This window comes from Eleginops maclovinus, chromosome 9, assembly GCF_036324505.1.
Source record: "Eleginops maclovinus isolate JMC-PN-2008 ecotype Puerto Natales chromosome 9, JC_Emac_rtc_rv5, whole genome shotgun sequence".
NCBI classification, from domain to species: domain Eukaryota; kingdom Metazoa; phylum Chordata; class Actinopteri; order Perciformes; family Eleginopidae; genus Eleginops; species Eleginops maclovinus.
In genome coordinates this window covers 2,856,633-2,928,721 of record NC_086357.1, presented here as the reverse complement: position 1 = coordinate 2,928,721, position 72,089 = coordinate 2,856,633, and the positions used below count along the sequence as shown (strand labels likewise).

General features: G+C 39.6%; 1 protein-coding gene across 1 annotated transcript; it reads left to right on the top strand.

Moving 5' to 3' along the window:
• The first annotated feature begins 40,919 nt into the window (after nt 1–40,919).
• barhl2 (BarH-like homeobox 2) lies at nt 40,920–44,656 on the top strand. The gene is made up of 3 exons (XM_063891943.1): nt 40,920–41,815; nt 42,647–42,872; nt 43,975–44,656. The coding sequence occupies exons 1-3, from the start codon at nt 41,269–41,271 to the stop codon at nt 44,282–44,284; spliced, it is 1,083 nt and encodes a 360-aa protein (XP_063748013.1). The 5' UTR covers nt 40,920–41,268; the 3' UTR covers nt 44,285–44,656.
• Nucleotides 44,657–72,089: the final 27,433 nt, after the last annotated feature.

Below are 72,089 nucleotides of genomic sequence, written 5' to 3'. Positions count from 1 at the left end.
AGACGTAGTTAGCGTAGCTTAGCTTACAGAGCGTGACCTGTCAGATGGTGAGATACGTATGTGTCAATTGCTGAGACTTAGAGACACCATTAGCCATATTGTGTTCGCTTTTTGTTTCCCTATTCCTATTCTTAGTGCTATGCTAAGCTTATTTGATGCCGGCTAAATTCTTATACTCAAAGGACAGACATAGGGGTGGTCTCAATCCTCTCAAGTCGTTTGTTGCAATAAAGTTAATATATTTCTGTGCAAAACTACTCTATTAGTTTAACAATGAAGGCCACACAATTCCTTTAGTTTTTTAATACACTTTCTGAGCTAGCTAGTCAGGGTGTTAGCAGGATACTTTCTAAATTAGAATAGATTGACAGGTTTTAAGTTGCAGAACGAGACAGCCCAAATTATATGGCAATTTGAAGCCATACAAGGTATACATGCATCTTTTAAAATAATAGTATGTGTATTACAGATTGACATTTGGGGTGTAAATTGAAAAAAACACAAACAGATTGTTTTCTATGTGTTAGCCTAAATCTTCACAAATCTTTGTGTATTCTCAAAACATTCTTAAAAAATCCACATTGGGGATTTAATTGTGTAATTTGATCAATGTTAAGTTAGTTATCATCAAATTAATGTTGCCAGCCCATCCCCATTCTTTGTGTTGTGTTTTTCATGTTTATCAAAGAAAGCTATTTGAAAATGTATTGGGGCTTTTCTTCATAAAAGTAAAAAACACACTTATCCACTTTTCCGTCTTTATGGCTTCTGGTGTTCTGTGAAAAACAGGCTTTGAAATTAGACTCACTAACTGGCTGTGAAATAACAGACAGTCAAGGAGAAAAGGAGGTAAAAAAAAGAGGTTCCATGAATCAATATGGGCAATGGGGGAAGGCCAAATGTAATAAATAATACAACAACAAGCCTAACTAATGAGCTGTTGCGACGGTGCTGTTCAGAACAGTCCCTTTGTATGAATCTCTGCTAATAATCTTGGGGAGCCGGTGGATGATGAAGTGTTGCCATAAGGCAACACCTGTGCAATTAAAGCAGTGGATTCTTTTGCACGTAACATTAATTTCAGCCCTTTATAAAGGCCCGATGAGCACACTAATAATCTAGTCTACTTGACTCCACGTCTAGCTGAAACAGAGCATCTAATTAGGTAAAGGTAATTAATTAGAGATAAACGGAGCTAATCAGGGCCCGTTAGCACTCCCACTTTCTTGGCATTAAGACACGGAGCCTCCTGCTCTCTCATTGGCCGCCCTGTCATCTGTTCAGCGAGCATCAAAAAGATATGTTTTTAATAGAGGCTCTGTGATCTGACAATGAACTGGCCTGCTCCCATAAGATCAAGATCTTCTTCTAGTGCTTCTCTAATGATCTTATTAACTGAGTGTAAATTACTGATTTATAAAAGTTGAGGCTGTTAAGTATCATGATAGTTACACATGGTGCAATTGGGGTTAGTTTGGGTGCATAAGAAGATGGAATTTAGATTCAGCAGCAGTTACGTCTCATAGAAATGTGACTGTAGACAGCTGTAACGATGAGTCAATCAACAGAAAGTTTGTCCGTAAATATTGTAATGATTTATTTACCATGTAAGCCATATTTTTGGCAAAAAAAATACAACATTTTCTCAGTCCAGTGTCCTAAAGATGATTATTTCCTGGTTTTTATTGACTTATGTGATATTCAGGTGAATATATATTGTTTTAAGGATTTTTTCAGGGATAAACAACCATTTTGCAGAAGTTAAAATGCATTCAGGGGACTTTATCCTTGATCCTCAGTTCTTTTAATATATAATGGGAATACAAATGTTGTGCCCTTTAAATAATACCAATATCCAGTGTTGTTAGAATTTACAACCTCAAATGAAATGTCTATGTTCTGGTGGCCGGGACACGATATAAAACAAGATACAGTTTGAAATACCTGAATATGATTTTTTTCTTCCCTCCCAATATTTCATGGGGGAACACTAAGCCCCAGACAGCAAACATCCAACTTCCTATCACTTTTGTTGTAATTATAATATGAAAGGTGGCGGTGTGCACAGGGATGGAACAGCTTCCTTGTTACATCGATGCAATAGCTGCATGAAGACCCCTGTGCTTCTACTCATGTACCTATCATGTCCAATTTTTTTTCCTATAGATATTCCAGTCTGCGCATATGTGCAAATAGTGTTTGAAAATGGAAATTTAATGGTTATTGTAATGAATGTTGACTTGGCAGATCAGAAAAGCAGTAAGGCAGGAAATGCGAGCGATCCTGAGAGAAGGAGGTTTGTTTAGATGCTCGAGTGTTGTTGGGTTTCATGAGAAGGAATGATTTGAGGGAAACATGATTATTTTTTCCCTCTGCTTTTCCTCGTACACAGGGGAGTCGTCTGCTACAAGAAGGCAGGGCGCTCCCTCGACACGCATCATTAGAAGGTTTTTTACAAGCGACAAGCAGGCTATTTGGCTGTCATTGGGATTGTTTGAAGAGAATATGTTTCTGCTCCAGACTCCAGGGAGCCCCACATCAGGAAAAAAGTAGATCACCCTTGAGCACTTGACACTGCTGTTATGCATTTGTCAATATTAAGGCTAAGAGGTTGGGCCGGTGTGTGTAAATTGGGAGTTTGGTGCCGTCGCCCGCCTCAAATGCGAGTTGACCTTTGACCCGACATGTCACTCATTCGCTAACCTTGTTCATGCTAATTGCCGCGCTCAGCCTTACCAGCGCTGTTTAATTATTCAATTGTACAAAAAATACTGAGCCATTGGCCTAATATATTAACACTCTGGTTAACTTAGCTTCTGTTAGTGTTGTTAGCAGAGCCGCAACAGAAATGTAATTGATCGACAGAAAATATTCACTAACTATTCTTTTATAAATAATAGTTTGAGTAATTTTTCATCCACAATGCAAAAAATGCTTAAAAATACAAAGATTTCTGACTTTACTCTGTTTTATATAATTTTAAAGTAAATATCGTTGGGCTTAGGAATGACAAAAGACATTTCACAAACCAGGATGGATATTCATAACTATGTCCTAACATTTTATAGACCAAGCAATAATCCATTTACATAAATAATAAGGGGAAAGATTAATCAATAAATGAACATTATTTGCATTCTAGTAGCTACTATTTAGCAATTATTTAGCACAACATTTGCACACATTTCCCTTTTATCACTGATAGCAACTTTTAAAAGGAGCAAAAAGGCACATCAAAACTGAATCTATAACATAAAGTGCTTGGAGACAGAAGTGAAAAGTGAGGTGGCACATTGTGCGGACATGATGGACTGTCACATTGTGAGCACGGCCCATAATGCAGCCATCACTGGCCAAAGTGCAGGGTGTGTGCAGCGTTTACAATTGAAATGAGGCAGGGTGTAGGCATAGAGATCCTCATTATATCATTTCCCTAAGGGCTGAGGGCAGCGCTGCAGACAGGAAGGAGGGAGACAAGTGCATCCTCGCTGCTCGCAAGACACAGACGAGTAACTTTTTTGTTTCAACACCAATCTCCAAATGGCTTTTCAAAAGCGAAGCGGAGACCAACACAGAGGGGAGAGATTTGTGTCGGGTGTCTGCGGTTCTGGTTCATTTGTCTGCTGTTCACCATGGGCGAAACAGGCAAACATGGCACACAGGTCACATCTGATTCCCCATTGGAGATGAGATGGTGAAAGGATGGCAGCGGTGCGAGGCAGCATTGCAGCACTCTGCCGTGTCCAAAAGTATCTGCATCAGTGGGGCTGATTGTGAGGCACCCGCTGGCGCTGTTTAGATAGTTTGACTACATCAAGCTCTCCTCCAGACGGCTCTTACTGGTGCGATTAGAGGAGGGTGAAGATGAAAGGTGTTCAGTGTATTTTTAAAATTGTTGATTTTCCGTGTAATGATAGCTCGTGCAATTAAGCGCTGGCTTCAGGCTCTGCATGTCCTTGTGAAAAAAATCTCCTATTTGTGTGTGTGTGTGTGTGTAAGTGGAAATGAACATGTGTGTCTGTACATGTCTGCCTATGCTTCAGATATATTTTCTACATTGATATTAGATTTTAATGGTATTCACCAAACAGATTTTTCTATCAGTGTTTCAGATGCTGTGCTTGATATATGTGATGTGCATTGATGTTAGACTCCATAGAGTTAGTGTTGATATTTTTTATAAAAGAAACCAAAAAGCAATTATAAAATCAGGTTAAATTCAGATCAACAGAATAAATACACACAATTAACATTCATAAATAGAATTTTTTTCCGCAGAAAGTGTTGTCAACTAGCAGTGCTGAACAGCAGCCTCCTCATGTTGAGATGAACTTGCCTGACAGCGAATGTTTCCTCTTGGATTGAAACATAAGCCAGCGTTTTCTTTGTTTTCTGTTGTCTAGATTTCACGGTATGGATGACAGGACATTGTGTGTTTGTGTCTGTTTTTAAAAGGTGGTGGGCGTGTTCGCACGCAGTGATTGGGCCGGGACGGGGGACGGGGGCTAACCTGTATGGGAGATTGTCAAAAGGGCTACATTTGCCATGAGAGTAATTGTGCTGCTCTGTGGCATTCACTTCTGCTAAATGTAATCACTTTAAATAATGTCAGTGACATCTTGTGAAGTATTTGGTGGAAGAAAAGGCACTATGTAGGGCAAGCATCTAAGTGTGTGATCCCGACTGTCTGTGCGTTATCTTCTCTTTCATTAGAGATGAACAGCCTCGGGTTGGATTGGCGGGAGGCAGTGGGGGGTAGGGGAGTCTGTGTGGATGCAGGGGGTGGGCAGTGGCTACGGGAGGGGGTGGCTTCACTGGGCAATAGGATTATAAAAAGGGCTCCAGTGTAGCCTAGAAGACAAAAGTGACTGATGATTAGCGTAATATTTGTTGCACAGTGCAACACTGGCTGAGCATTGTGAACATTTATCGCTAGTGCCAGCCACTTTCAGCTAGCATGTCATCACACCCGGCTCCGGCCCTGTGAAATCCCTCGTAATTTTGCAAACAGTCAGAGTGTGAGAGGAGCAGGAGAAAATAAAAAGAGAGAGAACATGTAATCGGCGGCTGCCTGATGTGCCTTCCATACCTCGAGGCACCGTGCTGGAAAATTCAGCGTGAACTTTCGACACTTAAATGCTAAAATGCGACTGATTTGAGATGATAATAGGCGCCCTAATAGAAGCTGATCGTTTGCAATGGCTTCCAGTCCTATAGCACGCAGCTGTAATGCGATGTGAGTCGACAGATCGGGAAGGAAAAAAAAGTGGAGAAGGCACAGATAGTGAGAGATAACACAACACATAACCCCTCCTTGCTGGCTAAGAGGGAAACATGGCTCTGCTCTGTATCAGGGTCGGTCGGAGGTAGCGGCAGATTGGAGAGGGAGCAGGAGACAGGGCATGAGACAGTAAGTGGAGTTGGCAGAGTGAGGATCCAGGCGAGGGGGCTTGACGGTGTAAGAACGGAGCTGACCCCTCAGCCCTCCAAGATCCACAAATGGACGCAGGCGTTGGACGGGACAGGCCTGAAGTCAGAGACCTGCTCAAGGTTGACAACAGCTGGGGTCAACCTTCAGCAAACCCGCGTGTAAACAAGCTGCTGAAAGAAAGCTAAAGGGCTCGAATCATGGCTGCTTCCATGGTAATCCTTCACTTATTGCCATGCTGAATTGGCCTCAGATTTTTTGAGGGCTGCCTCAAAGCAAAAGCTGGAGTGAGTGCAGCACACTAGTGTTTGCTACAGTAACAGAAACGATCCGAGGAATCCTGAACATTTATATGGCTTATTTTTGGTTAGATTTGAGAGATTTCTGCCTCCATCTGATAATACATGTCATGGAGTAATGGAAAGGATGAGGAAATGTTTAAACTGAAAACTGTTGTTGGGCGTGTGTGTTGCTGATGCTGATATGGAATGCTTATAAAGATTTGATTTCAATACTATGAGCAACAAACACATTTCCTTCCACCTGTATTGGATTGGGGTTGAAGGCAGGGATCTTGGAGATGTATATCTCAAAACTTCTGCAAGTTAAAACAAAAATGAGCCTCAAAGTGTATTCTTGACCATAGTAGTTTGACATTAAAAGGCAAGCACTAGTATGAAGTTTCTTATTGGCGACAAATGAAAATGTGTTTATTGATTCTTTTTTACCTTGAAACATATATTTGGCACTACCCATTGGTTACTACTGAAGTAGAATTTCTCATTTATTTCTCAATAGTTTTGTAAGACAGTTTGGCAATGTAGATTTAGCAAAGGTTACTTAAATAGAGGTAAATAGCACAGTAGTTGCTCTAGTGAAAATGTACAGCGCAGACGTAGTGCCTAGGTTTATAGCAGTCAAGGAACATGTCATCTGTGTGTTTGTAGTTTTTGGACCAAAAAGTGCTATGGTTAAGACAGGGTTGGGAGGGTTATTTTAAAAATGTTATCCATTGCTATTTACTAAAAAATAAATAATCAGTAACCTAATCTATGTATCAACATTTCAAAAATAATGTGACATGATTACTTTTGGATTACATCAATATCAAATACAATACATTTCAATAGAATACAATACATTTCAATAAGACATGTTTTACTTGAGTTTTCATGTAAGACAACAGAACTATTTGACCTTAGAAAAGAAGAATCAAAGATATTTAATATTAATAAAAAAAAAAAAGCAGGAATAAAACCTGAGTTTAGAGGAAATGCTCCGTTTCAGGTTAACACACACAGTTAAGCTCACACACACAGTTTGATGAACATATAGGTTCATCTACTGAATTATAAACAGAACAAATGAACCAAAGAAAGTGAAACCATAAAGCAGATTCAGGCAGTAGGCGTATAGATTCACTCTGAAAGTATGAGCCTACAGATCAGAACAGCTGACAGAGGAGAGAGAACATCTGATCCTTTACAACAAACACTAGATGCTCTTTTAAAGTTTTTACTTACATTGTAATATGTTTAAGAAATATAACAATTAATCCACAAGTTTTAGAAATATAACATTAATCTGATTACTTTAAAAAAAAATGTAATTGTAGGGCAATACAGTTAGCTTTTTTTGTATAAATAATAAATCCGGTTACATGTAATCCATTACTCTCCAAGTCTGGGCATAGGGGAATATAGACAATCTGTTCATCTAATTAATGAATTATCACAAGTTCCTGTTGGATAAAGACAAATAAAAAATATTACCAACCTTATTCTAATACTAAACTATACATATGGCTAGAAACCATAGAGACCAGTATGAACATGTTTTTTTGTATTTTATATTGAACTGAACCTGTAACTCTCGTGGAGTGATACACAACAGAGAACATTTAAACTACACAGTATGTGTTGGCTCAGCAGCAGGCGAGCTGCTCCATCACAGCACATTTACATGAGACTAGCTGTCCTGGCATGTGATAAATTGAAAGAATAGCACAAGCAGGCTCAATAATTGTGGAGATAAATGTGGCTGTCGTCTATCAAGAGGAGAATGTGTTAAAACATAAACTTCTGCTCATCTGCGTTGTTCGTCATCTCATCAACACGCCGCGGTCCTATGGTGACCGCGTCCCAGGCAGATAGACGGTTTGTCAAGACTTTTAATTAGTAATGGGGGATCTCCAGGGGATGGGTCTCATGTTGGGGGAAATGTGTGTGTCGTCTGCGCACATAAGCATGTATGAAAACAATCTTCCTTGTCTGAAAATGTTGTACGCTGATTGCGAAAACAGAGTATTTCACGAGTTTAAAGCATCCCTCCCGCACACAGGTTATTATTAAAAACACACACACACACACACACACACACACACACACACACACACACACACACACACACACACACACACACACACACACACACTACTGTTTGAGAGGGACGGAAGCCGCCAGCACTGACACACGCTCGCATTATTATTATTTCTGATGCATTTAATATCCTCGGTTTAAGCTTTGAAGACAATCTTTGGGGAATATTGAATCTAACCATTCTCTTTTGCCCCCATTCCTCTCTGAGACAAAACTTTGTTAATTAGCCCCGTACCTATAGGCAGAGTTTTCATTTTCTCAGTTTTCCCTGATATTATAAAAGATGCTGCTGACTCTTCCCACCCTGCCTCCTCCTCTTCCTCCTCCTCCTCTGTTGTCTTGTTATCAGAAGTTGCCACTGGCGCTTTTTCATGCAAATTTGGGCCAAGCGTTTTTCCAGCATCCTCCCATACCATTAATGGCTGTGGCCCAGGGATGGGCCTCCATGCCGGTTGATGCAAAGTCTTTGACTGTTTCTGAATGTCTCCTTAAGGCCCTCTTAGCCCGGTCCACACCAGCGCTGTCTTTTCAGGACTTATCTCGGCACCCTTGTTCTTGAGTAGTTCAAAGTCTTCAAAAATCCAGCTGTCAAACTAAAGTTAGGCCTGGGACCTTTTAGAATGTCTTTTAGAAATCAATAGGATTTCCCGAGCCCCCTTTTTCTTTGCTCCATGTTCTTAAAACTTCACACAAAGTCCTTCACAGTCTTGCTCGATTTTTGATAATACTTTTTTGCTTACAATATCTTTTCCTCTCAGTTTCTTAGTCAAATTAGCAAAAACGCTGGTATAGGATAAGTTGCATAATACAGTACTTTAATATTCTACCAAGATTACATAATTATGTCAAGGTATTTAGCTAGCATTTTTAACACATGGTTGGGGTTGCTTGATATACAGATTGTGTTCCAAGAAAGGTTTCCTATTTGTATTTCCTTTTTAAATTCTATTAAATAATAATACTGCAAACATACCACTGTCATAAGGATCTTAGGACTTAAAGGGGTCACAAATAATGTTTGATTTGATATCTTGCACATTTTCAGGTGGATGTCAGTATGTAGTGTCTCTACTGGGACATGTCTCCATGCTTTAATGTTCAAAAAGCTCTTCATTTTTCTCATACTGCCTGTGCTGCAGCACCTCTTTTCACCATCTGTCTGAAACCAGAGCCCAGTCTGCTCTGATTGGTTAGCTGGCCGGCTCTGTTTTGATTGGTCAACCGCTTAGAGATGCCTCTGAGCCTATTACGTAGAATGTGAGCAAACCTGTCTCTTACAACCTGATGTTCCAACACAACTCAACTGGATTCTCAGTTCAATTTGCGGGAAGATTATATTCTCAGTCAGATTAGTCACTTTTAAAAAATGTGGTTGTTGATTCAGACAAAAAAAAAAAAAAAGCATTAAAACTACTTGCTAAGGTTAAGTCTAACTTCATGGTTTGACTTAATATAGGAACACTAAACAAGTATTTCATTCCATTTCTAAGATAAATCTGATCTGTGTCTAAGTAAAATAAGTCTCCGCTGAATAAGATGTGATAAGAAAAATGTGTTAAAAGGTTATTTAGTCACATTTCAAACATCTTCAGGGGATGGTTTGGAAGTTAGTTTGTATTGATGGAGGTCATCAACATTATGACTGAAAACATCAATTAGTGTATTGAAAACACACATAATTCATTCAAATGAATGTGAATGCAACCCATGTAAATTACACTTAAAGACAATTTCCGTGTTGAATCCAAAATGCTTCTTTATATTACTTCTCGGATGATTTTGTGTTTGGGATTATTCTTACAGTATATTACAATTCTCCATTTTGCATTGTCACGTAGAAAAACAGAGGCCTTAACTGATAGCTGTTGAAGTAGTAGTAGTAGTAGTAGTAGTAGTAGTAGAAGCACTAGTAGTAGAGGAAATGGGTCATTTACATTTTGAATCAGAAGGAGGCTCATGAGCAGGAAATGATTAGCTAACTGGCACAGCCTAAAACAAACAATATAATTATGTTTGGTTTTAAATGTGTAACTGATAATATGGCAACAATGTGTTTCTTCAATTCTGCGGACTCATGAGGAATGTTTTAATTAAGGAAATCCATCCTATTTACAGAGCACACTAGCGCAGAATTTCTTTCCTGCAGTAGGAGCATTGCAGCTCATCTATAAGCATTACATTACTAATGGCATAATAATACCACCATTCAGACTATTAAAAGCTCTCCTGCAGATGAGCAGAATTCAAAATGTTTAACTGCATGAACTCCCACTTCTACAAAACAGTCGACTGTCTTTTGAATAATTACGTTTCCAGGCCTTTGATTTGCCTCTGACTTTAAGAATATGAAGCGATCACCTCTGGCTATGTGATTCGCACTAAAGGACTGCTTTACATTGCCAAAGGGGCGATGCTAGCTGCTCCCCCATCACACAAACGGATGTTATTCACAACAATATGCAAAGTGCCAGCACCTGGGACTCTCAAAAGGAAGTAGACTTCAGCATTAAATCACTGGAAAGTCAGTATTCAAAGAAGTTCAATATTTTTGTTTTCATAGCACACTAAAATGCATGATTTATCTACATTGAATAGGTAATATGGTGTTACATATCCTAACCCTGGGCATGTTATATTTCACATTGGAACAATTTACAATATACATAAGCAGCTGTATGACTGTATTGTGGCTGTGAGGGGATGTTTTATGTGCGTGTCTATTGTGTCTGTCTAATGATGAATAAAAAGTCTGTGTTGCTCACAGGCACAGCTCTGAAAATGTAGACCTTTTAAATTCAGTCTCGCCTCAGCGACTCTGTGTATCACTTTCCAAAGAGCTGGTCAGTTTTGTCTTTAGGCACTCGTGTTGCAAAGGAGGTGTATTCTGTGATCTAGACATATACAGGGCCGTGTTTGAACGAGCCATTTCTTCTGAAGCTGCACCCAGGCAGCTTTAACAATGCTGTAAAGCGTAATGACAGCCCCTCTGAACAGCACCATGATCACAGGCAGTAAAACTATGCAGATGGTGGCAGATGATCAGTGCCATGTGAACAGAATACAAATGACAGCAGTACGATGGAGTGAACTGTGGATCCTGTTAGGACAAAGGCACAGTAATGGCCGCCTCTGGGATCATACGTAGCCTTCTGCTGAAGCTGCTTTTATGGCCGCAAACTTTTCATTTGTGCAAAGTTATCTGCTGAAAGCTGCAATTCTGACAGTTTGCTCATGTTGCCCATTAAATCCCATATGAAGGGTAAGTGTGTTCCCATTGTATGTCCTATATCTGGTAATACAGCTGGATATTTACTGAGGCAATTCGGGTTAAGTACCTCAGGTACACAGCGGCGTCCCAGCTGGGATTCCAACCTTCTGGTCACAAGTCTGGTCTTTTAAACATCCCTGCTAATTGGGCTGTGAGGTAGATTTCTGAACGGTTCAGGAGACCAGCTTTCCCCTGGTTAGCAGCCCCAGATGCAAACTTTGATCACACTCTCTTACAAGTAAATCATGTTGTATCATGGTTACAAGAATGTGAAGGCCTTAAGTAGGGATAATGTGCAGCTAGGTCGTCCTTAACGAAAAGGAAACCCAACAGACGCGTGTTCCCCAGGAATCCCCACGAAACCCGACAGATCCTGCTGTTCCCTTTAGTGTTTACTTCCTGTCTGTCTTCTCATGCTGTTCCGTTTTTAGTGTTTACTTCCTGTCTGTCTTCTTCTGCTATTCCCTTAAGTGTTTACTTCCTGTCTGTGTTGTTCTGCTGTTCCCTTTAGTGTTTACTTGCTGTCTGTCTTCTCATGCTGTTCCGTTTTTAGTGTTTACTTCCTGTCTGTGTTCTACTGCTGTTCCCTTTAGTGCTTACTTCCTGTCTGTTTTCTTCTGCTGTTCCCTTTAGTGTTTACTTCCTGTTTTGGTTTTTTCTTCTGTTCCCTTTAGTGCTTACTTCCTGTCTGTTTTCTTCTGCTGTTCCCTTTAGTGTTGACTTCCTGTTTTGGTTTTTTCTTCTGTTCCCTTTAGTGTTTACTTCCTGTCTGTCTTCTTCTGCTGTTCCCTTTAGTGTTTACTTCCTGTCTGTCTTCTTCTGTGGTTCTTTTTTTTCTTTTGGAATCTGATTGGTCAAGTTTGGCCAATGGTTGACTGATCGTTGAAATCATATTTGTCATATTTGCTCATTGATTACAGATTTTTGTTGTGTGTGGTAGGTGCATCATACTAAAAGAACTGGAACTCTTACTGAAAATCCTGAATACTTTGCAACTTGATTTTGAAACTGTAGCCCTATGTTGTTGTAGCCTTCCTGAGACTTTGGCCATGATGCTACTCTGATTGTGCTGCAAACTTGGATAGTGCATCTTCGTCTACATGGTGATTTCTTTATCTGAATAACAGAGATGTATGGGCAGATATTATGCCAAACTGTACAATATATCGTTATTGTTTGGGAAAAACTCTGCAATTCATTGAATCAGACCTTCAGCACCTCCGTAGCCCAAATAAAATTATCATTTAAGTATCCGACTATTTCAACCCTCTCAAATTCATGAGTTACGAATCTTGTTTGTTTTAAACCGAATTTAGGGATTGAATTATTGAGACATTCTTGGAATGAGTCTTCACTGCTTATTACAAGTCAACCACAACTGACTTCTTAATGATTATACATTTGAAATATGATTATTTATTATTATTATTATTATTATTATTAATAATAATAATAATAATAATAATAATAATAATAATAATAATAATAATAATAATAATAATAATAATATATTGTATTTGTATAGCACACTTTAAAACCAATGTTTTTCTCAAGGTACTTCACAATGCTATGGGGAGAAAGAAAGAAACTAAAATGAAATAAAAGCTACCTAAGGATCATATTTAATCAAATATATATACATTTTTTTAAATTAAACTAGTGAGTGTCAAAAAGATAAAAGAAAAAGGTTAAGAGCATAAAAGGTTTAAATATAAAATAAAGCACAGTCAGGGAGATGTGGTGAGAAACAGATGGGTCTTCAGGCCTTTCTTGAAGACTGAGAGGGATGCAGAGGTCCTTAAATCTTCTGGTAGCTGATTCCACAGATGAGGGCCGAGGGAGGAGAAAGCACGGTCTCCCATGCTGGCCAGTTTTGTCCGGGGAACAGCTAGGAGACTGGTACTGAATGACCTGAGGGTGCGTGATGTTTTGAGTTTCAAGTAGTATTTATTTCAACATAAGGCATACTGTACAACGATTCTAAACATTGGTCCTTGTGACTTTTTTCGTGTTAACATTCCCAACCTGGACTCCAGTAATGGGCCTGTGTTTTTATCTCTAAAGTGTATTTGGACTGGAGCTGGTCAGCTGTCGTTCAGTGAATCCAAACAAAAGCACTTGTTCTGTCACATTTTGTCAATGCAATATCCCTGCTGTGATTGGCCATGCACAGTGTTACTGTGTAACAACCCTTGACAAAAGCATGTGGCAGAAATAGGTCACTGTAGTTTCTTAAATTAAGGAATGACAGATGAATAAAGCTGCTATCCTTTTCTTTAAGTAACAGCCATAAGTAAACACTTTTCAGTAACTGCTGTATTCAGTCTGAAAGGGGGATTGAATGTAATCATCACAACTCAATAATAGAATATTTGGTTTAGGTGTTTGCAGTTAATCATTCATTTTGCGAACCATACAATACCTTGTGATAATGCCATAGCCCCTTAATATAAAATAGACAGTTTTTTCTACCTGGAGGTTGCTGCTGGCAAATAAGCTTTGAGGTATAATTAACGTAACAAACAATTTCTCCATCCAGCTTACACACAACACAACCTCCTGTATCAAAACCTGATCGGATTGCTAAATCATTGCTCCTATTTATCTGTTGTAAAGTAGTCCTAGTTCAAATTAGTGAGCTTAAAAAGCACCTTCTTTTTTAAAACATTGTGTGACCCCCCCGAGCTGGCTCATTCGCTCTGTACATTTAGATCATTTGACAGTGTGTGATGCAGCATTACAGTACCCTTTAACCTCTGAATCTTGACTGAACTGTGCATAATTGGTTGGTCAGCTTCTTCGCTAATTAGTGTAGCATTAATGTGGTGTGGCCCTGGGCTAGCGTGGAGTGGCTGGGGGAGTGTGGGGGCTGGCATGGCTCCGTGGAGCAGCCACCATTAACACTGGCCTACAGGAAGCTTGCTGGGAGGTGAGAGTGCTCTAGACCCGGTCTGGTCCCGGCTCAGATAGAAGGCTCCGAGCTCCCCCGATTCGTATCTCCGATGTCCTTGTGAGGCGCGCAGAGCATCAGCGATGTTACAGAAGCGCCCCTTTCGCTGTAAACTCATGACAGCCATGCGACCCCTGCCACTCCTCAGCAGGCTGCCCTCACTGCCGGCAGGGCAGCGAGAACGGTGACTGATGTTGGCATGAGACGTGCTGCCAAGTGCCCTCGCCTGTGTGTCCAATCATGGATGTTGATTTCAATTAGCTCAATCACATGCTCCAATACTGACCTTTCTCATTCAAGGGCTTTGTCTTTACACAGAAAAGACTGAAACGTTGACTTTAATCAAATGTATTATGTCAACAAATTACACATAATGGTATGAAGTTAGTTGAAAGAAACCATATACAAAAATAAATTAGGTTCAACTTAATATTTTTGCTTTAACCAACCTAATACGATTATGTGTAATTTGTTGACATAATACATTTAAGTAATGTCAACGTTTCCATTTTTTCAGTGTAGTTTCCTCCAATGCCCCTGGGCACAAAGGGGTCAAATTGTTTGGTGTTTGCCTGGCTCCAGGTAATGGTGGGTCCTCGGTTATGTTGGCCAAGACATTTCAGCGGTGGCCTGCCAAGCCTCGTTGGTCATCAGGAGATGGGGTAAAGGGGCAGGGGGTTGGGCTAATGATGTAAAAGCTACCCCCATAATCAGTCTGAACAGTGGTTGGTCCTGATGGCTGGTGGCTGCCTGGTGCGAGGTTGATTGATGCTGGCCGCAGCTTCCATACAGAGCCCTGCCATGTGGACCCCACTGTGTAAACACTGTCACTGTGGTGAATCTCTTAGCTCCTTAAAGCCTGGATCAGTGGCAAGCTTTGTAATCTGCAGCCGTGACCAAAAGGAGACATGAAGGGGATCACAGGACTGGGATCACATATTGGTAGTGTTTTAAGGAGTTTCTTGGGCACAAAATGTAGCTTTTGAGGTAAAAAAACCTTACTTCAGTGTCATTGTTTTGATTTTAATTGAGTAAAACCCCTGCCAAATAAGTCCTCTTATGTATGATATGTAATATATCAGGCAGACCTATATTATATGTTATTGAGTTGCATATTTTCCAAATATTTGAAAACCGAGAGAAATGTGTACCTTTGATTAAAGTAACGATGCATTTCATTTGGTCACTCGTAACAATGTCTATCAAATTTGTGCATGCTTTAAGGTTCTGGTTGACCTTTATATTACTTTATCTGGTACATTTGAACCAGATAGAGGATTTTACTGTTAGGGGGTCTTAAATTATCAGACTAAACAAGCTAAGCAAAAATGAGCATTTAGCCCACCGTCCCTCCATTCTATTTCCTCAGAACCGTGTAGCAGAAACATGGATTTTTCTTTGTAAAACTGCTTTATTAGCGGTTTTAATCACCAGTTCCGTTAGTTTTGGGGTAGAGTAGACTTACAATATAATTAAACTCCCAGTAAAAACCTTCTGAACCTCTGGAGCTACAGTTATCAGAGAAACGAGCTTCACAAATGGCTACAGTGATCTCTAACCAGAACCGGATTAATTTTGTGTTTTTACTGGTTGTAACTGTTTGTCAGTATTGTAGTACTCGAGTCCGGTCTTGGTCTGAATGAATTATACATATTAATAAAACATCAATTAAAATGAATCCATTGACTCACATTGTATTGGGGGATCCCAGAGTGCCACGCTCCTGTGAAGTCGTTTGTCCAACCAGAGATATCTTTCAACAGTCTGGTGCTCAGCGCCAAGATGAGTGAGCAATCAGCGGTCATCAAATTTGCTTTCTTAAACCACAACAATTATATTTGCAGCAAAAGTTCAAGGAAGAAACACAGCGCAGAATGCAAATTCTGTAATGTAATAATTACTGAGACGTCTGGCACCACATAACATTTCCACCGGCACGTCCAAAGGAAACACCCTGAGAGGTAAGTGAAGCTAGACTTGTAACGTCACGTTAATGTTAACTGTTAACTGTTAGCTAGCTGACGTTAATGTTGTTAGCTGTTTCCAAGTAGTTGGCTTTGTGACATTTGATTCAGCATTAGCTTGTCTTGTCCCTCAATATCATGATAAACTAGATGACCGTTGGCTGGCTATCGTTAACAGTAAGCAATGGTTGGCTAGGAGGAGTGAAACGGGAGAGAGATTAAGTGAGAGGGCGAGGCGACAGACAAATGAATCCTGGATTGAACAACGTTAGAACTAAAGGGCTAAAATACGCTATTACTTGTGTTCTACCTCGCAGCGTTTTTTTCCCTCTTAAATGTAAAGTACAACCTGCATTTACTGGTGGTTTAAGTTATATCTATCTCAGGAAATGTGTTTCTTTTGTAGGTTATGTAGCTAAGCTATGCAATGCGGATGCCATTGATGGAGCTGACGAGCTAGCTAACGTTAATGTTAGCTGAGCAAGGCACCACACAGCTTAGCAACACAGAAAACGTTTCAATTGGGAACAAAGATCAAACGTTTTCAATGTGCACAACCACAATGCATCTTGACAAACTTGCAGTAAGGACAGGGTGTAGTGGGGTCCTTTGCTAGTTATTATTTGCATTGAAGCTAAGTAACATTACAACAGGAGGTTTTTATTTTTACCACAGTTAACGTTACAGTTACTAGGTCATACTTAGCTGAGCTGAAAATGGCACGAGTTATCTCCTCACATAACTCAGCAACTAGGCCTGCATGTCTCATTATAATGATTCTCAAATGTGTGTTATTAAAAAACCTACCCTGTACATTCAAGTAGGCTACAACAGTATTTTAGCGTTTTTCTTGCCAATTTCCTATTTAGACCCATGGTCTTGAAAATTGACTTGTTTTTGTAGGTCTCGGTCTCGACCCTCCAAAGACTCGGTTTTGACTCAGACTCGACACTTTAAGGTCTTGGTCTTGACTCGGACTCAATATGGGTGGTCTCGTCCCCATCACTGCTGTTTGTCTTAGAGTAGCGGAGTCCTCTGCTTATTATTCAGCTCCCAGTGAAAACCTCTTGGAAACCGAACATTTAAATGATCCTGACCAGTAGATGCTGACTACAATGACCAATACAACCACTCATGCTACCACAATCATTTTCAACAAACTCCGATTTTTGTTCCTGTTTTGATAGAGAGACCCCTAGTGGCGGAAAATGAAGTATCTTACAGTTAAAGAGCTTCAAAGACCTGTCTCTGTTTTCCAACCTTTTAGACCCCCAGTCATGATTTTCTTTGCTACCAGAGCCCATTGTTTGAGGCCCAGTGGGGGGGGGAACCATTTCTTTAAATATCCTCAATGTCAGTGGCGTGCAGTGCAGGTCGGCTCTGGGGCCTGCAGACCACGGCACCCGTCCCAAATGCTGAGCTCACAGTCAGAGATAAGTGCTTCTCCAGAGATAGCCCCTCTCCCTCAAATTGCCTTCCACATCTGTGTAAGAATGTCCACGATGTGCATGTTTAACATGTGACCATTAATCACAGCCAGACAGTCAATTAAAGCCATCAGAGCCACGGGGGCCCAAGCTGGGACCATGTGCTGGCAAAATAATACACAGACACATCACACAACACTTTCCACTCTTAGTGCCCTGGTAATGAATAAATGATTTCTCAAAATGGATGTGGAGGTTTGTGAGGAAGTTCTCTGATGGACTGACCTCAGGTTGGCGAGGACAGGAACTGTCCTCCACATCGATGTACAGTCATGTGAAATGTATATTTGTATTGTTAGGTCTTAATGAACAAACAGTATCATTTATTGACTTTAAGTCTAAGTGTTAGGATGATGGTGTTTAATATAAGCTTACTGTACATTAAACAAGACAAAATGAGTTGCTTAAGAAAGTGTTCTATGCGTATGAAGACCTTTAGTCTAATGAAATGCATGACAGCAGAACACAGTTCATGGTTTTAAAGGTCACATATATCATTTTATAATGTAATTGATGTGTATCTAGAAAATAGTCTCATTCTTATGAATGATGATTTTTAAATGTATCCCCCAGCCTTAGATGTAGGACACATTCAGTCACTGCCAGTGGTGGAGGGGGTAATCAGATCCTTAGCTTTGGAAGTAACAATAGGAACATTCAGAATGACTCCTAAAGTACTGTATCCAAAATATTACTCAAGTAAAGGACAAAAAGTATTATCATAAAAAATGTACTTATATTGTTTAGATAAAGTTACTTGTCGTGCAACATAACTGCTCCGGTCAGTGTTTTTATTATTATTAATAATAACAATAACAACAACAATAATAATAATAATAATAACAACAACAACAATAGCAATAATGCAAACTCCGACAGCTGCAACATTTGTATATAAAAATGTAATACAAATTGCACAATACTGAGGTAAAGTACTTTTAACAGTGTACTAAGTACTTCATTACATTCACCATTGGTTTCTGCTGGTTATCTTCCAATTTGAGAAGTCACTTCGTAGCAGCTAATTATTTTCCACCACAATGCTGAGCCTATTTACATAAGATATTTAAAGCCATATGCACACGTATGGAATCACAGGACAGATCCATCATTTAACCACGCAGTTAAGAAAGGATAGCTCTCAGGTCATGAGAGGTGCAGCCTGCTCTTTTATTCTCCTTCCATCTGTCAGTGGAGGCTTTGTCATGGGCACAGGCTATAGATAGAGATGTCAAGAGGGACCTGTGGGTCAGCGGGTCAGGAACCTCTTCACTTGTGTTGACCTTCAGACAGACAGATTTATACTCTGTCAAGTCGCCGCTCCCGCCACAGACTCTGTGATCGCGCACAACTGTAATAAAGACGTCAGGCTGTGACCCCCGTCACTCTTCATTTCACAGCTAATTGTCATGATTGCTGGATAACACGTAGATTTCAAACAAATGCATTAGCCAAATGAGGAGGAGTGAGGGCTTTGATGGGTCGCCTCCCTGTCATCCTGTGAGTGACGGGCTGTTCGAGAAACACAACATTTGCCGGTGTAATGGCGGTAAATTACTTGTAGCTAATTTGCAGATTGTTGTCAGCCAGATGGAGCGCAGTTTGCCCGTTTGACAGGTTAGTTAGCAGTCCAAGGACTCGTGAAAAATCACACTCGCACCTATTATTTCCAATTTTAGAGCTATGATGCAGGGAGAGACATTTTTAGAGGTTTCCCTCCAGCTGCTGTACCCACTGTATATTTATGATAGGAACAAAGAATTGTGTCCTTGAATTAAATGTGTCATGTGTTAATCTTCTATCTATTGTTGGGAATAAAACACAAGTAATGTGTGTTTTTATGTATTGTTTAATAAAACAAAAAGGGATTGTCCATGAACTTCCAACTAAACAAGAAACAAAGGGCAACCAAAAGGGCTGCACTAACAAGCTAACGTTAATCGTGAATTACCATCGTCATGGCATCGCAGTATTTTCATCTCTTTAACTCAGAAATAAGGCTGGATGATATGGAGGAAACACAATGTCACAATGCTTTTGATTAAAGATACTGGAAAGGATTTCATATAAATTAGAATATAAATATTGCAAAAACAAAACAGCTTGAGCACCTACTGCATATATTTTTCATAATAGGGAAGAATGGCTTCCTTGAATTAAAGGTGTAATGTGTTTTTTCTTCTATCTATTGTTGGGAATAAAACACAAAAAGATGTCAATGAACTTGCAACTAAAAAAAATAACCAAAGGTCAACCATCAGGGCTCGGTTTACAAGCTAACGATAAACGTGAATTACCATTGTCATGGCATCGCAGCATTTTCATCTCTTTTTGTGTTACCCCATGTGGGTAAACAAGCGGTTGACACAAGTTAATTATTAATTAAACATGAAGCAGAAGAGAGGAAAGCTTGAAGGAGTCCCTAAAGAGGGCTCTAAACAAACGGGGCGTGGAGCAGGTAGCATGGTGACCCCGCTCCCAGGAGTGCTGTCTGCTGTGAGTCCGCCGCTCACTAATGAGCTGTTTGTGGAACTGGGTACACAGTGACAATGACCTCTGACCTTCACCCACACCGTCTGGGGAGCAGTGAGGCTGCGGGAGGAAAACCTGCCCTCTCTGTGTCTGATCCAAACTCTCTGCTCCCGGTCAAACCAGTTTGGTGACTCCGCCGTCTTGCTGAGTTTTCTCAAATACTCTCTGACTCTGAAACAGGGCTGAAGATAAAATGTCACAGAAGTTTTAATTACAGACACTGATATTGCGTAGTAGGCAGAGTTTACGTTTTAAAGGGCGTTATATGAATTAGCTATAAATATGACATTTATTAGTATTTGTAAGATTGAAAAGACCTTGAAAAAGACAAAAGACATGTGAAGTAGGATTTTTTGATTTAAAAAAAAAACTTTGCATGTAAGAACTCAAAATAATTGACCACCTCAATTCATTTGAAATGTCTCGCATTCATTTTACACAGATCTAATTTTTGTTTTTTTTGTTGCATAATTCAATGCGCATTGCATTAAATCAAGATGTCAAATCTTGTCAAATCTTCTTTTTTCTTTCAATCCAACTTACCTTAAGCTGTAAAAACCATGGTACGGTTTTCTGTTGGTGTTTTCATAAAATATGTATACAATAAGATGTTTGTGAATATTCATCCTTATGGTGGATATAATGACTGTAAAGGCAAATAATAGAACAGCTCTATTAGGTTCAGAATATAAAATCAATGTAAAGCAGCCAATCATGGAAAGAGAACATTTTGCTATATCATCAACTTTCTAAATTATACTCCAATACAGCATAGTTCTGAATGATTTAGCTTATTCAACTTTAGCTAGATGTTTACAAGACAAACATATCCAGTCTGATTTCATAACGACAGCATCATTTCTCTCTCTCTCACTGTGAAATTGACCTGTTGTGCTTCTTAATGTCGGCATGTTAGGACCCTGATAACACTGCTGTGCTGCACCGCCACTTACATAATTACTATTGTAAAAAGGCCATAATGAGCATATCCGAACACACGACCTTCAGGCTCCGTCTCTCCCCTTAGTTTTAATTATCCTAATCATGCTGGACTTTTTTCTTCCTTTTCGCACAAGTGTTCTTTACACTGAGAGTATGAGACACTAATGATCAGTTTGACAGTTTGATAGTGGGGGGACGGGGGTGCTGTGTGTGTTTTGAGTATGCCAGCGCGTCGGCCACTGAGCCCAGCGACAGTAAAAACCCATCTAATTAACCCTCCTGGTATGACATCATGTGATTAAATTAAAGCGCATCATCTCCCCGCGGGTTTGCCTGGAACCAAACCCCAACAATTCATTCGCTAAGCTTTAATTTTCAAACCTGTTCCAAAGGGCTCGATGCAAAAGATAATTACCAGCTTCATCTCGGGTGGGTTTTTGTTCCAACCATTCATTAATAACGATAAGAAGGTTGGAGGTTAAAAACTCATTTAATTGCCTTTATATTAATGACATTATGAATAGCCGGGACTGTGGAGCCTAATTCTGTCCGGTAGTTAGTCTACATGCAGGGTCCCCTGGAGGGCCGCTCATTTTGCCAGAATTACACTACGGCAGAAGTAGAATTAATGTGCAGCACGCTTTAACAGCGATGACAAACATGCTCTCCAGCTAGGAATTATCCTGAGAAATGGCTACACACACACACACACACACACACACACACACACACACACACACACACACACACACACACACACACACACACACACACACACACACACAGGCTTCATGAATCCCCTTTTTGTAAACAGTCCAACTTCTTTTTTTTAATTCTTTTGCCTTTCAGGGCCACCGCACTAATTAGAATATCTTTACCCTCATGTCCTGTAAAGGTGAATTCCTTCCCACCTCGGAAAAAAGAACCAGCATTGGATTTGTGCACTGATGACTAAATTGTACTCTACTTAGGAATAATGATAATGTAAATGCCTCTCAGCCAAGCCATTTCACCCATGAATATTGCAAAGAGGTAATTTCAGCGAAGCGTTGGCATTTTAACTAATTTAAATTCCTGTTATCTCTGCCAGTGTTTTGGCTGCTTTTATGGTTACTAGAGCAGATTTAGTTGTGTATGCATCATGGCCACAAGAGCCCTAACCATACATCTGAATGCTAATTAAACATTTGAATAATCAGCTGAATAGCACAACATGCTCTGTGGTGAGAGACGCTAACATCTAAGCATCCTGTCTGCAAGACTGGAAAAAACAATATATGATGCGTGTGTCTATAATTGATCAACACAATACTTATAATGCATTATAATCTGCTTAAAGCATATATAGTTATAATTATAAGCACTGTTATCATTACACGTCGTAATGCATTAAAATAACTTATAAGATCATAACACTTCAGAATTACTTACTGGAATTATATTATAATAATAATGATAAAACACTACGATCATTTCAAGAAATTGTGACATTTCAAAAATATTTGACCTTATAATGTTTTATTGAATGTTTTAAGGGTTAGGGTTTTAAAGAACCCAGTGCTAATAAATCAAACTATGTCGTGCTATAAGATGATTTTTATATATTATATGCATGTATGTTTACAATGTGTAGACATGGGCGTCATAAAAAGAGTATTTATTTTGTCTGCTCCTGAATTAGTGTTGTAGTATAACTCTGTTCCCTCTCCTCGGCTGTCTGCGTCCCCTCCCAGTGAGAATGGTGAACAGCTCCTGTGTTGTAGCATAATGATCCTAACTAAATAGCACAAGGAACTTATTAGTTTACCAGTATCACCAGCCAGAAATGAGGCCAAGGGGGGGATGATGAATGAGTATATTTCCCCAAGCAAAAGGCTGACCTGGATACAGCTTCCTTCCTCCCCGTCCCCCGTGCCAAGTGGGCCACCATTTTTCACCGGCCTCACACTTATCCACGGACAGGCTTATTTGGGCCCTTGCTAACGGTAGCTGTGACCCGCGGTCCGCCTCAGCCGTCGGCCTCCCTCCACACTCCTCCGAAAAAAACTGTAATCCCTTCGCTGGGGCCCAGTAATTTGATCAAATAGCATACACCCTTCCCCACCACTTATTGGCCAATTAAGTCAAGTTCTCACGCAGGGGGTCCAGCTGGCTCGGTGTTATCTGGGGATGAATTGATTGAAGCCATTCCACATCTATGAACCCTACTTTAATGATGTAGGTGATAATACTTGTAATTCTTCTCAGTCAGGGGACTCACGGGCGCAGCTGTTACCACAGTAATCCTTGTCCTGATACACTGAAGTACCAGCGAGGCATTAATCTGTCTCTCAGATTTTCCTCCGCCCGGTTTTTCTCCTCCACCTTTTTTTTCCCTCTGCTTATGTTTCGTAGCTAATACTACATCTGTGAAATGTGACAGTGAAGAGAAAAAGAAGTGTAACACACGCTTGCGAGGGATTTCGATGTTAATGATTGCACGCCTTGCATTCCCAAGTTCGGGCCCTGACCACTTTGTTTAAAAAAAAAAGAGACACCCGTCATCCAACTAAACCATGACAACTTAAGAAGGATAGATTTAAGGGTGCAAAATCAATAAATACATGCATTAGTTTCAAAGGCGGACATTAACATTCTAAAACAGACTTCTCTTATAATCCTGCCTCTAGCCATTCATTCAAAATATCAAATTATCATAATGAGGTCTAACTGCATATAAATGCTTAGCATTAAAAGCAGAGAAGGAGGTTGCACATAATGAAATGCATTCTTCTTTAGACAGTGTTATTGTATAGCATACCTCTATAGGTTCCTCACTTAATATTGTAACATGGATTTGCATTGAAGCACATTTCCTGATGTGACAGTGGGAATAGGTAATGATAGAACATGTTTAACATATTGCTTCATAAAGGTGGAAGACTTTGACCAAAAAATGTTAAATACAACAGCTGACCTGAATTTTAGGCACATTATGCATAAAACAGATGAGAGCCTGCTCTTAAGAGTGTCGACGTTGTCTTTTAACTCGAGATCAGAGAGGGAGAATTGCATAGAAATGAGTCTGAAGCTGGAGCCGTCCTGCTTCAGATCCTGCAGGAAGAGAAGAGAGGTGATCTCCTCCGCCTGCTGTGACCTTGAGTGTTAGCCGGCAAAATCGCAGCAGAGTGCACAGCAGCTAATAACATGCTCCACGTCCCTATCAGGTCACCATTAGGGTCCACAGGGTGCACGGGGTCAGGAGGTCGCAGATCAGGTGGAGTCTGGGATAGATGTGCAGTATCCAGGGAATAAGGCTCATGCAGGCTACTCTTTAAAGTGGCGTCATCAACGGGTAACACCTGCACACCCAGCTGGTGCTCTGACAACAGTCACCTGCCTAAAACAATGAAGATATTTCCACCTCCCTTCAGATGCTTGGCTGGGCATTTTCCACTTTTTAGAATAATCCCCACACATTAAACACTCACAAGGCAGAATACCCACTTATCTGTGCCATTAAATTTACATTGCCAACTTCTGTAAAATGTATTTCCCTTACAGCGATTGTGTCTTGTAGGGAAACATAAAATCTTACATTTTGTATTATGTGTGTAAACTTAAGTGTACTGATAGAATTTGCAAATCACTCCGAAAGTGCATTGGATGATGATGAATAATGCATCACCGCTGAACAAATTAGATTGGTGTGAGCCCCTCTGCAGTCGGAGCCGGATGCCACGGAAGATCTTAATATTACTGGATGAAAGATTGGGTGAGTAAGCAGCACTAGCAAGCTGGATCAGTCTCATGGTAAACAATTTAGCGTGGGGGGGCGTGCAGTAATTACTGCTTTCAGTCTCATTTAGAAAGCCTGTTGGCGCTGGGGAGCGTGATGTCACTGCGATGCTGGATGCCTTTCTAGATTTTCTGTGCGGATATGAAACAGTGATTGAAGTGACAGGATGTTTGAGCTGTCATGCCAGCTTTGAACACTTCCTACCCCCCCCTCTCTTTTTCCCCCCTCCCCTTCTAGACAATGTCACGCCTACTTTTGTCTGAACACATATTGCTCAGTTTAACTGCTACTTTTTTTGTTTTACAAATCTGTATGTGTGTGTGTGTGTGAGGGTGGGGGTTTGGGAGGAGGGGGCAGTAAATTATCAGCAACCTTTAAGTCTGTGTATGTCTTCGACTGATACAGAGGTTCATCGAAAAATCAAATGCAGAAACTTATTATGTACATTTATGTACATACATAGCGAATTAGCAAAGCAGAGCCTGGTTGCATATGTATGTATGTGTGTGTGTGTGTGTGTGTGTGTGTGTGTGTGTGTGTGTGTGTGTGTGTGTGTGTGTGTGTGTGTGTGTGTGTGTGTGTGTGTGTGTGTGTGTGTGTGTGTGTGTGTGTGTGTGTGTGTGTGTGTGTGTGTGTGTGTGTGTGTGTGTGTGTGTGTGTGTGTGTGTGGCTGCAGGATAAAATAAGCAACAAGCATTTTGGGCTTGTAAACACAACACATAGAGCAGCGTCTGTTGGTTTCTGTGCTCATTATTTTTGGCAGGGTTGCATATGTTCGCAGTGCCGAGGCGCACTTGATTATCATTGCAATCAGCAGAGGTGCAGAGAGTCACAATCATTTGTAGTAATTAAAAGCACTGCTGCAATCTGACAAGCACACGCTAACGAGACCCTTTGATTGTTTGGATCTCTAAGTGTGCCTCTCCTTGTTTGCATCACCTCGGAGGATTTGGTAATATCAAAGCTTAGCGCGCTATCTGATACTTGTCAAAATGCGATGTATAAAAGTTTAATTCTTTTATTGATTTACTTTAGGTTTGATGCCTGCAGTGTCAGCTCCCCTGGTAGAACTTAGTGGATTCAAATGCTTGTCACCAGCTCGGCCTCCTTTTTACTGAGAACAATTGCCACAGGCCAGCCCAACAGGCATGGTTTAATTGCCATTAATTAAAAGCATAAATCTTTTTTCTTCACTTGCTCTGCTCTTAAACAGGGCTTTGCGTTTCTGCTTTTTTTCCTCTGTGCTTGTCAGAATCCCTTCTGGCTAGTCAGGGTTCAACCCCCCCCTCCTCCTCCCCCTCCACATCCTCCCTGTCCCTCCCCTCTTCTCTCTGCTCACCAGACGTTTCTGAAATCATCTTTTTAGCACACTCCTGTATGATCTGACATGAAGTGCAGGCAGCATGGTGATATTTAGTAAACCGGCTTCCTTCTTTATTGATGTATAATGAGGTCAAATGAATCCCCTCGTACGCATGCTTAGATGGCTCCTTGCCTCAAATCCTTTCTGACAGCGAGTAAAACAGCCGGCAAACACAACGCTGGCTCCCAGAGATGTGCTTGTGAAAAAGCAGGAGCGAGAGGAGAAAGAAAAGAAAAAAAAGGCTCTTTTATACCATGGCAATTTCCCTCCAGTCTACTCCTTAATTAGACACTTATTACCCTCTGAACAGTATTGCTCTCCTGCTCTAAGCCTCTAATTCTGCAAATACTGGATGGTAGAATTAACATTAATGCCAGGTTTATTATCAAATGACAGCTCTGTTTGCTCAAAGAAAAAAAAGGAAAAACAAGTCGGTTTTTTTTTTGCCAAACAAAACAATCTTTCATACAACCTGGGCTTGAATTGAACATCTTATTGGGATGATATCAGGCATCAATCAAAAAGTCAGACTAGGTTTAACCCTCCTGTCGTGTTTGGGTGTAAACTGAATAATTTACTACTTTCCTCAATCATAAATACTACGTTTTACTTTGATTGGTTCAAGGCCTTATGATGTCTTCCAAAGTCTAAACCTAGGTTATTTTCTTCCATCAGACAGGACACCCACAATCAACAACAATGTTGGTTTTGGAATACATTTTCAGTGTCTGTTCTTTGTATACTGCAGGTATTCATGTAAACCAGTGGTCTGAGACATTGTTTACAGCTGAAAAGGGTGATGGATAAAATGTGCTGATGATTAATGGTTATTGTGTTAATGTAAGAGCAGTTAAAACAGACTGGTCAAATTTGCCCCGGAACACCAAAAGTGTGTGGGGGGGGGGGGGGGGGGGGGGACAAGGCAGGGGGGTTTGAAAAGGGGATCACCAGTGTGTTAAATTATCAGCAGTGTCAAAACAATTCACTTCCCTTTCACTGCCAAGCCTCGTCCCCTCGCCCTCAGCTCCTGGGTGGCCGTGTCACCGTCGGCGGCTCATTGTTGCCCTACGCCCGTTTACGCATGTTAGCTTCTTGCCGCATCTGCCAGCATTCGCAGCCATTCCCCCCCCTGCCGAATGCTGCATATAGTCAGGGCCGAGCCTTGCCAGGCCTTATTAAAGCCAGAGAGAGCTTCAGTTCAGGGTCATTGAGAGAGTGCAGCACATAAATATGTTAGGGCAGCGCTATCAGCCGGTCAGTTTACTGGGGGTGATCGATGATGCTCCCAGCACACCCGCCCAACAAACATCCTAAGCGGATGCGGTTTTTGCTTAATTGGGAGCTTTGCAGCTCAGATTCCGACTTATTTGATGTTGATGATGAAGTCCCAGGAAAGCTGGGGGATGCTTGTAAACTAAATGTGTGTGCGTGCTGTCTTCATTGGTACGCTGGTCAGAACTCTTACCCGTCAATTTGACCTGCACAGTTTCCCTCACACACACACGTACACACACACAGATGCCCCGAGCTCATTTTTAATCTTCGCAGCTCACTGTGAAGTCAGGAGGAAGTTCCAATTAAAATTAAAATAAGCTCTTTTAACGGTCTCTTAAATTGACAACTGAACAATGATTTTCGAATTGGTATCTGTCAAAGGTCTCGGGAAATCCTCAGTTGATAAGGCCCAACGCATCCAATTAGTAGCGGAGTAGGGCCTCGGCCGGTAATGATTTCCAGGTCCCTTAAGATGTGGCGCGGACACTTATTGCAAATTACTGACAAAGAGCCCTGCTGTATTGATGAGGGGGGGAACAGCCCAGTCTCCGTGTTCCCATCAGGTGGACGAGCACCAAGAGGAGAGCTCAGCGTCTCTCCCTCCCTTCCTGCAGACATAATGTGGCCGTGCAGCCCATATCCAGCCCCCCTGTTGACACGGACTCCGAGAGACCAGCCTCTCTTGACATGAGCCCCAGCTCTTGGAGAAATGCTAATGCTAACATGAGGGAGGTATCAGCGGCGGATCATCAATAACGTCTGCAAGTTAACTGCCCTCTTCTAATTATAGCTGCTCTCTCTCAGGGCCGCGGCGGGCTGCAGGGCCGCTCTTTAATTGAGCTGAGGTAGATTTCCTCTCCCTATCATATCCACGGCCCCATTGTTTACAGTCCTTGAGACTGATTGAAAGGAATCAAAAGATTCATGGAGATGCGATTCAGTGGCGAATGCATTTGGTATGCGGGAAGAATGAATAAAGTGGGATGATTCTTTCTGGTCAGGTAGGGATTTAGATTTGAAGGCCATGCTATAGCCAGAGGTCATATCATTTATTCTCAGCGTTGATGCTTCTGGAATGGTCTGTGTGCTGTGTTTGGCTCCTCTGTGTTGTAGCAGGCTCGTATCACAGGGGCGGATAAGAGCAGCCTCCATGACAGAGTGGTAACTAGCGCCGTTCACCTCAATTATGGGAGTTAATGAATAGATAATCACATTTTGCATTTAGATCTGCTTTGCCTGTGTAGCCTTACTGCAGAGCACATTTCCAGCACAGTCTCCGGGGAGCGCTGCTGCCAGTCCACAAAGCTCTCAGGCCATGTTCAGTCCCCTGGTGTTAGCACGAGTCTGAGGCTTCCATGCCGCTGTAGGCTCAGTAAAGAAGGTGTTGACCCTGGTGATCTGAGCCGGCTTCCATTGTGTAAGAAAAGGCTGCTCCATACTCGCTGCTGCAGGGTCAAATGGTTCGTAGTTTGTAGTTTCCTCTAGTTAGATGTTTGTTGCAAATGACTGCTGAGAAGTGAGAGGATTCAGGCTGATAGCAGAGGAGGTGTCTCCAGCAGGGAGGGGCTCGGGATGCTTCAGAAGTTTTGCTCAAGAAGATGATTGTGCTTGTCATCATTTATCATCCGTTAAGAATGATATCAGCTGATTTCATAGGTGTTGTGTTAGGGATAATGTACAGTGAGACAGTCTTAATTGCAATAAGAACCTCACAGGGTGAACAGGTCACACACCGGTCTTTTGAATCACTCTGAGGGCTTCATTTTGTTAGCGTGCCTATATCATGACTACTTGCTAAATATACATAATTTTTACAGTTAAAATATGATTTTAATAATTATATTATTAATTTACAAAATGTTTGATTGCTCCCTTTAAAAGAGAAAGTCTGCTAAAATGTTTTTAGATTGAACTGTGTCCATAGCAACAATCTGTAATTGAACTTGGCTAAACATAAACAGATTGTAGATTACAGTAATTGATAGAATCCCCCCGCCTCCATTGGACTCCTTTGTTTACTTCTTGAACTTAGTGACATCACTATGTAACACTCTCACTTCTATTGGCTTGCGCTCCAACACATTGGATGTGATAAAGTAGGGCGACACATCTCTGATGTCGGATGACCAACCAGCTAACCAATCAGAGCAGACTGGCTCTGGTTTCAGACAGAGGGTGAAAAGAGGTGCTGCAGCACAGGCAGTATGAGAAACATAAAGAGCTTTCTGAACATTAAAGCATGGAGACATGTCACAGTAGAGACACTACATACTGATATGAAGCTGAAATTGAGCAGAATATGGCCTCTTTAAAAACAACTCCTTGTAAAATGTAACATTTTGAAAATACCTATTTTGTAAGGTTTCGTAAAATACTGTTGTTTGGTTTAAGATAACTATATTTTTTAAGTTGCTATGGACAGTCTTTTGCACTAATGTACATTTTTTACTGCAATATATTCATCATTCAAGTGACTGTTATTTTGTATATATTGACTGTTGTGCCTTTATTTATGCCTCTTAATGTGTGCAGATGTATATATGTGTCTATGTTGATTATGTATACATATGTATGTATATAAGTGGGTGTATATATACATACATGTATGTATATATACACATATGTATATATCTTTTTACATATTTGTATTTTTTAATCCTCTGGATTGTGGGAAACAGTATTTTGGTCTCTCTGTTGACAATAAAGTTGACTTTGACTTTGAATAAAAGAGAGCTGTAATGTTTAGTCAAGTAATTGATTCATTGATGGACAAAAAATAAATAATCTCCAACAAATGAATATCCATTTAAGTAGCTTTGTCATTTAAGTAAAATGCAAAATTGTCAAAATACACTATTTTCATCCTCTCCTTTATGGAGTTGTCCTGCTTTTTTAAACTATTATAATACTATTATGAAAATCTGTTGGTTTTGGGCTGGCCAAACAAGACATTTATAGACGTCAACTTGACAATCCTGGATTGGCATTTTTCACGATTTCCGGACATTTTATAGATCCAACGATTAACTTCAAATTGAGTAGCTGAGCTTTTTGACATCTGAACACCCGATTAATGACACACTGCTAGTTTCATCAAGACACAGACATTTTCAGGTCCTGGGACATGTCTCTATGCTTTAATGTTATTTATTTCTCTCATACTGCCTGTGCTGCAGCACCTCTTTTCACCCTCTGTCTGAAACCAGAGCCCAGTCTGCTCTGATTGGTTAGCTGTCCACTCTGTTGTGATTGGTCAACCGCTTACAGATGTCCTGCCCCTTAGCCACATTGTGTTGGAGCACTAGCCAATAGTGGGAGTGTTACATATTAATATCATTATGTTACTGAAGTAAATAAAGGAGTCCAACGGAGGTGTTTAAGCCCATTTACATATATTTACTACTACTTACCATTTACTTATAGAACACACTACAGGAAAGAGAAAACCATAAAAAGCATGTACATAAAAAACAACTATGTACATACAAGCTACTGTGTGGCAGGCACCGTCTGACCTCTATGAGGCTGATAATCACTTACAACTTCTATATAATCAGTTAACAATAATCAAATTGGAGGATTTTTTATTATTGACAGTGCGTGAATAAAAAGTCTCCCCCCTGATCTGCATCGCTGCAGAGTCTGCCGCTTGTGATCCGCAGTAAACTTGTAGCCCTCTGCACGTCTGTGTTCCTTTAAGATGAGAGAGGCTTTGATTCCTCCCATCTTTGTGTCACACTGACTGGCATGCTATTTGACAGGTGGAGTTAAAATAGAGAAAATTGTGGATGAAAATTCGTCAGTCTCAATCTCTCGCCCTGGGCTGTAGGCAGCAGAGACAGAAGCCCACTGCTTTGTGTCAAATGTTTATCAAAGGGCCTGATTAAATTGCTGTGTTCAGTGTAACAGCCTAATAGAAAAAAATCAAATCCCTATACCTCGGCAAGCAGTCCTGACATGTGATTGTGAGCAGAATAAAGCCAAGTGCCAGGAGAAAGCACTGACCAGCCGGCTGTAAGCAGGCGCAGATATCACATGCCCTTTGTTGTCGCACAAAAAGAGACTGCTCTGAGATCTGTTATCCTCACTTTCCTCTGTCTTCTCAATCATTCGTTTTTTTCTCTTCATTGCTGGAGGAAATAAACCTGGCCCCTTTCGCTGAGGCCGGCTACAGCTTCCCCTGGCCATTCCTCTCTGTTTTGTTTCAAAAGGGCAAGGCTGTGCAGCCTGAGCAGTTTGCCCTGCAGTCCCTCGCCAGGGGCCATGCTTGCCTCAGCTGCTTCATCACCGGGGGACCGGGCTAACGTCTCCTGACTGCACTTAGCTGTGTTTCTCTCATACGGTCATATCACATCAGCCTGGGCATATGTGACATTGCATTTCCTCCTAACTTTAAGCAGTTTGTTGCCATCGACGCTCTAGCTGCTTTTATCCCCCCCTCTCTTTGAGTGATGTTATGATTTGTTGCAGTATTTTCTGGCAGCGCTGCCACACGTTTGTGTCGGATAACAGGGCCTATTACAAGATCTCTCGATCTGGCCACTTTTCCCCTACAGGAGACAGAGAGAGCTAGGCCTCCCCCTCCCAGTTTTTTTTCTCCTCTCATCCTTACCCCCGCATTTGAATTTCTAGATAATAGGCTTTGACTTCTGGCTGCACGTTTATGGGTCTTTTCATGTTATCAGCTTAGCTCATAGCGTGGAGCTGAAGAACACAGACTCCTAGTGACAGGCCAGCCAGTCAGCATGGCGAGCCTGTCAGGATCTCTCATACACTAATGATTTCCCTTTAGTCTATTTTCTGTCTCATTGGCCGTTTCCTTCAAAAACAAAATTGCTCATTTAAATTCTCATGCCTGGGGCATTTTGGTCTTCAAATATTGTTGGAAAGTGAAAGGATTAGGCAAAATATGCTTTTTTAAAATGTTAATATATTTTCTGGTTCACTTTCTCCTCTGAGGCCAATTAGGGAATTTCTGCTGGCTGCATTAATGTCAAACTGACATCCCCAGCTATAATTACACTGTGCTTGAAACCTAACTTTCACTTGTGGGTAGATGAGTGTGCCTCGCAGTGACACAGAGACTCGCTCTGCCAGCTTTTGATCATTTAATCATTGCTTGCTTTCTTTCACTCTTTTCCTCCCTTGCTTGCTGATGATTTCACCTTTTATTCATTCTGTTGCAAAAATGCAGCGTTGTGTTTCATTATTCACCGCTGTATTTTGCAGGGTTCATTAGTGACATCATGCCTCCGCTCTGCCTGCTCGCAGTAACTGGAGGAGAATGCTGGTCCCTTCAGGTGGAGATACCATATGTACATTGTTTACTCGCTTGATTTACAATTGACTCTGTGTTCTCCCAATGTTTCTTTTGTTTTTTATACAATGAAGGGAGTGGGGGTGCTGTCAGGATTTGAGGGATGGGTGATGCTAGGCCTCTTCATGCTGCTGTTCTGTGTCAGGACCATGGAGACGCTTAATGATGGCTAATGCTTCCACCATGAATATGAATGCCTGCACAAAGTGCATCAGAAACCATATGGCACATTCCACTCTGGGCTCCTTCTGCACACCAGTTGCCAAGGAACCACTGACACTTCACAAGTCCTAAATATCTGTAAGATGACATAGTACCAAAGTATGCTAAACAAAATAATTCCAATATGTGGTGCTAATATTGACAGATATATTGATAATTGACATAATTATGAGGGAGACAAATGCTTTGGTTAGGTTGAGTATGGAAGTGCGGCTGTCTTTCTATTTATAATTTCAGGATTAAAGAAAATACAATATAATACAAGTTAAACTGAGATTTAAATGTTTGTGTTCCGATGCATTCATTTGAATGCAGTGCAGAATGTCATGTTTTTCTTCAGGAAGCGTATACTTCTTTGAAACTTTTTGCTTACATTCATATTTCCACACATCATACTTATGTTTTTAGGTAAAAGAAATGTACACCAGATTATGCTTACAGTTTATTTCATAGTCAACCTTTCTGCTGTTTTTTTGTACAATTTTCTATAAAGGTACCACGTTAAGTAAAGTTAATGATTTGGCTTAAAATAAGTGTGTGAGTAACGTAAGTTAAGTTATTTAAGTTGAAATAAATCAATGTTTACTCTTTGACAGAACATGTGGGTCAAAGTGGTTTGATTGACACATCGGTCCAACCACACCTCCTGAATATAATATCATACGACAGTACAGTAAGTAACATTGGTGATAAACACGTGTCTCTCAAACGCTACATTGTATTGGAATGTAATGTTCAGGACCCCCTGCTGAGTGGCAAAACTCTCCAATTGTGTCATTTAAACCAAAGCTACTCGTTGATGTGAGGTTTGGAGTTCTTTCAGATGAAAGCTGCTCTCACATGAAAGCAGACTTGTGAATGAGCAACCCACTCCTCCTCACTTAGCTTCCAACAGCTTGACAATTGTGATGCCAATCAGCTTAATGACCCACTGATTGTTTGGAGTTTCCATCAGCCATGTTGGACACCATCAATCTGTTACAGTGTGTGCTGCTGCTTGCTTAAGGGAAGGGGGCTGGGGGGGAAAATCCCTCAGCACATTTTGACAAAGTCTTCTCAACCATTGGTGAGATGTCCATAGTCCCCCCCCCCCCTCCCCCACACTCCTCCGTCTTTTCTCCTTGCCTCGCTGTGTTTGCATTGTTTTACCCTTTTGCTTGGACTCCAGGTAATAGGAAATGGCACTGACCCCTCCTGATCCCCCCGATTACCTTTGTGAAGCGTGAATGTGGTACGGGATCACACATCAGGAGACGAGTTGTAATTATTTCTGCGATGCCATCAGCACGGATCAATCACTCAGGGAGGCTGTTGGTGGAAACGCCGCTCGCAGCCATGGATGGAGCCAGCAGCGACCCTCCGTGACTGACAGCTCTGGTAATTAAGTGATTGTATAGACCCCTCCGACTGTTATAACAACCTTGTCAGGGCCAGTCTGCGTTTGGAACACGCTCAAATCAGTGTGTTCTCCACTGAGTGTTTCCGATCATGGAGTTCAGACAGAGGCAGCAAACAGAATCTTTTCCGGTGTTGTTGCTCTCCTTGAATATTTGTCATTGAGGGAAATTGGCATCTCAAGAAAATACACACACATATTCAGGCTTGGGGAGTAACGGATTACATGTAACAGGATTACATAATCAGAATACAAATAAAAGTAACCCTTACAGTTAAACAAAGATGTAATCAGATTACTGTTAGATTTTAAAAATGGGTATTACATGCAGGATTACAATGCATCATTAAATATCAATATACCACAGGTAGACGTACTGCCTGAATTTTAGTTTTTGTTTTCAATTAGGCTAATTCTTATAGGAGGAACTATTAAAACAAAAATCCTGTTTGATTTCAATTCATACTGTATGTTAAACTAAAATACTTCTTGTAAACTCTACTATATTGTAGGTCTAGCCTGCACTGGAAAAACTGAAACGTTGACTTTAATTTATTCTAGTATGTCAACACATTTCACATAACCATATTAGGTCAGTGTGAAGCAATAGTATTAAGTTGACCTATTTAGACTTAATATTATTGCTTCAACTAACCTAATTAAGATATTTGGTGTTATAATACACTAAATTAAAGTAAACTTTTCCCTTTTGTTCAGTGTAAATTTAAGAGGACACATGTCTTATCCTACACATCTTGGTTTCTTCTTTTCTAAGGCCACATTGTTCTGTTGTCTTACCTAATACACTGAAGTAAAAACATCTTAATGATATTTCTCTCTGTTTTATTTATTTGCATTAGGATTGATGTTGAGGTAATACAAAAGTAACAGAGAGTAATCAGGTTATTTTTTTGTTTATTGTGATTAAGATAAGATACTGATTACATTTTTGTACAGGTAACTAGTAACATGTTATATTTTTAAAGAAACCCTTCCAACCCTGCACATATTTGGATAGATAGGTTTGGATGGCGGCGCGAGCAGTCGCAGCGCCCCCTCGCGGTCCCGAAAAAACAGTTAGGCTATTATCTTTTTATGTTTTATGTTCTTGTTTATATTTGCACTGTGGGACTGCCAGCAACGGTTTTTCAATTTTCTGTATGTGTAACAGATGTGGAAATGTTGACAATAAAGTGGCCTTTGACTTTGATATTACAGATTGTTATGCTATTGTTATCTCATAGCAGGCCAGAAACAGAAATGCTAACTTGCTAACCCTTGATGAATAGACTCTTCCTCCTGGTTTATCATATTTTGATAAACCAGGAGGAAGGCATGGAATAATACCACCCTGCACTTCAGATTGAACTTGAATGCCACGTGTTTCATTACTGCATGGCGTTTAGAGGTTGAAATAACTTACATTGTGTCCATCCCAAATGTCAGATCGCTCTCACGCCGCAACCTTTCATTCCAAAGCTCCTGGGATGTAATTTTGCATTGAAATGTGATTCCAATCATCTTTGTTACCCATCTCAGCTAGATAATAAAGGTTCTCCATTTGCCGGAGAAGGAGAAGCATGTTGTCCTGCATGTGAAATCTGATCACTAATATACTTGTAAAAGAGAGTCGTTGGTGTAAATCCCAGCAACATCCCCACACTTTAAAACCTACAGAAGCCTGACGTGGTGTTCTCTCATCTGTTTATGGTGGAAGACATGTGCTCACTTCTGTATTGACCTGTTAGACTCTATCGGAATTAGAAATGCAAACTACACTGGAGTGCAGTAATGTAAAAAACATCCAGGTCAAGTTAAATCAATAGTGGAAAAGTCTGTTCATTATAATGATTGCAGAAACTAATTAAACTAACCCCCCTCGGACACATTTATAAACAGTATATTAACACTTATTCATTGATATATAACACATAGTTTTGTAGCTGTAATCAAAGAAAACAATTATGTAAACCAATATACAGTATGTAGACAAATGAAATAGATGGACCTTAATATAAAAATGTTATATTTATGCTCAATACCATGTGACACTTGTGTATGATTTAAATATGATTATGATTTGTTAATACAGCCTTTTCAGATGCTTATTCATAAGTCAAAGTTATATCGGATGACAAATACATTAAGAAACCCAATTGATATCCTCACACTTGATCCAACATTATTTTTTTCTGTGTTTATACTCAGCTGTGCTAAATGGAGTTTAAAGTTCTGCCAATTGTTTTATAGATAAGCTTTTGAAGGAAGCTAATGTGTAAAAATATTCAGGGGGAAATCTCTCTATTATGAGTTCTTGTTATATTTGACAGTATACCGGCATATACGAGCTAAAACAAAAGCTCAATAATTTTCCAACTAATGTAACATATGGTTATTAATGTATTGTGCCATATTTACCATAAAGCGTCATTTAACATCGTCTGAACTGAGAAATGTGTGGCCTTACTATCATCCTCAAATTCAAGTTTAAACCGAACACCTCACAGCACTGGAGAGGCAGTTATACTATCAATAAAAAAGTTTTCTGTCATAAATAAAACAAAGTCATTCATGCAGTGATTTTCAGAGCATAAATGATCTTGTGGCTGTGGAAATGACACATGATGAGCACAAAATGATTGGACTATATATTTGAAGAAGAAAATGTGTAAAGTTTTAAAGGGAAACTGAACCATCTTTCTACCTTAGTTGTTCAATGTTGCAACCTTTTCCTGTAGTCTAAAGATACAAAAACGTATTTTGTTCCCCTTATAAACGCTTTCAGTGAAGGTTATTTTCGAGCCTAGAGCATCCATAGCATATTTACATGTGGAGGCTTTGTGTGGATATAAATAATAGTATTGAAACTCTTCTTGAACTTGTGTGTCAAGAGAAGATACTTGAGATTTGTGAGGTTCTGTTAGCACCCATCTCCCTCCAGAACTCTGAAACACATTCTCTGTCGGCTTATCAGTGTGACCTCTCAGGACTGAAACACACACACCAACAGGTGAAGTGTGTGATGTTTGCTGAAGCCAGATACTTCAGAACACATGAGCCCTCGCTGTGCCCCGGTGTTAAAACGCTCTTGAAGTTTGGGAAGAGGGGTTCATTTTCTTTTTCTAAAAAGTCTTCTGTGCAACCGAGTGATTTGTACCAAGATGGTCTGAGGATTTGAAAGGATTTGATTTTTAGGATTGTGAATAATTCAACAGGTTGAACATTTTAGGTTTGACAGCCAGGTGCTTTATATCCTGCATGCCACATGGACGAATCACACATTTAGCTTTTTAATAAATAAACATAGAGCAGCGGACAGAGGAGTATCTGTGGCGGCTACAGGTTTGATTGGTCACTGTGATCTTATGACTTCACACATACCGTCGGACAATCCTTCTGCAGCTTTAAATCAATTCCCCGACCATCTGTCAGAGGAACAGCCTCTGATGAGACACTCAGACAGACATTAGTCCTCACCCTGCACATGACAATATGAAGCTACACGTGCTGTTTCAAATGAGTTAGCCCCAATTTAGCCCAACTTTTTATGATTGACATAGAAAAACTAAAATATACCATATAACGTGAGAGTTGCCATTATCGCCAGTCACTTATGAACTAAGTAAAACTATTTTTTTTCAAGAATGTGAAATGTAAAATATTGTACATTTTATTATCAGTCTAAGTAATCAATGCCTAATAAAGCATATGAGCATATATATGAGACTGGAATAGCTTGAATTATTTTCTTTAATAACTCGAATATATGACCAACCGTTTAATTTTAGGCATAACTTGATTTAGTTCATTATATCATAAAAGTAGGAGAAACTAAGAGTGTACCTGTACTAGATTTAAAAGTCTTATGTTAATTTTAAACATATCTAAATGTTTTTCAATATATTTCAAAAGCAGGAGAAACTAAGATTTATTTTTAAGGGTTGCATTTTCAGTCACTGTTGCTGTTCCCTGCAAAGCCACCTTTTTACAGGCCCTTGAAATGTTGTCAAAAGTTTTATTAGTTTTATGTGTTTATTGTTATTCTGTTTATAATTTAAAAAACAACTATACAAATATAGTTTATATTTAGATGCTAATTACTTCAAACGACCTGCAGAAAAATGTGTTTCTCTACTTGCTTATTGTCGTCATAACCAATGAGCAAAGCTCTCATCTGTCCTGATTGGCTCCTGCTTATCATGACGTTGCTCATCTATAATTAAGAAAGGAATCAAGACACAGAACAAATTACATTTACACAAGCATGCTTATTGTAACTTAAACTTGCATTTAACAGTGATTGAGTGTGTGTGTGTGTGTGTGTGTGTGTGTGTGTGTGTGTGTGTGTGTGTGTGTGTGTGTGTGTGTGTGTGTGTGTGTGTGTGTGTGTGTGTGTGTGTGTGTGTGTGTGTGTGCACCTAAAGGTCGCCAGCAGTGAAGTGACAGCTCACAGAGGATCGATGGGTCTGTGTTACACTGCCGATCATCGACCATCAGCTGGGCCAATAAGAGCACACTAACTGGTCCCACTCTGCGGCGCCTTGCAGCTAATAAAGCCATTGATTGTTCCTGTTTCAGCTGATGAGCAGCCACACACTGACTGACATGTTTAAGCATCGCTTTGATCTGATTTGTAGGAAATGGTCTGATTATAGGACAGCATATTGTAATTGCCTTCCACCGCGCACCCCTTTATATTTGTGGAGGTTATAGCTCGTGCCCGTGACTGCCGCTCTGTTTCAGGCTGACTTCATTAATGGCCGGCTGGTTGATAATTATTTTAAAGTCCGGATTAATTTAGTCTCCTGCCGTCTGAGTGGAGGGGAGTCATTAAAGGGCAACCGAGGCCTCGTGCGCTTTAGTCGCTCTGTCGCCGCCTGGTGTTTAAACTGCGCGTGCATCATGCGGGAGATAGGAAACGAGAGGAGGCTTTTTATTGTTCTGTTAGAGAAATCAAATATCACGTTTATGCTCTCATGCAACATTTTCAAGCATTTAGCTAATAAACACTTCCATTTATTTCGTGTAAAGGCCCGATATAAAACTGACTTTTCAATGTTTTTGTTAAATGTTTAAATTGAAATGTAAACACATTCATATGTAATCGTCTGTCTGCTTACTGGCTTTAGAAATTAACACATCAAACAATTTTAATATAAATGGAATAACACAAAATATCAAAACCATTTAGAGATATGCTTTACTGCTTGTTTTTAATTCAAAGCATTTTAATTCTTAATAAACTATAAACAATTTAAATATTCCAACACAACACCGTATAACGTATGGAGAAATGTACAAATCGACGAAAAATGTGACACAAATGAAATGATTTAAATAATAGGGCGATTGGTTTTTTTTCCTTGTTATGCTCATAATGTAATTCCAAAATTCTGCGTGCAACGAGCATTAAAATAAAAATAAAGACGTATACATATATATGGCTTTTTAATTAATAAAGTCCCTGGATAATTGCAAGTTTAAAAAATGAATAATGTAAATCAGGAACAAACCTACAAATCCGGATTTCTGAACAGCGAGAACAGCTTAACATCTCATCCGTTACATCAATAATCATCTTCATCAACCTGCTAGAGAAAAGAAGAACATAAACATAATCAAATTAACAACATAACCGGCTCCACGATTCAGCCCCAAACTGCAGGAAAGTGCGGAGGCTGGAGAAATAAAAAATCCATCTGAAGGAAAATTTCACGACCGCTAAAAAAATGAAAAAGTGGAGCACGAGCATACATTCACCTATCTGTGAGAAGTGACATTTCCCCTGAACAGACATGATGCACAGAGAGCAGAGCAGCACACACTCCTCCATTTCCTCCAAACCCACGTCAGAGGGGAGAAAGTACAGAATTCCTACTACCTTTGAACGCTCATTAACACCTCATAATTACTTTACTAATTAGGATGACATGGTTATTAACAAGATGCGCTGTCATGACAGTCACCAGCACTCCTCCCCATCCTTAAAATATGCTCTGAGAATAATATCTAAAGATAGATGACACTGCATTCGCTTTCAGCATCTCCATTTTTTTCTAAATGATTATTTAATTCAAAAACTGGTCTGAAAATGGGAGTAAAAATAAGGCAACAGTTGAGCCTTTTAAACTCAGAGGAGATGAACGATACTTTCCTGTAAGAGTCAATGAATTAAAATTATATCTAACAATAAATGTATATTTCGTCCTACCATAGTGCTGGAACTGCTGCAGCCACTCTGCCTTTTAAAAAAGTCTTTATCAAATAGTTTGTGGCTCAACATTATATTTTTTCTTCTCTTTTCATTTCCCTGCTCCTGAATCTTTTCTGTCGCGGCTCAGATATTTCACATAAAATGTTTACATGGCCTTAAAACACGCGTGTTTTTTGTCCTCCTTTTTTTTAAAGAGCTATTCTAGAATTAAACTCAACTCAATGGCTGGCTTGAACTGTCTGGATAAAGAAACAACTCACTGATTGGTGAGGTGCCGGAGCCGGTCAGTGCGAGAGCCAATAGCAGCAGAGGAAGGTGGGTGGGGGTGAAGAGAGAAAAGGCGTCGAGTGTTTATTATAAAGGAGAAAATATTAATTCCCCCTCGCCGTGGGCCGTGACGTCAGTATAGGAAGTCATTGTAGAGCAACACTGGAGCGATTAGCAGCAAAAAGGGGGAGCCTGATGTCGAGGAGTCAGCCCTATGTATATCTCTCTATACGCCTCAACTTTTAACACAAAGTTCAAAATCCTAACAGAAAAAGCGACGCGGACTACGCACACTCTGCTTTTTGCGCATTTTCCCTGAATGTCACTTGGAGCGTCTGAGCGGTGGATTTTGTTTTTCTCCTGGGTTTATTTCTCAACTCTTTTTTAAATTGTTTCTTCTAACTCCCGAGTTATTTTGCTGACTTTTCTTCATCGGAGGAGAAGCGTCTCACTGTTGTTATGAATACTTCACCTCTCCTTTCTTAACATGGAAGCATCCAGCGGGTCGAGTTTTGGAATAGACACTATTTTATCCAGCGCCTCTAACTCTGGTAACCTCATGAACGGAGATTTCCGGCTCGGAGACAGCAGGACAGCGGATTTCAGGAGCCAGGCGACCCCGTCCCCATGCTCGGAGATAGACACTGTGGGGACAGCCCCCTCGTCCCCCATCTCGGTCACCATGGAGCACGGCGCCGATGCGCACCTGGTCCAGGACAGCCTTCAGCATCACCACCACCTCCACAGCAGCCAGGCGCAGAGCCTGCCGCTGTCCCCGCAACAGCAGCCGCTCGCCGGGGCCGGCTGCGCCCCGAGGTCTGCCACCTCCTCGTTCCTCATCAAAGACATTTTGGGCGACAGTAAACCGCTGGCAGCCTGTGCACCTTACAGCACCAGCGTGTCCTCTCCGCACCACACACCAAAACCAGACTGTGCCACGGCTCCGGACAGCTTCAGGCCCAAAATGGAACAAGACGACAGCAGAGGCAAGTTGGACAAAAGAGAAGAATATCAGAATGAAATGAAATGCAACGGTAAGAGCCCGTAGAGGATAGTTTATCTCCGAAAAAAACGTAAAACATGACAGTGTGTTAGAAAGTATGGGTTTAGAATAAAAGCAGCAAATAAAAATAAATCAGAATCGAGTTTATGCCTGGTATGTTTACACATAAAAGTAATTTGCTTTGTAGTATGATTGTGCAAAACTAAACGACCCAACAAATTAAGTTGTAAGAGAAGGTCATTATAACGATTCTAAAAATAAAGTACAATATTACACCACATTTAGATATAAAAAATCAACTAAAAAACGTAGTACAACAAATATATGACTATGTATGACAAACATATAGCAAGCTCAAGCACAGAGCTCAGAATAATCTAAAGGCTAGAAAATATTTATTTAAGAGATAACAGAAATGCTTCTGCTGTGTGATTCTTTGTCTTGAGTTCTAGCTGCCTTTATTAGTCTAATAGATGTGAAAACAGATTTAAGCCTAGTGATTCTCCCAGCGCACAGGGCCTCCCTAGTGGGTCAATTAGAGAGATTATTGTTCTTCCTGGAGGGGGGAGCGCGGTGCTCTGAAAAGCAGCTACAAATAGAGATGGATTGACATATTGATTTCTCGTTTTCTGAAGCAAAAGAACCCAAAAGAAAACTTCAGGTGACGAATACACACACATCTATTGTGCTGTGGCGCACGTGTAATTTGTAATTTAGGGAAAGTTTGACTGCAGGCTGGGTTTACACCTGCGCGTGGATTTATTTGGTTTGTTTGGCTCTGTATTGAAAGGAAGAATAATTTTAAAGAAGATGTTTCAAAGTTGGCCTGCTTTCTAACTCCTGCGCCTTGCCCTGTGTTTAGGATCCAAAGAGGAGAACGACCGGGAGATCTCCAGCAGCAGAGACAGTCCTCCAATGCGCACGAAAAAGCCTCGCAAAGCCCGGACAGCCTTCACCGACCACCAGCTCAACCAGCTGGAGAGGAGCTTCGAAAGACAGAAATACCTCAGTGTGCAGGACCGCATGGACCTGGCCGCGGCGCTCAACCTGACGGACACACAAGTCAAGACCTGGTACCAAAACAGACGGTAAGCGCAGACACAACAGACCTGCAGCTAAAACAGTCTGATTCTGACCTGTAAACAAATGTTTATTAGAGACTCAGAAGTATTCCACCCAACCGGAACGACACTGATATTTCAGTTTTTGATAATAAAACAAAAAGACTAACAAAACATGTCTTATTTCCATTAGAATAATTACCACTGGATCAAACCTTATTTATAGCAGTTACTATGATTGTATTATTCTGGTATAAATTGCTGATTTTTATTTTTCCGCCTCTCAATGTTGACATTTCACCGGTCTGGCAGGCCTTTAACTTGACACCAAACATTTGTAGTCCATGTAAACTCATGCACACATCAGCACATGCACACGTTTTATTCTAATTGTTCACATCACTGAAGGCCAGATGATCATTTTTAATCTTTTGTAATTTAAACAAAATATAAAGACAAATATCTGCATTTTATTTTATTTATGTATTTGATTCAAGCAACATTTGAGGCTGACGTGTACAATTGAAAATAAATCCCTGTGATGTGTCAGGGTGTATTTTGCAGAACAAATTTACATTAAACATTTTCTGAAAAGGTCAATCTATGTTATGTTACTTATGCTTGCTCGCAGGTTAAAGGCGTCACGGGGCCTTTTGCTTATAATTAAACGCATAATATATATACATATATATTCTATTTTTCGATTTGAAAGTGTCCCGAAATATATTTTTAGCAATACATGTTTGGTGGTAGACATTTCCCTCCTTAGTATTACTGTTGAACATGTCCTTGAGCTAAAAAACAAAACAAAAAACAATGCATTTATTATTCCTGTTACTGTTATTTGACCTGCATGTTTTTAAAATACATTTTTATTTGAAAGATTAATTATAGAGCCTTTATTTACCGTCCTTGTGCAGGTGTGAGAAAAGCAAAGCTTTGATTCATTTGAACCAAAGCATATCAGACTATTTTGATATTTCCTTTTATTTTTGCCTAATTAAACCTGGACTTAAATTCGGTGCGTGCAATAATTAGGCCTCTGCATACCAATTAAGGGCAGTCAGGGGAGTTAACCATGAGCGGACTGATTCAATAATTCATCTGTTGTATTTTGATCTGATTTCAGGACGAAGTGGAAGAGGCAGACCGCAGTGGGATTAGAGCTCCTGGCTGAAGCAGGAAACTACTCGGCCTTACAGAGAATGTTCCCGTCGCCATATTTCTACCACCCCAGCCTGCTGGGCACCGTGGACAGCTCAACGGCAGCCGCCGCGGCCGCAGCCATGTACAGCAGTATGTACCGGACTCCTACCGCGCCGCATCCCGGCCTCCAGAGACCTCTGGTCCCCAGGGTGCTCATTCATGGCCTAGGGCCTGGGGGGCAACCGGCACTAAACCCCCTGTCTAACCCCATGGTCGGACAGCACCCGCGATAAAACTCGAAAGAAGCCGAGAAAAGACGATGAGCAGAACGCTGGTTGAACACGTGATGTGAGTAACTGCTGCGGAACCACATTGCAGGAAGAAAGACACATTTAAAGACATTTACAGAAGTAAAGGAGGTATTTAATATAGGCCCAGATATTCTGAGCGCAGTCCCGTAAAGACTCTGTCCGGGCCGGGACGAACTGGACTGCTCCTGTCTGATTGTTTGTTTGTCTTTTGTACAAATACACTTACATTAGCAAATAAACTTATAAAGTTTATTAGATGGAGAAGAACGGAATGAATAAAGAAGTAATGATACTAATTGAATTTGCAGATGCTTCTATTCAAACTTGGGTTTACATTTCATTTTTTCGAAGCAAATTTTCATACAAGAATAATATTTACAATTTCTCAATTTCAGAATATCGATTCTTAACCTGGTATTGGATATCTCCAAATAGCGTTATAGCACTTTGTTGAAATTATATTAATAATTTGCAGCTTTCATAGGGCTCTTATTTTATTAAAACCAATTTGAAAAAAATAATTTATTGTAGCCTATCTATAGATATAATGTTTTTTATAATAGTCACATAATCTCATCTCGCCCTTTTTGGAGCTGAAATAATTTTGTATGACATAAGTGGATCAACGTAAATAATTTGTTATAGCAGCATATGGTGTTCACATTGGAATATATTTAATTCAGTTTCAGAGTAAAGTGATCAGCGACATGCAGGTCATCCTCCACGCCTCCATATTTATGTTTACCAGCACACATACATATGGATGCGCAGCAGCTGATTGGTGGCGGGTTATAGTGGGAAACTGGCCTGGGTTTAGCAGCTGTTCCCAGGGAGCACAGCAGACAATAAGCCTGCATTTCTCAGCGTGAGCGATCAGGGGAAGAAGCCTGCAAGAAAAAAATAAAATAAAATAAAAAAACCTGCTGATAATCTGCCCATTCTCAATAACCAATAAAGCGTTAGGGAACTGGTTTCAGGAAGTTCTGAGGGGGAATAATCTCAAGTGACCTCATTGCACACTATTGTGTTTTTCACATCACAATACTTTTACATCACTTCTATGTAATTAAAAAAAAATTGTGCATCATCCTGCTTTGGCATATTGGTGGTCTTTAGAATCTCAATAACTAAAATTAAATTTTTAAAATTTATCCATAATCGCGCATTGCATTGTTGTTATTTTTTAAAGTGTCTGTTGCTTTCTGCGGCATGATACTGGTTCATGATTTAAACAACTAGAAAAACAGAGCGAGGGCCTGAAATTAAATGTTATCTAAACACTTTTCATTGTATTTATCCTGTTATAAACGTGCACCCCGGAGAATATGTCGGGGAGGTGCTTCGTGTGAATTAGCGCCTCGGGGCCCGTTTGTTTGGGTTTCTTTTCTTTGAAAGCACCACTTATTACACTGAGCCAAATTGATCTTTGCTGCCCTAAGATGAGCAAAGCATGCAAACCAGCACTTGTTAATTTTTCCTTTAGAAATAACATTTTGAAGAGTTTACGAGCGCTTATTTTGGTTTCATTCCGACCATATCAGAGAACACACTGCTGCATTTAAATGCACCTTTCTGGATTATAACACAGAGCAGACAGATCCATATGAGAGAGAGAGAGAGAGAGAGAGAGAGAGAGAGAGAGAGAGAGAGAGAGAGAGAGAGAGAGAGAGAGAGAGAGAGTCAACACAGGTTTAAATTCAGCTGGGTCTAAATACTTTGAACACATGTTAATGTTGCCTGTTTAAACTGCGTGCTTGTCATTCAGCGCGGACTCTCAGTCATGCAGTGCTGCTTTCACTTTCTGCTGCATGCACTTTTTTGCATGCACTGACATAACCTTGAATATGTATTTTCCCCGTTTAACCAGCATCCCAACGACCAGAATGATTCGAGTAGCCTATTCACAGCGCAATTACAGCACGCACCAGCCAGAGTATTTAAACTAAACACAATATCCATTCTCATTAAATCTGTGGATAACAAAGCTGCAGCACAGGATGCATCGCTCTCTTCTTGTCCTTGCAAACACCGACTGCGCAAACAGCTCTGGCCTATATGTGCCAATGTGGAAAAATATTAGCCTTCCATATTGACCCTACAGCTTCTGCCCATTACTGCAGTATAGTGCCGACGCATGTTGTTCATATGCATGACTTCTGCAGCATTATTTATTTATTGCACTCTGCGGGTGGGAGGGGGGGGGGGGGGGGCGGTGTCGGCGTTGGTGCGGGCTGTTCCAATTCATTAATAATAGCCTAAACCGTACAGCAGCACTGAATTGATAGGCTGCTGCCATCTAAGGATACCTGCACATGTTGGGCGTTGCTTAAATCAGATTTGTGTATCTTTTTATGTTTGTGTATTATTGCTCAACACGCAGCAGCTGTCAATCAGATCAAACCGGGCCACAGTAAGGCTGAGTTAAACTGGCAGCGCGAGGCATGTTTTGCATTTATTATGGACTCGGTCATAGTCAGGTTGAATGCACAATTATTATTTTTTAAATGTTTTGCTAAATAAGGCTACAAACGAAATGCAAGATTTTTTTTTCTAGAACGCTAAATTGAAAACACATGTGAAATATTTGAGTTTTTATGTATAACAATCTTTTAATTTGATGTTATTTTCTGGACTTCCATGTGAATTCGAGGCCAAATTGCGTTTTTGGGGAAGATGAGCAATACTTGAGAAAACACAATCACTGGTGTAAAAAAGGGCAGCAGACTTGAATAAAGAGGATTAGGCCTTTCTTTAACATGGCGCATATTATTCAGAACAGATGGGCTTTAGAGAGTCGTTTTCTTCTTCTTCTTGCCTCGAGGAACCTTGTTGGGCACTTTAATTGCCAGTTTTTTCTCCAACTGATGTAATGGTGGGATATCTTTTTCATTACAATAATGAGGTAACACTTGCTCTCCTTGGCCTCTCATTATCACATGTCCAACATCACTCACTAAACACAAATTTAACCCCGCCCCCTTCCTAAAATCCCCTGCTCTAACTTCTACTATACATCTTGAACAGTGTAATCAACAGCTGCTGTACGCCTCCCCTGCCTGACTGTGTGTTGATGAGTTCTCTTCATTAGAGGCCTGCAGGAGAATATAAAGCTCTGCACAATAATCCTCTGACCAGCAGGCAGATTTTAAAGAGAAAGTTCTATTGGAAAAATGCAATAGATGGACACTTTGCCACCAAAACACATCAAGTTCTGCACTGATCTCAGTCAAAGCACATTAAAGCCAACCTAGAGAGTAAGATGGTCAGCCTTGATGTTTTCTCTGCGGGCTCTTGGACTATTTTTCTTATCATCAGCACAAAAAAAAAATCTAAATCTAAAGGGTTTCTATTTTTTTTTTTTTAAGTTCAAACTGTAGCTACTGTAAGCACGTCGCTGAAAGGTGGTGCAAAGAGATCCTGCACATATTTAAATTGAAGGTAACAAGAAGGTTATCCAAATACAGGTGTTTTCGTGTGCCTACTACTACTAATAACACTTTTAAAAGAAACGAAAAAAACACAGTTTTAACATTCATTTCTGTTACCATGAATGCAACATTCACAGGTATTATAATATATTATAATTTGTTGTACGGTGGCATTGTGGGTCATAAGAAGCATATTCTTAGGCCTTAAACACAGTAAACATTTAATTATCAAAATGTTTTTATTTCTAAAGTTAATATTAAACTCATTATGGATCTTCCCTGACAATTCCTCAACAAACATTACCAAGACATGGACAAAACACATTTTACTTTGAGAGCTACATAGGTTTATTTGTGCATGGTGCGTTCAAATTAAATTTCCTTTTCAATTCAAAAATGATTTTGTAACAGTGAAATACAGGGTCTTATACTGTCTTGTTTTCTAAGATACTGAAAGTGCACCAAGGCCGATAACATATACATATTTATCAAAGACTGTTAATCACAGTTTCCCTTATTTGCACAGAGTTCTCTCTGACCTGGCAACATGTAACCTCTGGTCCCTCTGTGTTGATATGACAGATTAGTGACAGGAAGTACTTGTGATAAAAAGAGCTTACCCTGACTAAAAATGCTCTTAAAGTTTGCTTGATTAAAAGCAGTGAGTAACCGATGATCAGACTTGTTGACACGGAGGCTGTAAGCCATCCACTCATCATCCCACAAACACCAGCTCACCCTGAGAGTAGCACGGACATCTGCACCAGTCCCCCACATATCATAGTTTAAATGGCCTCATCATTTCAGCAAATCCAGGCAGTTTCCCTCTTCTCTTTTTGTCATGTGACAGGACAGCTGATGGCAGAAAAGCTCCGCTACCTTTCAAGTTTTCAACCAGGCGCCGTCACATGCGACCGCACAACCAAAAAGAAAAAAGTCTGTCAGCAGTGATGTCAAAAGCTTCAATTTTTACAGAGCAATTAGGGGTTTCATCACAGCGGAGTGATGTCAGGATTCATTACGGCTCAGCAACAGCTAATTGCTTCAAGGTTAAAGTAACAGATCTGACGGCATTATATTTTAAGTGACAGTCTCAAATTCTGGTGGTGTTTCACAGAGCACAGAGCTGACATTAAGGGAGAGTGCTCGGAAGGATGGGGGACTGAGAAGCTATTGGAATTACTGCACATAAGAATTGATATCAGTTAGAGCATCACTCTCAGGAACATGCATGGGGACTGGTGTTTGAGTCTATCTCTGTAAAGGGGAAAACAAAGGACATGTGACATGCTCGTTCCTTTCAAGTACTCAGTTCTTGAATTGTCATGAGTATAAAGTACTGACCCTTATCTGAAACTAAATCTTATATCTATCAGGCTGTTCATACTAAAACCTTCAGTCTAATGCACAAATATTCGTAAATGACCAACGTTATGGTGAGCCAGGACCTTCAGGGCTGCCTCTCAGGAAGTCTGGTGACACAGTATAAAAAGTAATCCATGTAGAGAGGATGCTGTATTGGATGGATAGGTCAAAGGACTTTCAACAGAACCAAAGTACAACCATGACTATGTTATTTTATTACTGAACTAATAATAGGTAAGCCATTTGCGCACCATGACATACTTTTTATTGCCAAACCCCAATCTTTTCCTAAACCTTACCAAGGAAGGGCTAATGCAGGGGCGCACTGATGGTTCTAGTTGCTGAAAAGATGCACAGGAAATAACAAAATTACACTTCATGACATATTATTTGAGCAGTTCAAGGATACATCTTTGTGTAAGTACTTCCGAACTTACTGTAAGTCTAAAGTCTTCAGCACCTTGACATGTCTGTGTTGCTTGGCACCCCTTATGAAGCCATATCTCCTTGCAACCGCTGACCATAAGTTGTTAGTCTATACCCTGTGAGCTTTTTGATCAAAGTACTGATGTTTATCTCTTAAAGGTATTTAATTGAAACATTTAAAGTCCTGAATGGTAAAGCTTCAGTATTTTACAAGAGGCAAAGATAAGAGAAGATGTCATCTCTTGGACACTTGTAGGATTTTCTGATCTGAGGCCAGGAACCACAGAGAAATCTGCACAACGCTCATACATCATTTTTTATCATGATACGGATAACTTGTTAGCAAACAGTCGGCTATTTTCACATCAAACCGATGAGTTGCAACATTAGCATTCATTTAAATCTGTGCTTTTATAGCTAGCGGCCAAATGTAGATCAAAGTCACTCCAATTTGAGCTCTGTTTTGGTCTCCACCATTCCTGAGCAAGATATCTGCTTCTTTAGCTGAACGCTCCACTCTTTTTTTCACCAGCTAGATGCTCACATTGTCTATTCGTTTAGTCCTGGGCAGTTAGCATTCAGTTTGCTTTCAGAGTTTTCACTTTAAAAACATCCGTCGGACCGTTACGATGCTGAACCAAAGGAGTACAGTGTCGGTCGAACAACGAAAGGCAATCAGCAGAACGACGATTTGAAAAATCTTGTAAAACAAAACAAACCGTAGTTATTCCCTGTAGCTTCATCACTACAGGAGACTCCACTCACATACAAGTTGTCACATGTAACCCGTTCTGTTATAGCCGCTCTAAAAATGGCAGGAGGGAGCTAAAGCAGAGAGCTCCTGCTTCAGTCTGGGCTATGCTAGCACTCTTGTATTTAGACCTTTTCTTATCTTAATGACCCAATTTAAGACCGATATCGAATGTATTTGAGCAAAAGGAATTATAGATTGGTGCATCCATGCCGAAGAGCCGTTGGAGTCATTTCTTTCAAATGAGCAGTTGTTTACCCTTGGCTTTTTTCTCCTCTTAGAGTAGAATACCTGATCCTTTGAACTGATTGTTTGTTTAACCGCTGCTGGGATTCATGAATCCCTGAGGTCTGAGTAAGTGTTGATCTAAGGTTGGATTTGAAATAGCCTAATGAGGAACTCTTTGGATAATTAGTGATAGCTGGAATGCTTGTGGATAATTTGAGTGCATCTCCACCCTGTACGAGCAAGACGACAGGAGGAGGGCGGATGATGAAAGAAAGGAAAGATCAGGGTTAATGAAAATTAGCATGTCAAGATACTCCCCAGCTCTGTGTTTTCTCTTTCTTTTAATCTTTTGTTCCTCCTTAAGATGCGTTATTGTTGATGTAATGGAACAATTAGCAGTGTGGTTCATTGTAGGGATAAGGCTCTGCTGCTGGAACTGAAACTAACGCTGTGGTAATTAGAGTCGGGGAGGTGTCTGCTGGTGAGGTCCAGCAGGAAATGAAAAGGTGGCTGTGAGCCTGTGGGGAGAAAAAGGCTGTCCCCCTTCTGTGCCCACTCTGCAGTCAGTGAGAGACCACAAACAAGAGCGGTGCCAGCTCAGACAATCATACAAGTCGGGACTGGCCTGGATTAAACCACCAGCAATTCAGCCTTTGATCGCCTTCACAGTTGATGCTGCATGTTGGCCTGTGTGTGATTGTGTGTGTAAAGACACACAGCCATGACTGGTGAGAGGACGTTTAATCTATATTTTCTGATAAATTCATCAATTGGCTGATCATTTTCTCGAGTCAAAGAAGAGTCGTTTGGGTCGAAAAAGTGACCAAAAATAGCAAAAAAATGTCCATCCCAGTTTTCTCCCCCAAAAATGATGTCTTTAAAAGTTATGTTTTGTCAGTCCATACCCAAACAGAATCACTTAATATGATATAAACCAAGAAAGCAGAAAAAGTCCATAATTGAGAGACTGGAAAAAGCTTTGTCAGACATTTACGCACAAAATATCAAAATAGTTGGCAAACACTTTTCTGTCCATGTATTATTCGGATTAGTGGACCTACAGTATCACTGCAGCTCTATTTTTATAATATAAAGTTGTCATTTGTTGTTTCATTACTGATCATTATGACATCTTACAGGGAACAACACATATTAAATCCCTGCAGTGTTTTCTATGTGTGAGTGATGAGACAGCTCGGTTACATGATAATGGTTGAAGAAAGCTTTGTAAATAACAGTCAGCTCATGTAGTAATATGTACAGAAGCCGCAGCGTGAATCTTGTCCAAACAGAACCAGAGCCGGAAATGATTTTAAATATGGCAGAGCGAGTGTGCCGTGTGCTAACCTCATTTCCATCACATTGTTTGTTTTTGTTTTGGATCACGAGAATAAGCAGCGAGCACTTGCTGGAGGTTGTGTTGTGGCACAGTTAATTACATTTTTTTAAATTAAGCCTGTCTTCAGATCAGCTCGTAAAGGCTGACATTAAGGGCTGTGTCGGGTGTGAAGGGAAGGCCTGATAGGAGTTTACAAGTACCTGCGACGTGCAAGCACGGGCCTGCCGAGTGCTGAAATGTGATTAGGAGCTTGTGCTAAGCACTGTCTGGCCCTTCACCACTTCACTGCTGCCTGCTTCAGGCCATGCAAGTTGTTGATTGGTGCAGCTTTTGTAGATATTTCACACATCCATCATCTCCTGCTAGAACTGGAATTTATTTCTAACATGCATATTGAAACATCAGAATGTGATGAGCAACATGGACATATGCATGTTTGTATAAACAAAACAGTTGCTAAAAATGTTGCTAAATGGAGAGGATCACCAAGTCAGAAACAATGGTTGTGGGAGTGGGAAATAAACCCAGCTTTAGCAGGGACAAAACTGGTCTTTCTCTGATTTAACTATGGGTATGGGCTTTTTGTAAGGTTATTTTCCCTGCAGCCACACAAAGCAGCTACCCCCCTGGTTGAAGCGATTTGCTGTTCACAATGCCTCAGCTTAACCAGCTAGGTCAGGTCAAGTTGACTCAGACAATAGGGACTTTAGTGTCTCACCCACAGCACAGAGTGTCGCAGAAACAAAGCAGCGCACTGCAAGTGGAGCAAACATTTCATAAAGTCGTGGCCTGAGTCCATAAATGTCCTGTCTAATCTGCTAGTTCCCATCAAGCAGACCTTTTATCCGTTTTCAGGGGGGGAAAAAGAAAATAGGCATAATATTGTTCCACATTACTTCCTTATGCCAGATTCCTTTTAGAATTTGGATTTACATTACTACACAACGTGGTTTTACATATTTGGTAATTTATCCAATATGTTTATACAAGGTCATTGAAATATTACCATGGTGATCCTTTTACGACATTTTAAACCAATAATAATAATAAAAAAAGAATAAGGTAATGTTGTACATTTTGTCCAATGAAATATATGTTGTATAAATGTGTATGTTGGATAGTAATTCCTGCCCTAATGCAAAGTCCTAGAAAATGGATATAAAAAAAGGACTACAACATTCAACTGATTAGTCGATAACTGATTATCAAAATTAAATTATTGTTAGTAAACATTTTTTCCAAAACAAATCTCTGGATTGTACTGTTTAATGTAAATATCCCCAATTTTTTCTAGAGAACAAAATATATATATATATTTATATTTTGGTTTCAATACATTTGAATATGTCAGCCTGGGAGACATTTTTCAATATTTATATTTCAATTTGCCAAAAAACTACTGGAAACATAAATCAATAATGGAAATGAAAAAGTAATAGGATGCATATCGGTATTTTCTAAACCTACAGACACAGAATTTATGTTTTTATGGGATGACCTTTAAGTTTTCAGCACATGTAGAGGATGTTATATCATTAGAGGGTTTCATACACTGTCACTGATACACTCCTCTGAAATGACGAGGGGAGAGGCCCAATTATAACAGAACATATGTGCGATAATAGGGAGATAATTGAGTGGTGTTCACGCACCCATTTTAAGACCCAGCAGCCATGTCTCCACTCAGCTGCAGTATGAAAAATACATTTCAGCTCGTTCATTCTAGCCCACAAACACAGCAAAAGCAGCCTCCAGTTATCATTACAATATACAATATGATGTGAAATATAAACTAAAAAGTATTACCACCATGCCTGAATGCAGGTACTCAAAGAAAATTCCCTGAATAAATCACAGAGGCCGCATACGTTGTCCATGCTTTATGGATGTGCACATCAACACCTACGGGGAATTCGTATACAAAGGTCTCTCAGCAGCATACACAATGGCTGCAGATAGCGGGAGATGAACATCTGATTTGTCACATTTGAAACGCTAATGTTTAAACCAAAAGGAAGAGCACACAGTAATGTGTTCATTCATCTGCATAAACACCACCTGTCCCGGCACAGACGACTCCTCAAGCAGCGAAAGTTTAGTGGCAGCCTGTGAGCGAGCCAATCAGTGGGGGCCCAGCTGTGGTTTCACCAACCCGTAGCATTTTCAAGTGTCAGAAAGCGCTCTGAGTACTGTTGGTGGTGCTAGTGAGAGAATACTTTCATTTCATGTCATCCGCCAGCGAGACGAAAAGGCGACACGATAACAAAAAGAAAAACAGCGTGCGCTATCACGATTGACATCCAAAGGTAATTTATGCTGGCCCTTTATTTACTCACGCAGCCTCCGTATACACACTGAGAGCTGTTCTTGAAGGCTAATTTGGAGCATATTTGGCATATTGCAGGCCCTCTCTCCTTAAGAATTTCCATCATTTGTCTCAGGCATGAGCAATGTGTTATCAAAATTCCAGAGCAGCATTGATCACCTCACTTTTTTTATATTGTTATCATCCCTGGAACAGCTCCTTAGTGCCAAAGCTTTTGTTTGTTTTTCCTGTTGTTTTTTTCCTACACTGATACTAGAACAATACTGTCAGCTTCTGTCTTGACTCCTTTCCAAAAGTGGAATATGGCATGTTCTTCAAATGGTATCTGTAATGAAAAGGAAAGCTTGCCTCACATGACACCTCTTCAGCTGCATGGGAGGGACAAAGCTTGTAGTCTGTTTTGATGGTTAAAGAGGGGATGGCATCTGGCATCGTAATTATTTGAATAAATTACCTTGGAGCACTGATAAATGAAACCGAAGTGCTGTCAGATCTTGATCCAGGGTTCTTTTTTCAAGCACAATTCTTTCAGAAACACATCCATGATTCTCAGAAGCCTGCTTCTTTTAATTATCTGTCGTCTGCTCTCGTGACTGCGGTATTTTATTATTTGATAAATGCAGTTCAATTACCTATTGCTTTTGATAAATATAATTCTGCCAGTGGAAATCTTTTCTCTCTCAGGGTTCGGTTGTTTTTTTTTCTTCATTTTTCACAATTGTAGTTTAGGTAATGGTCACTTCTTTCAAGTAGCCCACTTTCAACAGAAGCTTTTAAAGGCAGAATTGTGGGTAAGTCGACTGTCACCACCAAAATCATATGACTGATCCACAAGGAAGAAAGGGCCAATTAGAGATCATTTGGCAAAGAAGCTTTCGATTGCTTTCACTCCCGTATTATTTGGTCTTTTGTTGACCTCTGCTGAGAGCAAAGGCGGATTCTCTGCCTGCCGGGAGAGGGTTCGCTGCCACGCTGCTCTTTCATCTCGCATTGTGAGAGCACAAGTGCCTGTGTCCGCCAGCCACTTTAATCAACTTAATGCAACTGATACTGCCTGTTGTTATGAGCCTTGGTCTGATTCAAAGAGGCCCACAGATGGACGGTGCTGTGGAGACTTTTACGCAGACCTCTGTGGCCAACAAGTGCTATGTGGGTTAGAGATGGAGGCAGGGGGGATGACGGGGGTCATGGGATACGCAGACAACACTCAGACAACCTGTCTGCAAGGGCATGCTGGTTCCTCTCTCCTTTCCTTCCACATCGGCGTCTTCACAAGGGCTACACAGCACATCTGATATGATATGTGGGTGATGGACCTTTGTTTAGTTCAAAGGTTCATACCTCTTTATTCCTAGGTCCCTTTGTGGAGCCTTGGGCCTTGAAATATGTATAACTGTCCTTTTCATTCCAGCCATCTGAGGGAGGAATCAAAGCCACAAGTTTCTGTGAGATCAGTTTGAAATGGAGTGTCCATACAGTGTCATCATTTCTTAACCTGCTACCTGCATGCACAGAGCCTTTCATGACCTCCAAACCATGAACATCCACTACAGTTTCTAAGCATGGAAATACATGTGTTTCAGATGGGCAGCTGTGAGTATTTTCAGGTAAGTCGGGAGCAGATGGGCTGCTGAAACGTTCTATATTTATACAGATAATCAATTTTTCTCTAGCAATTACAGCTTTATTTTCTTTCATTTCTTATACTAATAATAAGGTCACACCTTAATAATCTTTCTAATGGATGGAACCATTTTTTTATGTGCTAATATATTCAAGAACTTGATAACATGAACGTGCTAATGAACACCAGAAGATATTCCACATGGTGCAAATGTAAAAAATGTCTCTTTAATAATAATTTGAAGTCACATAAACTTTAACTTCTTAATTGTTTAAAATCACTCCAAGCTCATTTTTAGAAAATAAACACATTTTTCAGATGTTTCTGAAATAGCTGCAAAGATTATATTGTGTGCAAATAAATAGATCCTACCGTTATAATTCATGTATAGATAGTGTATTAGGTTAGTTATTGAAAAGCCCAGACAGAAAGTGGTTTTTTGCTGACACCTCCACTATTTCATATTTTGATTTTTGATTTTGCTGAATATAATGAAACTTATGTGGGTGTTGCACGCTGCTGATTCACAATAAGAAACATTGATGTTCCACAAACACAGACACACTGAAAGCACCCTAACAGTTCGGTCAGCTAACCAGACAAATGACATCGTGCTCAAATATGCATTCGGTGCTGACTGACAGGGCTTTTGGTTTTTGCTTGAATGCCAATAGACAGGCAGTTAATCATTTCCTCCTCATATTTTCAATTATTTCTAATGTTTTTAAATAAGCTACATTCAGCTTGTTCATATACAGTTAGCAACATGGCTACAGTTAGCAACATGGCTACCGCTAGCGGTGTGGCTATTGCTTCCATCTAAAGTAAGAAACTACCAAAAGAATCCTAAAGAACTAGAACTCTCTATCTTAGTGCTATGATAACAGCAAAAACAATCGCAATAAGTAGTCAGGCTTTATATTATTTCATCACTATCTCTACTAAAAGTATTTGCCTCTTTCGTCAAAGAAGCCCTTTATAGGTAGCCTACAGTTACCACAGTTAACATTTATCCTGTTCCCAGAGATCAATACTGTCGATATTTTGTTGAGTTAGCCAAACGCTCTCTTGTAGTCAGTGATGCCATGTATATTTCAAGGTTTTGGTACAATTACTTTTTTATTTTTGCTTCCAAGACATGCACTGTGAATAATGAGCAGTCTAATTTCCATTCAAAGATGTTGTGACTTAGCAGGAATTGTACAACGTGGAAATGAAAGAAGTGGGCTGGTTATTTAAAATGCATAAAAATATGTTGTGGTTACTCTGCTACTATATCCAATTATTAGAGCCCATGTAAAACTGCCTCTCTTGTATACACTGTTGACAGAAAAGGAATTGTCTGTGTAATACCTTTGTCTATTGTCTGCTGTATATGAGGAGTTTAATTGAGTTGTGCAGCCTTACTAAAGGACAGAGTGAGACACACAGCCCTCTGAGGCATGACATTGTTTTTGACTTGGCAAAGTACTGAGCTCAACAGCAGACCACTAACAAGGAGACAATCACCCCTGAAGGAAGGATGCATACACAGAATGGCAGGACTGCTCTTTAAAGGGAAGTGGTGAGCACTCACTATCCAACACTCCTGCGGTGGGTCCATCCTCAGTCATAACAAAGGTGTACCGGACCACTGATCTTCAGACTCCATTTTTCCCGCTTCATTTTATATTTGCTCTGTGGTTTAACGTTAAGATTTCTCTTGAATATCAATAATTTAGCTTTTGCTTGGAGTTCATTTTCAAAGCACTCGTCAGAGGAAGAAAAACTGTATCAACTTGCTTTTATCTAACTCTAAGAACAAACCAATCTAAGGCATTGATGTTAGTTCGCTGCTTTGTTGTCTGAATTGGTGCGTTGATCCCCGAGACACAGTGGAGGTTTTGTTTTTATCTTTGGATTAAGGAAGCATAGTTCTTTTTTTAGATTGGGGAGTGCTATTGCAGGGGTCAAATAACAGATTAATAGGTCCAGTAATGAGCTCCCCGGAGTGTCCAAGTCTCTCCGACTTCCCCAACCTCCATTATGTCCTTTTATGATGGATGGTGGCCAACATCATTCACACATCTCAAGGAAAAATGACTCGGATGCCATTTGTGTGAAGGAGAAACATCAGCTGTAGTGATATATCGTTCTGGTGTGATGTTCTCTTTTGTATCTTTTGTTTGTCATCCACGCTAAACTGTCACTGCTGTCTCCTTTTGTTTGGTCTCGGTGCAGCAACAGGAATGTCAACACGCCACTCTGGGTTTCTTGAAGGTGCTTAAAGAAGCTTGGATTTTTTTTTTAGATCTGGTGAATTCGTCTGCTTTGATTCAATCACGCCCTTGATGCTCAGACCACACACTTGAAAATATGAATGACAAGAAAGAAAGGCTGCCCATTGTTTGTTCCCAGTAAGCTACTTACTTCTAAATCAACACAAATCAAGTCAGAGATAGTTTTTCAATCAAGTCTTTAGTGACATGTTTATTTGTCATTTTCTCGCTGTAAAATCTAATTCGCAGGGCAGACTTTTAAACTTTTAACTTGGACGGATGGGCACCAAGCGCAATATTTAAACAGTTTTGGTTGAGACTATGTTATTATTATGTTACCATTTAACCCAATGGCTTGACAGATGAATATAAGATGATTCTGCAACATTACAGGGACGACAATGTTGTTGTTTAAAAAAAAAAAAACATCCTAAGGTTGCACCATCAGTTTGTGGAAGGCAATTCCAGAAGATTAGTTACAACCAAATACCAAGTTAACTCAAGGCCTAATTACCAACATCAATATCAATACTGAAACCAATATTCTTCATTGTTAAAAGATCACTATATTTTTTTTATGAAGATGAATCTTTGATGAGTTCTTGGGTCCATTTATGTCAACAATTGCATTTTAAACATGTGCAGAGACAAATGACACACCAAGCTCGGAACTGCATTGGCACTGAAATTATTTGTCTGATCATTCCAAATCTTTCACAGAATTACAAAAGGGCCTCCATGCATTCCCAAGTAACTGCTGTCTAGCTGTTTATATGTAAGATATCATTTCTAATGGAAGGCTTGACATGATTTGTCCTAACCATGAGTAACGCTTGGACAGTGAGTCTTTTTCCAAAGCAATGCAACACAGGTTTTGGTGAAAAGCAAGCTGAGGTCCATACATGTTACCTTACTTTGAAAAATGAATGCTTCTTCAGATAAAAACCCAACAGAATAAAACTTTGGGTCCAGTAAAATCTGCTCGGAAATGATCTTCTCTAGTACTTCTTCCAAGAATGTCTTAATCATTCTGCACTGCCAAATACAGTCAAATCTGTGCATTTTGTGGTGTGTAACTCGTGAGAACTATACTGATAGTAATTTAAAGTATTTGCATGTATGTTAATTTTTCATATTTGTAAGGCATATAGCTATAACAAATTAATTATGGTTAAAAATATGCAGACCAAAATACGTAACTAAGTCTCCGTATTGATAGTAAAAAGGTGAGGGTTAATTGCACGTCTGTAAATGGTCCCAAATTTTGGTCTGCGACATGAAAGCCAGATTTGCCACACGCCAAAGCAAACCTTGATGTAAATTCCGATGTATGGAAGCTAATTTAGAATGAATCTGTAGCGCTGGACTGCGAGATCTCTACAGTGCTGTGCGTTTGCTTTCCCATTATAAAGCTGAGTCATTAAGTGTGGTCATTACCAGATGGATAAATTGGAATACAATTCACAGTTTTACTTTAAGATTAATCAGGAAATGTTATTTTTGGCGTTCTGGTATGCTGAGACATCGTTCATTAAACCCTCTGGAAGTGTTGCAGGAAAACCGGAGTTTCACACCTACTAGCTAAATCCCAATTTATAGTCAGCCCGCTCTCATTGTAGATCTTTGATGAGCAGTGGGGAATGTTAAAAATCCTTAACTGTGTCGGCCTTGTCATCCCATGGCTGGTTAAGAAGTGTCGGGAGCGGAGCATAATCAGCTGCCACAGCGGCTCCCCTGGTCAGATATCTCTGTCCACCATCATTAACTGACCTTACACGTGTAGAGAATAACCACAGGGGGAGGACAGACAGTACAGCAGTCACAGGAGACAGATCTCAGGAGGTGATTACTTTATGCTACACCATGGAGCGATGCTAATGACCTCTGTGCTCTTGCATTAATGGCCTTTGCTGTCACATTATCATGTGGCAGAGGTGTATGAAGAGGTCCTCACCTCCCTGAGACAGTTTAATCAGAAAAAGCTCTACTAATACCCCGAATGAGGTCGGATAATTAGGACGTGCAGGGACGAGCAACTTTGACGGTGTCATGGGACTGAAAAAGTTCTGTAGTCACCTGCGATGGAGTCAAGGTGTTTGTGTGATATTCTTAGGACCTGAGGTTTCACAGATTTTCCCAGGATTTTATTCTGTGCGCCTGTAAAAAGCAGAATTAACTTTTGTATTGTTATTGGTAGTTCAACACTTTTCTTTTTCTTATTTCCAAGAGTTATATGTATTTGACTTCAGTTTTATGTGTGTGTGTCAGGTACCAATGTGATCTAAAAAAAAGGCTTATAAATAGCACGACATTTTTAAGGACATTTTGCTTGTCATGTCCACGTGTTTTAAGCTTTCACAAAAATGTCATTTAAAAACCTGTTTTCATTCCCAACCTTTCAATACGGGATTGGAGTTTTATATACGTGCTTGATATAGATTCGAACACAACTAAATGGATTTGTTCTTGCATCAAAACTACTTGTTAAGTTTAGAGAAAGATCACAGTTTAGGTTAAAAGTAGGTTTGTCAAGTGTTTTAAGTTACGTGTGTTCGTTAAATAGTCAACGTAAGTAACTCAAGGGTTGACTAAGTCCTGAGTTTGGCAAATCCATCTACTACATAGGGCCTACATCACATTCTGGAGCACTTTAATCTAAGCATCTAATATTGCTGCAACATGAAATGTCATGCAACATACAAGTTAAACGTGTTTTTCTTTTGAAAATATCATATCACAGAGCTGGAGTCAAGGTAATGTTAGCCTAGGTAATCACAACATCTTGAGGAACTTGTTAGGTCAGAAATATGATAATGGAAAGTTTGAGGGTTAGTTTTGTGCTGAGGCACAGGAAGTCGACAGGTGTCAATAGTTAGGCTACTTCTAGTTAGCTGGCTTGTTTATTATGTAGTTAATAATTCCCAACAATGTTTTAAAAAAAAAACAAAAAAAACAACAAAGTATTAGAAACGTTATCGCAGAATTCCCCATCATCATTGCTATACGCATAACGTTGTATAAAATGAACACAGTCGTAATAGTTTGTCAGCCAGCGGCAATATGCTAGTCAATTAGCTCGCTAGTGCTTGTTTGGCTTTCACTGTTTGCAGTTCTAGATTCTAAAGCGATGTGTTTCCCACTGCTTCCAGTCTACAAGCTAAGCTTGCGCATCCCAACTTCCTTATGATAATGGATGTTGATTTATCCTCTAATTTTCTGAATCCAAAGACATTTAGGTTTGGTTTAGTTAAAGCAGTTTCATACACATAACAGGCTCTCGGTAAGGAGTATTTCATTTTAGTTTGTGCAATTTCCATTTAAAACAAGATCCATATTACGTGAAGAATATTGTTTGCTATGCAAAATACATAATCTCACAGAAATGACATTAGCACTGCCTCAGTAGAACCGCCTCAATACATTTGATTCAAAGAGGCAAAGCTTTATGTCCAAGGAGCACATTTCAGAGAGAAAAGGGCTGATTGACTTAGGGGCCCAACTTACTTTTTTTCTCATTCAATGAATCTCAGATAGAGTGAATGGAAATCAAGCTAGGTGTATTAATGAACATCTCTCTCGCTGTATGAGACAGGGACTTAACGTCATGCTAAACTGTTTGTCTTGTGCTCTGGGTTGATCTCTTCGTTATAAGGCTCTCGAAGGATTACATTAGGATTTGGACAATCCCTGTGATTCATAATGTGAGCAGTGAATACTAAAGCTATATATACTAGAGTGGCATATGGGGAAATTAAAAAGGGAAATATATTAAATAACTTAGATTTTTAAGGTTGCATAGACCATCTACCTACTGTATTTTTGTTGATATGATGTTTAACATTGTGTCTATGATCAAGATTTTAAAATGCAGACATTTTGCACCCATATTTGGTACAATTGGAGATGCTTAAGATAAATGCGCTAAACATTGTTATTCAATGATAAACAATAAAATAAAATGCTGTAATGTTTTGGGGCATAAAGTGCTCTATAAATCAGACTGCAAATGATATAAGTCAACAAAAAGCTTCAGAATATGGATAGGAATAACACTTATAATTGCTGTTGAAACTGAGATCTCTTGATCAGAGTGAAAAAAATATAATTATGAGAAAACTACCTGTAAAGAAAAATACATACATTTTGCAAGACACTAAAAATGGATAAAGTGAACAAATGTAGATATCACCATGAATCTTTTCCTGATCACTCACATAAAGACAATTATTTACTTTTAAATTAAAAAATGCCAATGAGGGATTATTTAATGGTAACTTTCAGTGAATTTAGAAGATATATACAGATGCAAATAAAATATGTTAGTAGTTTCTAGTCTAGAAGGAACTCTTGAGCACTGCATGAATAAACCTTAACCCTTTGCCTCACCGACCATACATCTCAGCTCTCATTGGGTCTGTGTTACACATTATCTTCTCTGTTGTGGCTCGCTGTTCTTGTGTCAAGTGGGGCCATAACTTGTGTTCGGGTTGCCCACCCAGTACTGATGTCAACACTTTTGTCCCCTCTGTGTAAAACCAGCCCCGAAGGCAAATGTGCTCATTCACAAGGTCGAGTGGACAAGGCTCTTTGGGCTCATGGATGTAATGTACAGAACATAGGAGAAACCATCACATTCAATTTACGTCGACAACTGTTTAAGCCAGCTCTTTTTGAGTGTTTACTTTAGCTTCAAACCCGCAATTTGAATGTTTTGGCCAAAATGCCAAATTTTTCTAACGTAATTCATCTGCTAAAACAGCTCAATGAATCCTTAGTCTTTACTTGAGCAGCCAAACCGAAGCTCGCAATTCTGCTTGCAGACAGCAGCAGTTAAATGTCTGCCGTGTGATTCCTGCATCTTCAGCAGACCCAGGCCTGAAGGAAAAGTGTCGTCTTTGAATTCATTGCAGAGACACAGAGCTCGATCCCTTTCTCCTCTCAACTTCCCCCTTGAAGTTTCTTTTTCTTATAGCTGAAAAGAGAGCAGGATTGTGCTTTAAAAAAAAAAAAAAACGAGGGGGTTTTTAATCTGGCGAATGAGTGCTTTGCCATGCAGCCCAGCTCTAGAGAGAGTGCCAAGCAGGGCCGGGCAGTGTATTAATATTTAAATTCCCGTCCAGATAATCAATAGAAGGGGGTACTTCTGTGCGCTGTTACCCTCAGAAGGGAAGCGATAATAGGGAGAAAACCTGCTGATTAGCCTCCTTAGAAGCTCTCTTCTCTGTGTAGTGCTCAATACTTTAGGAGTGATTATAACCTATTGAGGCAGAAAACCTGATCGAATATAACCTCTTTTGAATTCCTTGTTCCCTCAATGGTGTGTCAAAAAGAGCATTCAGCGCTTCGTGTTACAAAATCACCGCCCTTCTAAGTTCTTCTCATTTCTTCTTTGCATATGGTGCGCACGGAAAAATTCCAGGCTGCCTTTATGTTGTGACATAATGCTTTAATATGGGTGCCACTGCCATAACAGGCACCAATAGGGAACTTATATTTTATTCTTCTTTTCAGTGTACATAAAAAATCCCAGCTTAGTCCTTTTTGTCTTTTGAATGCTTTGAACTCCTTTCAGCCTTTAGGGGGACTTTTTGTGCTGTGGACTGTGTGTGCATTCACTGTAAAGGCACTCAATACCGCAATAAGACCACAAGCAAAACTGAGTGTCTTAAGCGGGACCACACATCTAAGGCATTTGCATAATTTAAGGAGGGGAGAAAAAAAAAGAAAAGGCAAAATACCAACCCTCTTCATTTAAGATGAGAATTGAAGCAACGCATACCTCTCTCGACCTATCGGGTTACTGCACGTTTTCGGGTGAAAATGGCCCAACAACAGCTGAAACACAAAGTCTTGGAATTGAAGCCTTTCAGGGCGAGATTCGTCTTTTTGTGGAATTAAGGCTGAAGCCACTTTACCATCTTCTCATAACACGCTGTGTCTGAAAATCTGAATGTTTAAGAGAGGTCAGGATTTTTTTGCCCATTGTCCTCACTTAGTTAAAGCACCAGAGATAAAGAAAAGGGTGTGTGGGAGGGGGGTCGCCGATGCTTTTCCTGAGGATAATATCTCGTTTGAAGGGCCAACAGAAAGAAAAGCAGAAGGAGCTGAAGTAGTGGTGCTGAGGATCTTGAAAGAGAGCAAGGCCAAAGCTGAACTGCTCAGTTCATTTTCCACCTCACTGGCCGGCGTAATCCATCTCGGCCAGCTGCTAACAAGATTGGGTCTGAAGTTTACCTCCACAATGAGATAATCAGATTAAGATGCACAAAGATCAAATAATGACCCGGCTTTAGGGCAAGTTCAGCAGGCCCTTGATTGCGATGTGTGGTCCTTCAGATATATTAAAGAATTCAAATTGTCTCGCCATAACACGTATGAAATGATCAGAGAAGTATTTCTGTGTGGACTAAGATGCTTATTTCATGCTTAAATGTCTCAATTTTGGACATTTTTGTAGAGTGTTAAAAACAAGTTGTCACCACCTTTTACATCTTTGCTGGAATGCTGTTGTTAAAATACACATTTAAAATACTATTTGTATTTTTAAAACTAATAAATGATTATAAAGTTTTATAAATCCTACCCAGACTCCTCTCCCCCTGCTCTGCTTTAATAGAGTAACGGGATTATTCAGAGAGGCATACAAATGTGATTGTCTCACAGCAGATGGTGCGCACTGCTTCACCTTTGAGAGAAGTTAATTAAGCCCGCCATATTGTGCCTATCCAGGGGAAAAAATGTAGATGAATATTGAGCAATCGAACGCTGTCTTTTTCTCAGTCCTCGTTGTGGGGACAGAGGAGGCCATTGACGCAGAGTTATGTACAGAGTTCAATTAATTCACATCCAGCTCTCTCTCTTCCCACGTTTCCACAGACCTCCTGAAAGTTCGACCCCGCTAAACGCACCGCGCCAAGACGACTGCCAAATTCTCCAACAGCCTCCGTTGTGTGATATCAAATGGGCCAGTGGGAGGGAACTCTCCTAATTCCCCTACACTCTCACCATCAACATATTACCTTCCATGACCAAGCAAAAAAAATTAAAGACACTTTTTCACACTTACGTCTCAGTGTTTAAACTTTAGCGATGGTTGGATTTTAATTAAAGTCAGAAAACTTAACCTTTACATCAAAAGTTTTCTGATTCTATGTTTTTGATGGTTAACCCGTCAAACACCAGAAGACTTAATCGGCTACAGTGTGTTCCCCACTGAACATCAAAGGTAGAGTTTTATAAAAAAGACAAAAAAAAGAAGTAAAACTGGGACCTGCGGATTATTAAACCAAGTGAAGTCAAAATAACAAAATAGTGTTCAAAGTGCCCAACATGGAGGGGGGAACCTGCTGAGTGCAATATAAAAGTAGGGGTTAAGCTTATTGTAAACTCCCTCCGCTCCGTTCCAAAGGTAGATGTTACATATGATTAGAGGAACTCTGCTGGGCCCTTCACTGCAAGCTACTTCCGTTCCAGTTGAGCATTGCTAATTTTTTAAACCCTTCGACCACATGTGTGGCGCTACTGTGTGGCTCCTTTTCTCCTCTCTTTTTGATCTGCTTCAGTGGGGGGGGGGGGGGGGGGTGACTGCAATTTTATGGTAAAGTGCCTACTTGAGCCATATCCTCTAATGTTTAATCATGCTTAGTGTTTCCCAAAGTATGTGATGTATAACTTATAATGGCTAGATTAAAGTTAAAGTTAAAGTTTCTTTCAAGATATTGTTGTTTGTGGACCTCGCTCTTTAAAGGTATTTAAGTAGTTATGTAGCTTAATAAAACTTTGTTGAGACATACTTCTTTAGAAAAAAACTAAAACTTAAACTATCTTGAAACCAGAAGAGGATAGGGAGGGTTCAAACCTGCTCCTATGCCGATTCAATAAGTGAAAAATAAGGCTTTTGTCAGCTCCATGATTCAGATCTACTACAACATTTTATGGATAATTCCTTGACCAATGCCACACCCTTTCACCAAAGTTAAGGAAAATAGGAGCAACAATCTGTCTTTAAAACAAACCAACACCAGAAACCCAAATCAAAAACATGAACTCCTTGGTGAAGGTAACAATAATATGCAATGTCATTGGTATTTGCATTAATTAAACCTTTCCATTGATTTGCCGTTTTTATTTAAGCTGCTCTGATCTCTTATAAACAATGGATCAAATCATATTGTAAAAAAAAGTTACTAATTGTGACCAACAGAGAATCATCACCTTTCAGATCTTTGTAAGATTTTAGCTTTCATTGTCATCGTTTGTTTTTTATGGCTCACGTATTTATTATTTTCTAATTGATTTCATTTCACTACTTTGTACCGGATTATTTTATGGGAATGAATTAGCCAAAACTACAGCCTTTTCTAGCAGAGGAAACACAGTTAGAAACCAGCTGCTCAACATAGGGAAGCATTTAGCAGAGCCAGATTAGGATTTAGCGAAGACTAAACCAGAGCACACAGATAAGCAATATTGAACTTCCATCCATCAAATCTAGAAACAAAAATATAAATAGAGTTTCTATGCTGGTACATACCTATACAGTACTTGTATCACTGTGTGCTGTCGTAAATTCAATTAGAAGATGCTACCGGTTTAACTATGAACACAGGTTACTTGCAAAAAACAACAAACAACAGCAAAATAACTGTAAAATCTTACTTTATTGTTGAGTAAACATATGTATGACTTATTTTGGCAGATTTAAAGGTACTTTCTTTGAGTATTTCCATATAATGTTACTTTTTACTTTTCCACTTTTTCGGAGGAAAATATGAACCCTTTATTCCATTTTAGACAGATTCAGATTAGTAATGCGAAATATAAATCAACAGAAATTGCTTTAGGTTATTTAGGTAATGTTAATACATATAATACATACTGTAATGATAATAATGTGTATTTTACCCACAGTAAGATGTTTACTTTTTACAGAGCATTTTCAAACTGTGGTATTGACATATTTTTACTTTAAAGATCAGGATACTTCTTTCACTATAGTACTGCACCCTAATATTCACCTGTGTTATTTGATGACTTTATTAACAGAGTTTCAAAAGCAGATTTGAAATGAATAATTAAGTGCTTTACTACTGTGAGTGTAAGTGTTCAGAGGAGGTAGTCCAAAAGTACAGTATCCGACCACAACATCACACTAGCTCTTGAAAGAAAAAAAACAAAACAGCTTATGAATATCTTTTTACCTGTGTACTTGCATAGCCTAACCAGTTAAAATGTATCATTCATAGATATTTACAGAGTAATGTAAGTCATATTAAACAAAATTGGTAGCAAGACTTGAAAGTGCCAAGAAAAGCACTGGGTGATTTACAACAGAAGTAATATCATGCATGCTATCAGCAGTGATGCACTGCGAGTGTACCTCTGCTCAGGCTAACACTCATTAAAAACAGGAATGACGCTGCAGGGGCCATCGGCCAATTACAAGGTTGAGGATTATGCGGCTCCATCACTTTTAAATTGACAACACAAGTTACCCAGATCTATAATTATACTTCTCTTATCTGCCATTACATATAATGATGGAAGAAACTTGAAGGCTTCTCTTGGCTAGTTTTAATGAGTCCCCTTTTTTTTAAAGACCACAAAATGCCACCAATTTAAGTCCTGCCAATGCTCTCCATTTCAAGTTGAGAAACACCCGCGGAGAGGAAAAAACCATCTCGTTGACCGGCAGTGTCAGCAGTTAAGAAGCCAGCGTGAGCCTGCTCATTCTTCGTGGCAGGGTTCAGATTAGAATTCACGAAATAAAAGTTCTCTGGCATGAGATGATCATGGTGTCACTCAAACCTTTAATTAAAATAAAAATAGTCTACTGTGCAGAAGCACTGTGTGATTTTTAAAGGGAACACCAGCGATGAAACAATCCAATGTTTATTTGCTAAGATTAGCAGAATTGTGTAGCAGTGGTTTAATACATATGAACAACTAATAACCAGAAAGATATATAAGGGCAGAATTCAATCAGAATAAATGGAATAAGACAATCTGAAATATCTCGCACTCTATCACTCATGTTAGCTTCAAGCGGCACATAGACAACTTTCAAAAACTCATAAAATGACACAATGGCTTTAAATTGCAATGTCATTGCATCATTTACATATGCAACATCTGCTGCCATCTTAACATTCACATTCAGCCAGCAGCGTCATGTTGCCCAATAGGTTGCTAACCCTAACCCTAACCATACATTTTGGAAACCCCCTAACCTGAAACATGGTGTAAGTTATTAACACAATGTGATATTTAAATCTCAGTCACAGGATCAATAGGTACAACCATTTTTCTCTTTCTTTCATTCATTTATTGGTACTTTGCTGTAGACACAACATTGATGTAGTTTAACTTATTTGATCTTGTTAACACATGCTTTTTTTTTACTAATCAAGCAAACATGGAGCAGCATTTTCATTTAATTTGAGTTTATACACTGATAGACAAGTCTATCAGTGTATAAACTCTCATTTAAGCTCAGCTTGGTCTCCTCCTACTCCTAAGAACAATATATGACTCTTGAGCTATCAACGCTCCACTTTGTTCACCAGGTGACTATTTCAATGTCGGGCAAAGCTTGGGTTGGAAAGAGATAATGGCCATACAGCCCACACAATGAGCTGAAAGATGTTAGAACATTCCAAAGAGCTGAGATAAACAGTACAGTACAAAAACACACAAACCACGTTAATAAAACCAATTTTGAAATCTGTCTCTGTATTCATATGCGTCATCTGCACACAAACAATATTTATGACAATGGTAAAACCATTGTACTGTATAGTTGTCCTTTAATCAAATCATGGGTTTTACAGATCAACAAACATGAACAATATACCAATATATGACAACAGAAAATGAAAAGATAGAAAATAATAATAATAGTAATAATAATAATAATAATAATAATAATAATAATAGTAATAATAATAATAATAATAATAATAATAATAATAATAGTAATAATAATAATAGTAATAATAATAATAATGATAATAATAATAGTAATAATAATAGTAATAATAAAAGTCTCTTTAAATAAAGAAGCCCTAATTGGCTGTTTTAAAAAAGGAATATTTAGTGTACTCTTAAACATTAGGGAAGCTGTCTGCCTCTCTACTGTTTCAGGTTTATAGAATACTGGCTCATAGGTTCTTTGAGATTTAATGATTGTTCCAATATGATGCCATGAGACTCCCTCTTAAATTTGATATGTACATCAAGTCTTGAATTCAATTCAGCCAACCGGCATAATCCATATCAGAAACTGATAGGGTACAAGTGTTTTTTTCCCTCTTCCTCATGGAATCCCATGACCTTTCAGCATTCAGAAACATTCAATCAAACTTTAAACAGTGATATGCTGAAGGAAACCTGCGTGAAATCCACCACCTGGGCCCTTCAATTCTGTTTAATTCAAGAGAGCAGTGCAAACTGATTTACTACACACCGAGCAGCTTCACTTTAATTATATTTTTCGGAATGGATAACTGTCATCAAGGCGTTTTACTCTTCTGATTTAGTTTAGTGATTTTAAATGCTTATTTGGAAATAAATGAGTCACTGCAGAGTGGGACTTAGTCTTGCTGCATTTCCCTTCTGAAGTTGCATTGGTATTCAGCCGTAACACCTGTTCATCCAGCAAAGGCTCTTCAGCAGAATCACGGTGCTCTCCTTCCTCATGCACATTTGATTTGCTGCAGCATCCTACTATGATTCGACAAGGAGCGAGAAAAAAGAGGAAAAGAAAATCAGTTTATTCACCGAGTTAAGTCAACTGGCAGGTGTTGGGTGTGCCAAAAAGGATTTTGATTTGCAGTGTGACTCATATTGCACGTGAGGGTCGAGTGGTATGATTGGTTAGTGAATGATTTAATTTGCAGGCACAGTTGGTGTCCAGTGTGCTCAGTTGCAATATCAGAACCTGACCCGAGTGTCCTCATTCACAACTACTGTTTCACATTGTTCGGTATTGTCAGGGAAATTTGAGTAAACATGTTACTTATTTAAAATGTGATAAATTTAAAAAAGTTCTGGGATGCAGACAACCCATTACACTTCCTAATATTTTGTCTCACTGATATGAGTAAGATGAACCAAATTCTACGAACTCCTACCTACACCTCCACAAACTGCATCTTCCAAGAGGTTGAATCACACCCCACTGACATACCTTCAACACTAACTGAGCATTCTTCCTGATGCTAGTATTCATAGCTTGGATGTTGTATTCATGCTGCTTACTACTACTTCTTGTTGTATTACCTCATGAGCTAATATTAAAGCCTGCCATCCTGCTGAACTGACAGGATATTGAGAGTTAAGGTAAGGGACCATCACAAAACTGCATGCAACATAACCGAGAGAGATTTTAAGATGATCAACTGTTTATACATTTTTTCACTTCAAATCAACAGTATTTTAACTTTGACATCAAAAACGATGCTAATAAAAACATAAAAGCCAAAACACATGCTCATAAAGAAACATCTTCACCAACTTGGTAACACATGCAGCATTTACACACTATAACCAACTTCACTAAACATGTGCAGCATTAACCAAAAGTACTGCATAAACAAAACTATGCAAATTACAACACAGTTGGCCAACTATGATGCGGAACCAAGAACGTAAACAACGGTCTGTCCCAGCTGTGTGCATCACTTTTTAGTGTCCCCTGGTTTCCGTTGTGTTTTGAGCGTTTGAACCCGTAGGCCACCGTGACGAACAGATGTGGATGCATACAGCAGCTTTGTCTTACAAATCTAATTACAAATAAACTGGCTGATTTAGAACGGAAATGCAAATGTTTAACATACAATTCAATTCACAGTCAACACAAGAGCTCAGAAATTACATCAGCAAGAAACATTTTATGCATATTGCAAAGACAAAGTGATGCATAAGAGTCTGGGGAGGTGCTGGTGGTCTACACAGAACCACTAAAAGCTTATTATTTATGAGAAGAGTTTATGAAAACGTATTCAATATAACTCTTATTACCTCATATACTTTAGATAGAATGTTGCAACACCTAGATCATTAAATATCAATGTTTTAAAAAATGTGATAATATGCTGAATGACAAATAGGTCAAACATAACAGCAGAAAATATTTATTTACATTCAAATATGTCAACCCTTAAATACCTTTACACTTATACCTTGGGAAAATTAACTTGATAAATAAATAATAATTGAAAATATATAATTAAATAAATAAATTGATAATTTAAAAAAATTAAAATGATAAATATATATAAACAACCTTTCAATATTTTTCACCAAGATGTGTGCTTGTCTAATGTGCAATATTTGTGCAGCACACAGGTCAGTACCAGTAGCTTTTATGGATTTCCAAAAAACAAATCAAGCCCTACAACACAGAAGGTAGGTGTTATTCCTCATATTGATACGAGACAAAGTGGATCATACCAGCATCCATAATGGAAATGTAGCATGCATGAATCTTTTGTTGAAAAAACAATGTAAATACATGGTTATATTTTCAAATCCCAGCATTTCCTTTTCCTCCCAGATTCAAACAATGTAGGCTAGACGAAAACAAACAATGCAAAGCTATTTGTTTTTTAGCTCACAACCCCCGCTTTCCCCCCTCTTCTGTCGCTACAGAAATGACAGCAGAAGTGCACATTTGTAGCTTGCAGGTAGTGGTTGGGGTACAGATTGAAGCTATGATATATGACATGTGTTGCAAGCAGTCTCTGTGTATCTCCCAAGGACCTGTCACCGCTCCAGCACAGGCAGTTAAAGGCTCTGTTATACACAGTTTAATCCTCCATTTAGGTCACAATACAGCAGCAAAAATAGGCTTTATGTTCACAAGCCTCTTAATTTAGGAAAATAAAAGGAGCGCAATTCCCCTTGCTAGTTTAATATGAGCTTTCATCAGTATTAGCTTTAAATATTTCCCTTTTCCCTGGCTACTCCTGCATCCAGAATATTTAAATATATGAAAAAATGCATGATGGCTGAAGAGTACAAGCTTCTCTCTAATGTGTTTT

What these genes read in the sequence shown, in the direction of transcription:
- barhl2 (XM_063891943.1), top strand. Translation starts at nt 41,269, where the DNA reads ATGGAAGCATCCAGCGGGTCGAGTTTTGGAATAGACACTATTTTATCC. An exon ending in GAATGAAATGAAATGCAACG is followed by an intron (nt 41,816 to 42,646) that starts GTAAGAGCCCGT and finishes CCCTGTGTTTAG; the next exon opens with GATCCAAAGAGGAGAACGAC. An exon ending in ACCTGGTACCAAAACAGACG is followed by an intron (nt 42,873 to 43,974) that starts GTAAGCGCAGAC and finishes ATCTGATTTCAG; the next exon opens with GACGAAGTGGAAGAGGCAGA.